Genomic DNA, 72089 nt, shown 5'->3' on the forward strand with positions numbered 1-72089 from the left:
GCAAGAAATACTAAAGCTGAGAAAAGTAATTGATTAAAAAAATTAACCTAGGTATGTACTACGATGGATTCACCTGATGGAATATAATAAGTCCACCAAATTATTGTCGCTGAAGAAAATGTAAGGACAAGGAAAATATATGCTAGGTTTTTGTTTTAAAGCAGGATATAAAATTTGTAGTTTGCTCATGACAAAGTTAGAAATACTAGAAGGAAATATAAAATTCACAGTGGTTGTGGTTCAGTGAGGTAACCATGGACAAATTATTTTTAAAAATCTGTATTTCGGGTTTAAAAACCAAACATTAAAGAAAAGGGTTATTAGTGTGACGAATGTTTAAGAACTTGCTACCTGTCTTGTTGGGCAGCAGGGTGTCACTCGCCTCCCTCTCCTCAGATGTTACACTGTGGTTCCGCGAAGTGGCTTTGATTTTACTCTTCTTTCCACCCTAAACTAGGCGGCACTGAACATACTAAAGTTGCTGTCTGAGTTGGACCAACAAAGTACAGAGATGCCAAGGACAGGAAACGGACCATTGTCTGTGTGAGTACAGTTTCATGAGAGAAAGGCTTTTCTTTTTCCTTGTATGCCTTCAGTTCACACTGTCTGCTTGGGTTAGTGGTGAAACACTTGTCAGAGTAGCTCTCTGTGCCTTTCTTTCCTCTGAGAGATTTGCAAACTCTGGACAGAAAGCTCTGCCTTTTTAAAAAAAATTTTGAATAGGTAATACATGGTTCAAAAATAAAAATTATTTTAGAAGGTACACAGTAACCAAATCTTGCCCTCACACAGTCACCATCCACCCTACATCCACCCATTCTCCTCACTTCCCAGAGATCCCATTTTTATTAGTTTCTTATCTGTCCTTCCTATATGTTCCTTTGCGCAAATATAAACGTAAATTTTTTAACTTATTTTCTTCCTTTTTTCCCCAGAGGTAACATTGTACAAACATTGTCCTCCTTGCTTTTTTGACTTGACAGTAGATCCTGGGAAAGCGTCAGTTTTATCCAATCATAAACTGAGCCTTACACTATTGGATTTTCCAGCGTTTACTAATTTCTTTTTTACATGGGCTTAAGTCATTAAATTACAAAACTGGTGTCATCTTCATTTTTTCTCCCTTAAAGGTGTGGGAGGTGCTAAACCTTTACTGGCCATGAACCATTATTAAATCCCAACATATATACTGAAAATACTGAAACTGCTTTGAAAAATTGGAATTTTGGATACCTCCAGTGGGCTGAGAGACATGATGGATGAAGAACTGGACACAGCAGTGGTGAGGAAGATGGGAACACAGGCGGTGGCTGTGCCTGTGATTGAATGTGCTTGGGGTTTGTCATGATGGGGCCAGCGGAGGGGAAGTGTCCGCTCCCCACACAGGGAGCAGCCAGGCACGGCGGGGCCACCAGACTCCTGCCCGTCTTCCCGGCTCTGCTGGGGAGCTACAAGGCCGTGCCCCAGTGCACCTCATCGCTTGGTTGGTTTTGGTTTTGGTTTTGGCTGTGTGAAAGAAGGAAAAACAGAAAGCAGGACCCCCTTCTCAAACTGGCTAACTCAGTCAAACACGTCGGGATAAACACTGGACAGCCATGCCAGAGAGAGGCCTGAGACTGGCCCCAAAGCTGCAAGCACCAGAGAAGATCACATGCTTCCTACTGAGCATCACCTAACTGTCCCAGTGTGCTGAGGCCTCCCCCTCCCGCAGTGCCCACACCCTAACCCTGCTTCTCCTCTGGCAACGATACGCGTTCTTGGTTTCGTTAGTTCTTTCGATTAAAATGACACTATACACAGTTTTTATTGGAAAGTTTCTCAATGGTATCTAGTTGTATAGCACAGTTTAGAAACTTGTCTGAAACTGACTTTATCAGTAATCTAACCGGCAAAGATCATATCCCGGTGTATGTGGTTATCAATTTTTATTTTATTGGACTAACCCAGGACCGTTTCAGTGATGCAAATTGTGTGCCCTCTGGTCTACCTGAAACGGTCCTGGACCTTTCAGAAACCCTTGATGAAGTCTCCCACAGTTGTATAAATTGGACATTTTTGGAATTTTGAACTTTAAAGATCATTTGGTTCCTTTTCTATTTTGAATTTGGTTAATGCAATGACTTAAACAAATGGGCTTTGATCTTTGTTTTAAAGATTATAAAAACAATTGTGTGCGTATACGTATGGCTTTTCAGGACCCATAGCTTTCACTACGCTACAGGATATGATCTCCATGTAGTACATATAGAACTGCAGGTTGATTTTCCCTGAGTGCTTTATACTGTTAATTACATCTCCATGTAGGGCTGAAAAGAATGACCTATGTTTATATATAAAACTGTGTTGCTTTTGATGTCGTGTGATTGTACACAGAGACGTGTGCGGTAAGGTTCTGCATTTGGTCCAGATAAAAAGCACAGTAGCCTTGCAAGTTCAGTACTGCTTTGATTCATTGTTTACGCTGGAAATTTTTTCTCCCCATGGAATGTAAGTAAAACTTAGTGTTTGTCACCAATAAATGGTAATACTAAATTTTTTTCTGTTAATTTATTCTTAAATGCCACTACTGCTAGATTGCTCCCTCCCACCCGACCCCCTTTTTTGTTTTTAAGAAAATTTGTAATGCTTGTGATTCCGTCTGGGCAAAACTGAAGATCTGAAATAACTTTATATCAAACCATTGATCAATAAACAGCTACTAATGAATGTTTGGTCATGTTGAGCAGTGAGTGACTAAAGAATAACGGAGGATGTGAGAGGTAGCATGGAGGTGTGGCGTGTGGGGACGCAGGGCCAGCGTGGGAAGTATCAGTGCCGGTGGGGGGCGTTTGGCCCTTGCCTGAACCCACCACTGTTATCGAAGGACCGACACTGAGGAGCTGTGGGACTCTCCCGACCCTTCGAGGGCCGTGTCACTGCCCTCAGGCACTCGCTCCTCGAGTGTGACTTTGAGCATCAGCAGCACCATGGAGTAGGAAACGGAAAGCGCTGCAGTCCAGTCTGGCTGAAGGGTGGGTGGGTTGGTGGGTTTTTAACTTTAGAAGAACTAGAAGCTCAGAAGGGTGGTTTCAGTATAAAACCAGCCTATGGATTGGATTGCCTGAATAACCAAAAGTGTTCAGAAAGCTATGGAAAATGTTAAGGGATGGAAGGGGATTCAGCATAGCTGGGATAAAAGCAACAAAAGGAAAAAAGATGACCATTTTATTCTTTAAAAAAAGAAGACATTGGTGGACCTGTGAGTCACCTTGAGCGCCCCCCTCCTCTAATTCCCATGTTCTTAGAAGCTGCGTGCCTGAGACTCGGCAGCACCTTGTTGATGTGCGCTTGCGGACATCGCTAACAGCCACCACATGCCACTTTCTTCTGGATTTTTGATTATTTGTAAAAACTAATTCTGCATATCCATTGAAAAAGCCGGTGGCCTGGGCTAACTTTGTTAATTCACTCAAATTAATCGGTTTTGAGCACTACAGTTTAAATATTATAGCTCAAAAATAGAGTACAATAACAGCTTATTTCAGTTCTGTCTGAGGTGTGGAAATCAAGACTGCATATACTGTCCCAGGAACAGAAGTAGCTAGTTTTGTCTCAACGGTTCTTGTGACTGTAACCAGGAGAGGTCACAGTTGGGGTAATTATGGAGTACAAAATCTTGATTCCCAGCCAGATCTTTAAAGCCCAGTTGGGACAACTGGAGGCATGCAGGTGAGAGTCGTTCTCATCAACAGGAGATGGCAGCCACATGGCCTTCCCAGAGGGAAGGCTGGTTTGAGAGTCTGAGAATATTCATGGACATTCCTGTGGACATCTCTCTAAAACAGCCAGAGGTGCAGCACCTTCAAAATGCCTCTTGTCAAAGAAACGTGGAAATCCTTCTCTCATAACATCTCTTGATATTAGGGGAACTTTCCCCTTTGTGCTGTGCTGTTAATAAGGCCCAATTATAATTAGTTATAACAGCTAACTAGAAGTTATGGATCACTTCTAAGACCATACTGCTCTTCTCGTCTCAGCTTCCCCTCATAGCATGGAGAGTCACTGGTGGGCACGGTAAGAGGCAGGGAGGAGGGGAGAGCTGGACAGAGACAGCACGCCCACAACAGACACCCAAGAACACAGGGCAGAGGTGTCAGGAAGCACGTGGAGGAGGTGGCTGGTGAGGCTGGGAGATTGGCTACAGTCTCAATGTGGATGGTATTGAAAACAGAAAGGGGGAAGGCTAGAAAGAATCATGAGGTGCTGGAGGTATCAGTATTACTCATGTTTTTAAAATATATATAAACAACCATACAGAAAGTTATAAATGTGTGTGTGTACATACACACACACACATACATACATATACATCTGTTTTCTGGCTTTCTCTGCTAAGAGGGCCTAGAAGCAGTAACACCCCAGTAGCAATGAGCACACCTAGTGTCCAGATCTTGGTTTCTACTAAAAGGATCCAGGGCTCCTTGGAGAAATGGCTGAATCCAGGACTGGGGAAGAGAAGACAAGGTGAACCTGGAATATCTCAGAAAGCAAATCAGTGCTCAAAAAATGATGGGATGTGCCAAAAGGACACAAGAACCACATTGAAGGGTCTTCTGATAGTCAGATTTAGGGCAATTTGAGCAATGTTATAAATGGTAGTAATGGATTATAACCCATTGAATAAGAATTCATGAGACTATGCAATGTAAGTAAATGCGTAAACAAATGGAGAAGGGAAAGCTCTTCCTCCAGCGGTAGAATGCTAACTATGTTACATGTAGAAGGAATGAGAGAAATGGAAGATCGTAGTGGTGACTGATTCAGATGGGAGTTGTCAGTGGAGGACGAGGGTGGAGGTGTAGGAAGGAACAGGCCAGCAGTGTCCTCTCAGAATATCTCCCCACAAAATGCTCATCAGTGACAAAGGGAAAAGGGTGACTTGATGGTGAAGAAACCTGGCAGATGTACGTGTATTGACCAGAGATAACCGACTGACAAGGTGCTTGTGGGTAGGCAAAAATGATGAGCCCTTAGCTAGGAGTTGTGCAGCAGTCCATCTCAAAGGCACGGTCCTGCAGATAGACAAGCTGAGGGTGAGAGGACGGCCTTGCACAACGGCCTGGTCAGTTTTCAGAAAGTGGGTGCTGCCGATATTCTGTCAGTAGTTTCCTAAGCTCCTCTTAGGGAGATTTTAATGAGTAAAGAGTATTTCCCCATAGCTGTTTTTTGTTTGTTTGTTTGTTTTAAACTTTTAAGAGTTCGCTGTTTTTGTTTCATCCTCCCCTGGAGTGTTTGAATATTAATCCTAGCAGTGTACCTGCCCATAGCTGTTTCTTTTAAGGCCCTCTTCAGGCAGAAGAATGTGTTACTTGTGAATCTAGGCATCCCTCCATAGCTCACTGAGCTGACATGCTGGCTGTGCAGGGCAAATGCCCAGTGAGCAGCCGGGTCTGGGTGCTCTCCGAGGGCCATTGGAGAGGTAAGAGGGGCTGTAGGCCTGGTGTGATCAACAGGAAAAGAAATGGCCGTTCCCGAGAAGCGTGCTGCTCGCTAAATAGAAGCCAATGTGAGGTCAATAGAATCTGACCGTAAGAGAAGTACCAGGAAATAAACCTGAGGATGGAGATACGTAACTTGTTCTTTTGCATGTAACATAACTTTAAAAGCTTCTACTGTTGCCATCTCATGGGGCAATAATTAAGAGCTCGGTTGCTAACAAAAAGGTTGGCAGTTTGAATCCACCAGCCACTCCTTGGAAACCCTATGGGGTAGTTCTGCTCTGTCCAATAGGGTCGCTATGAGTCAGTGGTCTCCACAGCAATGGGTATTTACCATCTCTGGTTTAAGGGTTTAAATGTCTCTCTGTGGGTTCTTGAAAACAGATTAAGAAAAACATACTTGAATTTCCAAATCCATCAATAATTTGCCAAGCCATTAAGCATTACTGGGTTGACACATTTTCTTAAATAGGCTTTTAAAGAAATATGGGCTCTTTAAAGGGGCAGTGGATAACTCAGGAGGTAGTGGGGATTAATGAAAGCAGTGCAGCCATTTTCTTGGAATGTGTTACTCTGTGTACTTGTTTCACTGTGTTTTTATGTATGTGTATATATGTGCTTATATGTGTATATACATATATACATACAAAGTATATACAGAATATATGTGAGACTAGTATTTTTAAACACCATATTCTAATCAGACTTTTCTAATTTAATGGCATTCCAACTTTTGTTTATTAGCAAAAATGATACATAATTTAGGAAGTTAGCACTGCTTTGTTTAGTATGTGCTTAACCCAAGTTTAATATTTTAAAATACTTCTTTTGCACACTCTTGCAGATATTCATTGAAACCTACTTTGCTCCCAACACCGGCTAGGTAGGTACTGCAATGACAATACTAAAAGCAGTCTTTGTGTCCTGGCAGTTTTTTTAAATGATTTTTTTTATTTTAAAAATAACTTACAGAAAATTTGGAAGTCACCCACAGTCCCTGTTAAGGATTGAATTGAAAACAGGTATTGAGGTCCCTGGCCCCTAGACCTGTGGATGTGATTGGGTTTGGAAATAGAACTTTCTTTGTTAATTAACCCAACCTTGTTGGGTGAGTCCTAAACCTAATCACTTCGGAGATACAAGAGCAGAAGAGATACAGCAGTAACACGGGAAAGATGCCATATGAAGACAGACACACATGGCAGATGCGTCTACAAGCCCGGGAACAACAAGGATTGCTGGCAGCTACTAGAAGCTGAAATAGACAAAGGACCTCCCCCTAGAGCCATGCCCTGAATTCAGACTGCTCGCCTCCTGAACTGTGAGAATTAAATTTTTGTTCTGTAAGGCCACCCACTTGGGGTATCTTTTGTAATGGTAGCATTAGGTAACTAAGAATTTGGTACCACAGTGGGGGTGCTGCTCTAAAATGAAGTGGTTTTGGAATTGGGTAATGGGTAGAGGCTGGAGAAATTTTGATGCACTTGATAGAGCCTGGATTGCCTCAAAGAGACTGTTGGTCTAATAATGTACAGTAAGAGCAATTGTGGTGAGTGCTCAGAAAGAATTGAGAACTGTGGGGAAAGCTATCACAAATAGAAAGTTCCTAGAAATCTGGATGTTAAATGTCCTTCTAGTGAAGCTTTAAAACGAAACAATGAACATGTTCTTGGATACTGGAGGAAAGGTGATCTTGTTATAATAAAGTGGCAAGGAACTTGTATGAATTATGTTTAAAGGTTTTGTGGAAGGTAGAGCTTATAAGTGATGAACGTGGATATTTGAGGAAATTTCTAGGCAAAATCTTGAAGATGCAGTGTGGTTTCTCCTTGCTGCTTATAGTAAAATGCAGGAGGAAGGAGATAGATTGAGAAATGAGCTGTGAAAGACAAAAACCCTGAACTTAGACTTGGAAAATTCTATTGTAAAAGTTAAGAGTTTGCCCTGGAAAGGGCAACCATTTGCTAAAGAGATTAGGCCTGTGACCTATGAATCTAATCAACCCATCTCAGCAGAAACCCTGTCAGCTTGGACTGAAAGGGAGAAAGACAGGATGAAATGAAGGGAAACTATTTGCCTTCTGGAGTTCTAGAGGCAGAAAATGGGCCAGTGGAGCTACTTGGTTGCAAATATTTGTTGTCTTCTAAGAAAAGGAAGGGACCATCTGTGGAACAGTTTTTAGAGACCAGCAGAATTGTTGGAAGGAACACAGGGGGCAGGGCTGTAGCTTCCTTGGCTTCAAATAGTAGAACCACCACCTAGGTTTCAACGGGTGGGGCTACCACCTGGGTTTCAAAGAGTGAGGTTGCTACTACCTTGGTTCTGGAGGGTGGAGCTGCTGTTTCAGTGGGCCAGGAGAATGGGGCTGCTGCCCAAAGTTGAGGGGACAGGGCTGCCCTGCCAGTGGACCAGGAAAACAAGGCTTCACAGGGCAGAGGGGCTGGGGTCACTGCTCCGGCGAATGAGGAGAATGGGGCTACCCAAAGCCAAGGGGGTGGGGCCGCCATACCAGTGGGCCTGGAAGGTGGGGCTGACACCCAGAATCCAGAGAGTATAGCCAATGCCCAGAGCCTGAAGGATGGGACCACTGCACAGATGTTCCTAAAAAAAACAATTATTTTCAAAGCTTGATGGCTAATGAGAGTTGCCCTGCTGGGTTTTGGGCTTGCTTGGTACCCACAACCCCCTTTCCCTCTAATTCCTCCTATTTGGGATTGGAATGTCCACTTTATGCCTGATTCACTATTGTACCTTGGAAGCAGATAACTTGTATTGTGCATTCACAATCCACAGATGAGAAGAAAAAAAAAAAAATTTTGCCCCATGGTGGAACACATCTGAAGTATCACTCACACCTGAATTTAGTTGAGATTTTAGATTTGAGTTGATGCTGGAATGAGTTGGGTCTTTTGGGGATGATGCAATAGGGTGATTGTTTTACAAATGGGAAAGACATGAATTTTGGGGGGCCAAAGGGTGGAACGTTATGGATTGAATTGTCTCTCCAAACTATGTATTGAATGAAGCCCTGGCCCCTTTCACCCCCACGTCTTTTGCATGATTGTGTCTACAGTGTACAGGCAACTGTGAGACCAGCTGTAAAGCCATTTGTGAGGAGCTTGATGGGACAGGATCAGGTTATGACTTATGTCTCCCTGCTCTGGTTCTGCTGGAGTTAGCCTGCAGCTTCAATGGATGTCCCCGTGTCCGCAGACTGCAGTGTCTGCAGCACTGGGTCGTGAGGGTGACTCTGACCTCTTTGGCATTGCTGAGCTTGGACGAATTAATGTGCAGTTGGTGCCATTTTGGAATGGGGTTTGTAAGAATCCCGAGTTTCACTTCTTCAAACTGTTTCTCTGTATTACAATCTTTTTAACTGTGTATTAGCTAAAAAAAAAAAAAAACCGCTGCTGTTGATTCCAACTCATAGCGACCATATAGGACAGAGTAGAACTGCCCCATAAGGTTTCCAAGGCTGTGATCTTTACGGGAGCAGACTGCCACATCTTTCTCCCATGGAGCGGCTGGTAGGTTTAAACCATCAGCCTTTTGGTTAGCAGCTGAGTGCTTAACCACTGCACCACCAGGGCTCCTTGTGTATTAGCTACAGCTGCTAAAAGGCCTCCCATGGTTAATGGCCCGCAATTCGCCGGTTGGAAGTCGCTTGTGCCTTGATTTTACTGTGCAGCTGCTCCCTAGGGGTCTGTCTGGTGTCTCTGAACCGTATGCTAAATAGATTCCTTCCTGGGAGATTGTGAGAAATGTGCTGCCGGTTTGGGAACAGCACGCGTGAAAATTCCCCTCTGGGCCTATTAAGTTACTTTCCTGTCTGACTGGCTTCTTGGGTTTATGGACAAGAACCTGTGTAAATGTGGTTGAAGGCTGACTCAGACTTCAGCTAAAAAAAAAAAAAAACACTGGGCATGCGCAGACCTTCACTAGTCCAGAGACTATGCTGCCTTTTCAGTCATGCCAAATGGCTGAGACTGGGGAATTGGGGCCTTGAGCGTCTGTGTTGGCAACTTATCCCCTGAAAGCTCCGAAGTCTGCGTGGTCCTAGACCTGGCAAGCTTTTCCAAGACCCTGTGTGGACAGAGGAGTGTGAGGGCAGATGGCAGATTCCATGTAACGAGGCTTCTGGGCTGTGAAGGGGACCTTGGACTACATCGTGTCGCTCACGCCCCGATGCTGTAGTGCAGTGCGCGAACAGCCTTTGGCAGGGACCTCGGGGGCAGAGCCGGTTGGAGCCCTCAACAGGAGCAGCAGCAGGAGCCTAGCTGCCGGGACCTTGGACAAATTATTTCACCTCTCTGTGCCTCAGTTTCCGCCTTTGTAAATTGGGGGAAATAACCTGTCTTAAAAGGTTAAGATAATGGAAGTAAATAGCTTATCCAGTGTCTGATAGTTTAAGTGCTTGGTAGGCTCTGTTCTTGTTACTGTTGTTCTTTTGCTCAGAGACAGAGCTAGAAGCTGGTTGCTCCTGGTTTTTATAGCCCCACACTTGGGTGTGTTGAGGGGGGAGAATTTGCCGATTCCCTGCAAGAGACATTAAGTCTTCCTCCTCCTTAGACACTGTCCTTTGTTCACGCTGAAACTAACTGCTGCCAGGGCCTTCCTCACGAGTGTGCAGACCCCACTCGGTCCATTTCCAACCCCCCCTCCCCCCACACAACAGAAAAAGCGTGGAGACAGATTCCCAAAGAGCCAAGGTCTGCCCCCGTCTCAGGGATCACTCAAAGGAGTGGATGACTTTTGGAAGAGGACGGCTCCCAGGGTGAGTGATGAGGCCCGAGCCCCTTTTCCTCAAGGTTTCGCTGTAGCAGAGACGGCAGCAGTAGCTGCGCTTCTGAGGTGAGGTCTGGGTGGGGACCCTGAAACAGCCAGAGCTGGTCTTTTTCAGAGGGCAGGCCATTTTCCCTTGGAGTTAATGGGCTTTGGAAGGGGCAGCTAGTTCCAACCGCAGTTCTGCCGAGTCTGGGCTGAGGAGTTTAAAGCCAGTCATCACCTCTATCTACATGCCCCAGTTTCTCTTCAGGATATACCCTGAGCCTGTTACCTTTCCATCTCCACTGCTGTACCCCAAATTATCATGTCTTACCTGGACAATTGTAACTGCCTGCTACTGGTCTCTCTGTGCAGCCCTCCCGGCTCTATTCTTCAGCAGAGCAAGCTGGGTAAAATGCAAACCAGACTGTCACTCCACAGCCTGAAACCTCCCCTTGGTCTCCCTGTGCTCCAAAAGTAAAATGCATGTTGACTCGGCCTACCAGGCCCTGAACGACTGCCCCTTCCTGCCTCCCCCTTAATCACCGTGCTGTGGCCACACTGGCTGTGTCCTTGAACTGCCAGATCCCATCTTGCCTCAGGCTTGTGCACTATTCTGCTTTCAAGGTTCTCATGGGGTTGGCACTCTGCCTCACATCTCAAACGTCACCTCTTCAATGAGGCCTTTCTGTGACTGTCCCATCTAATGCTGCAGCCCCACTTGGCCACTCCTAGTCCTACCGTATTTCCTAGTCACATTTTTTTCCATTTGTAATGATGATATTCATCTCTCTTCCCCACTAGGATATAAGCTCTTTGAAGTCTGTATTCCCAGGGCTTAAAACATTATCTGGCACATGGGACATATCCAGAAAAGATTTGTGTAAGGGACGAATGAGGGGTTGACCAGATGATCTGTAGCCCCTCCCAGGGTGGTACTGGTGAAGAAGGGTCCCAAGGTAGGCAGGCTTTTCTCCAGCCCCACGGGCCCTACCTGCCAGAGGTTATTTTGTCACACTTCCCTTGTGCCGAAGCTAATTTCATGTCTTTAAAATGTGACCTTCTCATTTTTATGGCGACAAAGCTTTAGACCACTGTTTCCCAAACTCCATCATCACAATTTTTGCCACTTTACCCCTACGTGATTTTCCCAGCTTGAGCAAGTGCCAGAATCATCTGGAGGCTGCTTAAAACAGACTGCTGGATCCCAAGCCCAGTGTCAGAAGCAGGTATCTGGGTTGGGGCCCCAGAACATGCATTTCTAGGTGATACTAATGGTATTTGGAGAACCACTGTCCTAAGCAGTAACATCCATGAAATTACTAGTGGTTTTCTATTGCAAAATACACAACCACATGATAAATGTTCTTTTGGGCGGCACTAGAAATTCCGTCAATCGTGTTATGAGGAATCTGACTAAATGGAGGGCAGCTTTGGTGGGATGTTCCAGACATACTTCACCTGGCTCCAGAGCACTGCTGTCCAAGCCTAGCATCAGTGTGTCTGCCCTCACCTCGAGTGGTTTCCTAAGCAGCCTAAGGGGGACTACTGACCTGTGGCAGGAGGGTCAGAGCAAAGGGTGGGGTGTTCACATGGCTGGGGGCTGGGAATTCCAGGGGCCCTGGGGAGGGTTCTGTAGTCTCCCTGCTAATTGGCTAGGTGCTCAGCAGGCTCAGGGACTTCTTCCTCCGTCCAAGGCTGAGCTCTGTACAAAGTCAGGGCAGTGGAGGCTCTCAGGGTAGGGCTAGTGCCAGCTTAACTTTGGATCTAAGGAGGGGTGAGCTGGTGCTAAGCTCCTCCTCTGCCCAGTCCAGCTAGCATCAGGTCCAGACCCATGAACACTCAGGATGTCTTCTCAGCTGGTCTTTGAGCAGAAACCCAACTTCCCAGAGCAACCACCGTTACTTCTCGACACATGGATGCATTGACTCTGCTTGCGAGGAGACAGCCCGTTTTTCCAGCACAAGTTAAACAAGCCTCTTCTCTCATTTTGTGTCTCATTTCTCACAAGCTCTCCTTTTGCATCACATCTGAGAACACATTTCCCTGACCTGTTGTGGCTTTTTCACGTGGACAGTGCATTCACAGTGCCAAATTCTTCTCTTACACCAACCAATTTATAAGGGAGGAAACCCAGAAATAGGTAAATAACTTCATATACTTTGTGGCTGCATTCCCCCACCAGTGAGCCTTTACTGCTGGTGCCACAGCAACCCCAGAGAAAGGTGGCTGGGTGAGGGTGAGCCGACCATTCAGCTCAGGGGAAGTGTTCATTATCAGGGGCCTTGGCACATCAGAGAATTCACTGGAAAATGCCTCTTGGTAGAAGAGTTGTCTTCAAAGGATCTGTGGCACTCCTTTGCCATGCCTGAAGACTGTGTCATCCCTTGCCATCACAAACCTGGGTCACCTAGTTTCTGAAACAAAGAACTTTCCAGCAAGTATAGGGTTATAGAGCAAATGCTCAGCTTTTATGAAATGGAACAAAAGGTCACATCCAATAGGCTGGATAAAAGACTGTGCCCAGGGGCAGGTGTGCAGCTGGCCCCATTTTTCACAAGCTCCCTATGAAGAGGGATAAGGTAATGCCATAAAAGCAAAAACACTAAACAGTATTTATATTGAAAAAACTTGTTACTGTTAGCAAGATGCCTCATTCCCTTATTATCATCTGTTTCTAATTTTTGTCAGACCATCGAGCACACTGGTTAGACCAACGTGCCCTGGAACCAGGCTGCCTGGTGAGTCCTCCCTCCATACATCTGTGCGACCTGGTCGGTTCCCGTACCTCCCAGAAACAGGACTGCAGACTGTTAAGATACTCAGGCCCACAGATGTAGTCACATCTATTTCTCAGATGTGGAGAAATCCTGGAGACTGGGTCTGTAGATATTTAGGCACACTTTTGAGATCTGGGTCACTGGGGAGGAAGTTCACTGGGAAAATGAACTGGATTTTACAACAACTTACAAAGTGGGTGGGCGTGTCTCGATGGGTGAGGTAACAGAGCAACACTGGTTGGCACAAGCCGCAGTAGGGGGTGGGAGCCCATATGGGAGGAACCAGTGTGGCCCACAAAAGCCAGTGAGCTGTGAAGAGAACATTCTGGAGAAGAGACAGATGCCATACAACACCCAGGATGAAAAAGAAAGGTAATCAAACTTCAGGAAAAGAGTGCACAAGAAAGTCAGTATTTCAATAGAACCCCAGCTAAGACAGGACATGCCTCTGAGGAACTGATGCAGCACGAGAAAAAACCCATCCATATGAGCTTGACCCTAAGAACATTTCTCCTTTGAAGGCTGCTGAAGTCAAGACACTGGACCTGGGGGGTAGGGGGGAGTAATTTTGCATGCTGCCTGGCCCACACCGAGCACTGTTCATGCAGTCCTAACAACTCAAGCAGGTACTGTCTATTGCTTTTTAACTTTTAAAAGGCTCAGAAAAGAACTGATTATTGCCCAGAATGAAACGTTATCTACTCTGACAGTGAAGACAGAGCTAACACGGAGAGCAGAGTGAGGAATGACCCCCTCGTCTTCAGTACTGAGCATTCAAGAGACCTGGACCAAAGCCGATGGGACAAGGAAGAGTTAGATGACTATTTAAAAGAGAACCATAAAGTGATATAATTTAAAAAACATACAAGAGTAGGGGCAGGGTATTGTTATCATGTGCATAGTTTGGTTAAATGCCAAACTGATTATGCCCCATAAGTTAAGAAATGAAATACCATTTTCACCCATCGATATGGTGGCAACAATAAAAAAGAAAGACCAATGTGGGTATGGTATATAAATTGGCACAACCTTTCTACAGGGTAATTCCACCTTAAGGAGCCCTGGGAGCACAAACAGTTAAGCACTCTGCTACTAACCAAAAGGCTAGAGATTTGAACCCACCCAGCGGCTCCTGAGGAGAAAGACCTAGAGATCTGCTTCCATAAAGACTGCAGCCAAGAAGACCCTATGGGGCAGTTCTACTGTCACATGGGTTGCTATGAGTCGAAACCAACTCAACAGCACCTGACAGCAATTCCACCTTCAGGAAATAATCAGAAATGTAGACAAAGATTAATGAATAAGAATGTTCACCTCAACAGTTATTTATAAAAGATTAATATTTATAAAATCAGAAAACTCTAAGATGTCCAACAATGGTTATAATTACATATACTATAATTTGATGGTATATCCAAATGATAACCCATTATATAGCCACTGAAAATCATGTTCCAGGTATTGTTAAAATGTTAATACACACACACACACACACACACACGTATACACAGAATGTTCTCAACTTTGTTTAGGGGGAAACAAGGAAAAGAACCCAAATGTTTAAAGTAGGATTATGAATGATTTTTCATTTTAAAATATTTTTCTGTATTTTCCAAGTTTCCTACAAATAAGATACACCTACAATCAGAACAGGTTATAAAAGCAGGGTCCATCAGTGGACCCGGCAGGGAGCTCTCATGCTAAACTCTGCAGAGTTTCCCTGTGTCTGAAAATGCCTGGGGAGTGGCGGACACACCTAGGCCAGGAGTATTCTCCACAAAGAGCTTTCCGCCCACCGGGGCTGCCCATGCCAGGGAAGGCAGGGTGGTGGTCTCTGCTGCCCAGTGACAAACCATCCCCTACAACACCCAACAAAAACAATTAAACCATGAGCAGCTTTTATTAGTATTTACTCTGTACCAGGCACTCTGTTTAAGTACTTTACCTTCAGGGTAGCTGTTAAGAATAAAATGAGATAATACATGTAAATATCATTATTACTGCTTTTCAAAAGAGGAAAGAAAAGTATAGAGAGGTTAAGTCATTTGTTCAAGGTCACACTCAGTGGCAGAGCTGTAATTCAAACTCAGGTCTACGTGACCCCAAAGTTGGTGAACTCCGCTGTTTGGGCTTCACCACTGAGCTCCAGCCACGAAAACCTGTCAGTAAATCCCTACAGCAACATCAGCCTGCCATCTCTTCACAACACCTTTAAAAGCCAGATGTAAAAACTGTCCTAGATAATGGAGTAAGAAACTTCAGTTTAAAGTTTTTTAAAAAATAATTAACTGAGAATACTGATTAATGAATTGTGCCAGAGTGGAAGAAAGCAGAAGGCTCAGCCTTCCTCTTCAGAAACAATGTTACAGGGCACACTTGCTCGGCACCACACAGGATGAGCCATCCATACTGAACTGTGTTTAGGAAAGAAAAAATTCAGGACTGAAGCAGTCCTCTGAGGTTAAGATGCTCAAACAAAAGTCCTCCAGAACTTTAGCAAGAGCATGCCAAGTAAATATATTAGAAGCGAATCTGAGAGCAAAGCATGTATAAACCATCCCCACCAGTTCTCTGCTTTCCACCCTAGGCATATTACCTGCATTAGAATGAATTATGTCTATAGTTTAAAAATGTATTCCAAGGATATCCCAGAATCCTTCCACCAATGACTGCTTAAGCCAAAGTAGTAATGTATGATTTAATGCTTCCATTACTGTGTCAAACAACAACAAAATACTAGATGGGTTCACATACACTTAGGATTGCTCCTCCTAGACCTCAGGCTTCCAAGATGCTATGGCTTCAAAAGTTCCAAGTAACCGCTGATGTGCAGGGAAGACAGTGTGAGAAAAGATCAAACATACGCATGGTCTGAAGTCCTCCCAACAGCACGTGAGGGCAGGCAGAGCCTTCTTCTCCCTTCTCAGAGGAAACCACCTGCCCACAGCTCACGCTGCCACTGAGGAACTGCTGTACAAAGTTCCAGTGGATAAACTTGAATTAATGTTCCTTTTCCCCTTGTAAAAAGCACTATATTTGCATTAGAATTATTTAGAAATTATAATTTTATGAATTCCAGGAGGGAAAAAGGGAGAGATTTAAAGAAATTCTTCATTATCAAAGCATCAGAGAGCTCTGAAACCCTGGTCTTAAGATGGTCTTAAATATATATTTTAGGGCTTCCTTTATTGCCGATTACGGATTTAAAACTATGAACTCTGCAATGCCTGGCAGATTATACAAGTGATTCTTTACTTACATTTCTGATAAAAGCTTAAGGAAACAGACAAAAACACACAGGACAAGAGAAGTACAAACGCCAACAGTCTCAAAACAAAAGCGTTTAGTAAAAGAAAGTCTGCACAGCCAGTGTTTGTCGAAAACTTAAATTACCCAAACAGTGCAAATGCTCAACTCAATCAAAGTCAATCAATACTAGGTCCGTGGATGCTGCAAATGGAAAAGTCACCCACTTATATTTCACACAAATCACCTAATTTGCTCAAGGTTCAGCTTAAAGCAACATTTAATATCCTTTACAAGATGGATTTTGTGACAAGTTCAAAAGGAAAACTTGCTCTGTTTTAACGCAGCTCTGCTCAAAGGTCTACATGATCATCTCAGAAACCATCCTGGGCTTAGGCTTATTATTCGCCTGTTAGAAAAATGCAGTTCAAAGCAGCGTCACACTGGCCGCCTGAAGGTATCCTTGCAGATACTGGAGAGCGTCTGCGTTGAGGCTGGTACTCACCATCGACGGGACCTGCAAGAGATCAGAAACACACATCCTGGCTGTTGGAAGTCCTGCCATGCCAACACAAACCCCATGTTCTGCCAAAGAGCAGTCACTCATAAATCGCTGTCAGAGGGATTCCAAAGCAACTCAACTACTTTTATGCCTTCAAAAATGGACAGGTCTAAAAAAGCAGATCCATAAGGGACTACTGTTGTTAGGTGTGACAGCAGCATTATGGTTATGTTGGAAAAAAAAAAGGAGAAATAAATGAACATAGGAACACTGTTGGTAATTATTGAGACTGGGTACATGAGGATTCATCATACTCTTGTTTCTGTGTATGTGTGAACTTTTTCATATGAAAATATAAGTATCAGATAACAGATTCTGTAAAAAAAAAAATTAATTAAATACAGTCACTATGAGGTTTAGTCCATGTTCCATTATTTAATTTCTGCATATGTTGCAGTTAAAAAAAAAAAAAAGCCTATGTTTTAAGAATGGATTCATGCTTTCTAACCCAGACTGATTATTTCCACCTGGAAAATAAATACATTTCTATTCAAAGATCCTCCCCCACCTTGTTACTCCTGAAATCATTTGCTTGACTTATATTTGTAGTACATCTTAAAGAGGAAAAAAGGACACATCATTATAATTAAAGAACAGTCAGCCTTGCCTATAACTCCATCTGAGATGTAATTTAATTACGCCCACCCACGAAAAGAGACACAAACAATACCCTCTTGCTTCCCCATAAAAGTCTCGACAGTTGCAGTTCTTTGACAACACAGACACTCACCCTTCCTGGACAGGCAGTGGACAATTTGTGAAGTGACTGTGCCAGGTGGATCTTGGGGTTGTTCACCATATGACCTACAGGATCATGCTCTTTTTTCCCAGCAAACGCCAACTGTGAGAATGCAGTCTGGTATCCTGGTGTATCTTCAATGTCAATAAAATGCTCCTCATCAGGAATAGTATCATCTTCAGGTAACTCAAAAAGGCCAATCAGAGACTGTAATAAAGGAGTCCTGAATTGGAAAAACATTAAGACAAAAGAAAATACTCTGAAGACTTAAATAATAAGTAGCAATTCCTCAATAAACAAAATTACATATTCAGTTTCAACAGTAGGAAGGGACTTTTGAAATTGAGATGGACATCAGTGCCTTCTTATGCTTATCCAGACACCATTCTTCAGTTCTTTCAGCCAAAGCACCCGAATTTGTCTTTGGGAAACTACTTGACCCCTACAGCTCTCAAGCTCTGCCTGTGTGACCCACCACCCTTCCCACCAAAAAAAAAAACAAAAAACCCATATCAAATCCTTGCTGTCGAGTCGATCCCAACTCATAGCGACCTTACAGGACAGAGTAGACTGACCCACAGGGTTTCCAAGGCTGCAATCTTTACGGATGCAGACTGCCACATCTTTCTCCCACAGAGCAGCTGATGGGTTTGAATCACCAACCTTTAGGTTAGCAGCAGAGACTCCTTTGTGTGACCCAGGCCTGGCTAATTAGAAGGACATGTGACCCAAGCCAAGTCAAGGAGACTCAGTGTTAGACCTTTAGTTAGAAAATATAAGCCTCAAGTTGCCAGATCATTTCATGGGAAGAGGCTGCCTGAGTGGAACCAAAATAAGGAAAGATGAGGCAAGAGGTGGAGAAAAGCCAGCCTGTTCAGTTCCCCCTCGTAAAGACTTAGCCAGTTTGGCTGAGCTTCTGTCATTACAGTCTTAGAGATCATCTAGACCACTTTCATCAGATTCTCAAAGAGGTCTATGACTCCCCCCGAAAAGTTAAGAACCAGGAAACACGATCTTTCTAGGCCCAGAAGGATCCCCAAGTCATACGGAGCATACGATTGTTGCTAGTGGAGAAGCCAAGATCAGAACCCAATTCTCTTAGCCTCAAGAGACTAGGATAATTCTGCAGTCATAAGGGGCAGAATTTATAATTTCCAAAAAAATTAGAATAGTGTACTTACCATAGCTTAGTATACTCAGTGTCCATCATTGGGGGACATTCTGTTAGTAATTTGGTTATGCCAACTGCACAGATCTTTTTCTCTACATTTCCAGACACCTTCTGAATTTCAGGAATAATGATTTTCTCCAAAACCATTCCAAACATTCTATTAATTAAAGCAAAATAAATCCATTCAATGTTATAGCACCACTATAAAGTGAAATACTTAGATATTATTTATACTCAGTGACTTCTTATGAATATAATAAAGTATAAAATTAAAAAGATGCTATTTTTGTCAACTGAAGTGAACGAAGAAACCTAGAGTTGATAAAACAACAAACTTCTCCCCTGTGGCCGACTGCCATCAGCTTTGTAAATGAACGTTCGCATCATCGTAAGCCTGTGCTCAAGGAGAATCTATATAGCTATATTTTCATCTCTCATTTTTTTAAGTATCCAAGAAATCCTTGAAAGACTAGAAACTAGAAAACAGACAAGAGCAAGATTAAAAAAAAATTATAACTATACCACCATCTAGTGATAACTAGTTTTAATAATTTTGAATTATAACCTACCTACCTTTCTTTGCTTACATACCTTTAATTATGCAAATATTAATGGCTGTATTATAAAAAAGATTTGGCCAATCATTCTATGTTATTGCAAACATCCTAGAAGCAAAGTTTTTTAAGCTTCTAAACTATGCAAAATCTTGTTTATGCTTTAATACACAATAAAATTTCTGAAGTGGAAATAGCAGGTAAGGCTCTGGAATCACAGCGCGTATTTTTTGCTCTCTAGAAAGACTGTGCCGATTTAGGCTCCCACTAGCAGTGCGTGAGACTGCTGATTTCCTCACGATCCCCTATTGATGAAATTCGTATTCTCTGGTACTACTTTTGGGTTATTTTCTACTTTTTTTTTTTTAAATCCAATATAGGGATCTAACTTGAGTTCCCCCCTACAAGCAGACCTCTATCATTTCTTTATGACTCCTTTCGCCACGGATGCAAAATGACACCTAATTCCATTTTTAATATATATACTAAATAACAGACAAAAGCAAACCACTTTTGTTGGTCCAAGCTTTTCCCACTTAAAAAGCCATGCTGCTGGCCTTGATAGAGCCAGGCTCCCGGAAACAACACTGACTTCCCAACAGAACACAGAACACGGCTGTGAAGAAGAGCACCCAAGAGGGCAGTACCAGTGGGAATTAGGACCATGTTTTGCAGGGATTTTCCTCTTTACAACTCAACACCCCAAGAATATTTTGAAAAAAAATCACAAAGATAGTATCACTCCACCAAGAAACATGAAATCCTCTATAGAACAGATATTGGTTTGAGCTGAAAGGAGAGGTCAAATAATTTTTTCCTTTTATAAATAAAATAAATGGCAAAAACAACTTACTTTGGTTGTATGCCATCAAATATCTCCTGCAGTGCTAATGCCCCATATTTTATGCAATACAAATTAATAAAGACTAAGAAACCTGTTGAAAGAAGATACTGAATGTTAATATAAAGGATTTATTGCACTAAATAAGTAGTTTAGGTCTTAGCACAAAAAAGTACTTTCTGCCAAATGTAACATTCATAATCATTATAATCATTAAAACTCAAGTATACCCACTCCTCACTTATTGATGTGGTTAGGTTCCAAAGACCAGGTCGTTATGCGAAAATGGAGGATGACTATATCATTACATAACTGCCAAACCACTGAGAATGATGGCCCAGGCAAGTTGACCCATAACCTTAACCATCGCAGCCAGCATTACTCTCACTTTGCACCTCGGCTTTCATTACTGCCAGACAAACGTTGTTAATGCGCAAAATAGATAATAGTTTACTACTGTCATCACTGCAAAATGTCGGGTAACCATCATAGATAAGTAAGGAGTAGGTACACTAACTTTTAAGCATCAATGACTTGCTTTCTAATATCATTTCTATTGCAAAAATATTTTGATATCTGAACTCACTAACCAACCTTTGAAACACAATACATTTGAAAGTGATTCAGTATTTGGAGAACATAAACATTGTAAAATATTATATATATAACATTTATAACCAATACAAGGATTATCTGTAACCATAAAGTCTGTTATTGAATTTTTATTGGACTGAACTGTGTTCTCCCAAAACAGAAGTCCTAACCCCTATAACCTGTGAATGTAACCATGTCTGGAAATAGGACTCTTCTTCTGTTATCAGTTAAGTCATACTGGAGGAGTGAGGCGGGTCCTTCTTGTGGTGTCTTATAAAAGGGAAGAACAGACATGGAAACAGTCACACATACCGGAGCAAGACAGTATGTGAGGATCCCTCTACAAGCTGAGAACACAAACAGAACATCAGGGTTACCAGAAACTGAGAGAGACAAGGAAAGATCTTCTTCCCCTGTAGCCCAGAGAGAGACAGCACAGCCCTGCTGACACCTGAATTCTGACTTCTAGTCTCCAGAACTGTGAGAAAATACACTTCTCTTCTTTAAAGTCATCCACTCTGTGGTATTCTCCTGCGGCCAAACCAAACCAAGCCCACTGCCGTGGAGTCGATTCTGACTCACAGTGGCCCTACAGGACAGAGTAGAACTGCCTCATAGGATTTCCAAGGCTATAAATCTTCACGGAAGCAGACTGCCACAGCTTTCTCCCTCAGAAAAGCCGGTGGGTTTGAACCACCGACCTTTTGGTTAACAGCTGTGCGCTTTAACGACTGCACCACCAGGGCTCCTTTTCCTATGGCAGCCCTAGGACACTCAGACAAATTCCAAGGGTTTTAGCCACTTATCCTTCATTTCTGTAGGAACACCTAAATGACTTCACTTACTCTTGATAAACTTTGTTGTTTTGGAATTCTGAAGTCTTTGGAATAGTAGAATGAATATTTGCTTCCTGTACTGGTCAACTGACTCCCTAAAGAATTGAATGAAAGAGAAACAATATAAATACAGCATTTATCTGAGTACTAAAGAAAATCTTTGATTAAATTCACAATGAGGTTATATTCAAACTCACGGAGGCATGTGCTCTATTATACTGTTTAGAAGATAAAAACCTTGGTGGTCATTTGCTTTAGATGCAATCAGCTTCTGGAAGACACCTAGTAACCCAGGCTGTAACGAATTAGATCAAATAAAAAAATAGTTAAACAGATGATACACATGTTTAAAAAGAATTAGCCTTTTCTCTTTAGTTCTTACTTTTGATATAGAGGAGGGAGAAAAAAAAAAAACCATACCATAGCAAGCCCTTGAAGTTCCTGAAATTAATCCACTTGACTCTTATTTTTAAAGTTTCCACCACTGAGATAATTACTAAAAGCTGCCTAATCCTAATAAAAAACACATTAACATTTTTTACCAATTACCTCACTCTTTACTAAATTTAATTATTTTAAATTAAGAATTTAAAAAACCTCCACTGAATTAGCAAGTGTGTTCTACGTATTTTTTATAATAAAAAATTAAAACCTGATATCCTTAGTTTCTCAAAGCAACTTCAGAAAATTTTAACTGTATCGAAACAAATATGACTCACAATTTTGTCAGCTGCAGCGCTTGCTATTGTATTTGAGCCACGTTCTAAGAATGCTTGCAGAAGCCTCACTAGAGCAGGAATATTTCCTGTTCTTTCCCAAAGCACTGGCTGAAGAAGATGAGGAAATAAGGCCATGTAGGAAGAAGGGATGTCGCTTTTATGTGTTTCCAGAAGCAAAGACATCACTTGAAAGACATAGGGAATAAATTCTGTTGATAAAAGTAAATAGAGCTGTTAGCTTCAGAATTAATGGCTCTGATAAACAAGGCCCATGTCTTAGGCAGGCTGCATTTTATGGCTACTTTAATCATTTTATTCCGTTAGAGAAGACAACTTCCTTTAACTTACCTTGCACATCATTTTGTAAAATTTCAGTGAACACCAGAAACAAAGCCTCCTCAAAACTTACAACAGCAGCAGGGTTAGCTTTGCAAGTGATTCTTATGGATAAACATATTGCTTCGAACATGTAGTGATTAAAGTGAGGTTTGCTTGGGTTCTGAAATTTAATAATAAAAAAAGCTAATTATTCTAATAATCCAAGTGACTATATTAAATATCTAAAATACATCTAACCATTATAAAACACATTTATAATAGTCACTTATTTTTTCATAATCAACATTAAGAAAAAAATACCAGTTACACTAAAAAGACTGTATATATGCTAAAATTTGAAACTGACTTTAAAATTCAAGAAATAACAGTACTTGCTAGTATTTGTTTTTAGTGGACAAAAGTCCACTGTGGAAAAAATACTCCCTCCGAGTCACAGGTAAGTAATACACAATCCTCAGCTCCCAGAGCTGTAAGGACCCGTCTTATACCTGTGCACGCTCATAGAGGCATCACTGTAAAAACAAAGCCAGTTGGTGGTGGAGGAAGAAACAAGCAGGAGCAGGAACACGTACGTTCTGGCTCTGCCACTAGCCCTGTGTGGGACTGTGGCAAAGCTTAACTCCTATGGGCCTTGACTTTGGTTATCTATAGTGACGATCGCCCATACCAGTGGTTTCCAGTTTTTTTTTAAACAACAAAACCCTATTTTCTTCAACAAAATCTTTCTTGGAAGGCTACTACATAAAGTTGATAAAGCAGAAAATGAGAATGTGTATGTACTTGGCAGGGGGTGTGTAGGTAACTGCTTGCCTTCTCCCTTGCTCCTCCAGGGCCCAAAGTAGTCCAAGATCCTTGCCAAGAACTGCTGAAAAAAAAATCACCCTGTTCTTCAAGTTCCCTCTAATACTTTCTATGAATGTATCTCCTTTCATAGAGTAATTAGGAATAAGCATCTTTAAGTGGATTTTGTCAGTTATATTTTTTATTTTCTAAAACTATTAGTATTTAAATGTAAATGAAATTATGCATAAAATTTTAGACCAAAGAGTACACTTTACTGTTGGGAAATAAGAATAAGGAAGCAAAGACAACAAAGGACTAGCTGTCATTCTACAGAGGCCCCGAGAGCCTCTCTTATGTCCTTTACTGCATAGTCTATCTTCCTCCATTTGATACGATTTCAGATTACCTCAACTTTCTCAATTTTCTACAACAAACATGTTACTTTTGTAATGAGAATAAAAACATACTAAAATTTCTGAGCCTGCAGGTAAAGGTGACTGCCACATGAATCCAATCTAATACCATCCCCACATTTTTAGAAGTTTATTAACTACTGGTTAGGAAGAATTCACAGACTTTCCCCAAAGTCTGACCTACTGTCAGGAAGTTCTGAGGGCCAAACAGTTTGGAACGTCAGTTAAAAAGCAGGTGCACTTTCAAAATTGCTGTTACCTTACTAACAGCTAACAGCTTCTGTGTGAGCTGAGTGATGAGAGTAGGGATGTAGGGGATTATGGCTTCTTGTAGGAGAGAAAAACTCCTCATGATAGCTGTAAAATATAAAAACAGCAAAAATAAAAAGGTCAGTTACACTTCAGAATAAAACAAAAGGAACGGTTTAAGAAATTATTTATTGTAATTGCATTTGGATTCAATATCATCAGTAATCAAAATCATGAGTTCTCAACTTCCAAACATCTGCTATAAACAATGCCTTCAAATTAAAGACAATTTGTCACTAAAAAAAAGAAATAATAATAAGGGGGGGGGGAGCCCACTAATTAATTCATCAGCTAAAATTTTAATAAGCTTTCCAATCCTCAGGTAGCTGTCTCAATTTAAAAATTACATTTTCCATCCTTTTAAAATTAGGACAGGTGTTGGCAACAAAATTTAACTGGGAAATATCTGAGTATTTCCAGAAGGCCTAAGGCTTGAAGAATTGAAAAAAGGACAAGAAGAAAATTAAGTGACTAAAGAGGTAGACAAAGAGGAGAAGAACTAGTGGCTGAGAGGGGGCGTGGGGGTGGGGGGACGGTGCTGGAGAGCCAGGCAGCGTGCGGTGCCGTGGGGAACTGCCTCAGGTCTCTGTCACTCAGACAGCAGTGGCAGGAAATGTTTATCCCAAGCCTGGAGGAAACATGACCTCAGCGTATAGTAAACTGAAAGCCACCTATCCATCTTCTCCCAAAAGAGAAATTAAGAGCCTAAGGAAAATCTAAAAATACATATAAAGCCACCAAAACTGAAATCCACTGCCATCGAGTCTATTTTGACTCATAGCGACCCTGCAGGACAGAACAGAACTGCCCCATAGGGCTTCCAAGGCTGTAAATCTTTACAGAAGCAGACTGCCACATCTTTCTCCCATGGAATGGCTGGTGGGTTTGAACCACCGACCTTTTGGTTAGAGCTGAGCACTTTATATAAAGCCACAAAAGGACCCAAATTGCAAAAATACTGCCCATTAATAGATGCCTAAGAACATTTGGCATAAGAGATAATTACACTGGTAAGCTAAAAATGTATGCTATCTTTTTCCACAAACAGAACACGTTTACTAAGCAGAACACCTACTACATGCCTGGCATAGGGATACAAACTTATCTTCTCTTGCCTCTAAAACTTTGTATGTGATTTCCTCTACTTGAGCCAAAGACCCACTCACTCTTCAACTAGCTAACTGCTACCTATCCCTCGCATCTCAGCTTAGACTTCACTTCCTAGAGAAAGGCAGTCCCTTACCTGAGAGGATGAATCGGGTGCCCTTCCTCTGGGCTGGCAATGAATCCTTTCATTATTCACTCATATGAGGATATTTATTAAGAAGACATTACAACCTGAATGCTTTTACATACCCTAGGAATACAGCATTGAAGACCACAGACCAATTATCTGCCCTCATAGAAATGGACACGAAACAAAAATAATTACACATCACTGTTGGGAGACACACAGTGCTAAGCACACACATACACACAACAGGCGTCCTGAGCCAGGCTGACGGCATCAGGGAAAATTTCTTTGAAAAGTGTTTCCTATGGGCTTTGGGATGCAACAGTATGACTGAGACTGTCCTTGAAATCAGGGGCCAGAAGACTCTCCTACTACCCTTGGCAGGTGGTTACAGCTGCCTGTGTCCATGCCAGTACCTCTGTCTACGAAGGCAGGATCTGTGTGGGGTCTGCTGGGTGCGTGTTTCACCAAGACCTGACATAGCAGGCCCTTAATAAACGTTTGTTGCATAACCTGATCTTGTCCTCAAGAAATTCAATATGGGGGGGAAAAATATTTGCTGCTTTTTCTGTAAGAGGGGATCTGTATCAAGTTAAGGTAAAAATTTTTCTGAAAACACTTAATATAAACAAAACTGTGTTTTTCATTTTAAAATATCTAAACCTGCTGAGTTCTTGGCAAACAGTATCTGGTTCACAGACTATGTAACCTGAAGTACAACTCAGAGTGTTTACCTTTGTAATCTGAGATTAGATACTTAATTACAATCTGTACACCAGGGAAATGGCCTACCTTTCATAATATATTCATTTTCTGAAGAGCCAGGAAGTGTGAGAGCTTTGAAAAGGTTTGTTAGCAGAATCTCAACAAACGGTGCAATTTCTGCAGCTGTAAAGCTATAGATGAAAAAACAGCTTTCAGTCACTACCAACTCTTGAGCTTGTCACTGTGGAATACCCTTGGCAACTAACTACTAGATCAGATCACACTTCTCAGCATAAAACTGAGCCATCTCCCACCACTGACAATTGGCAGATAGTTTAGGGAAGTAACATTTTTATATCTGCTCATGCTAACTAAGGACATAAAGAAGGCAAATCTGGGACCAAACACAATTGAACAAACCAAAAACCAGGAAAACCCAAAATAAAGCTGCAGAGGTAGTCCTTGATTCCTATCTATCACACTTCTAACAGGATGTGGACTCTCAGGGCCTTCAGTACCTCTTTTTTCTGTGTAGAGCAAATTTAGAACTGTTTTCTCCATCAGCTCTGGGTCTGAAGACAGGTACTGCCTTCACTCACCTCAAGGGATGTTTTCTCAACCCTTAATTGGACACTGAAAGTATCTGTACTTCAGGTTCTTGATGGAGCAAAGAACCAAGAACTGCTATGCATTTCTTACCCAAAGCTAAGTTTCAAGAATTAACACTGCTGCAGAATGGCCTGAAAGATAAGCAGACTATCCATTCTTCTATATTTTATCCTTGGATCAGGTCAGAAGAGCTACTTCTTGGCCTCTAGAGAATTACTTTCACTCAGCTGTGTCACATATCAGCACTGAGAGAGGCTACAAAAACAGTCATGTGAAAATAACTGCCGCATGATGTTGCTGAAAACACTGCTACCTATACGGTGTTCCCTTACTGAAGACCCACTTATGAGATGCTTTCTGAGTAACTGATTTTAAATCTCATGGACGTTGTGAATATTTGAACTCACCAAGCTTCCCTTTTTTGCCTTGGCTGCTAGGAAACTCCAAAAAAAAAATTTCAAGAGCTTTTGTATCTACTGTACAGACTCCTCCGACATAATAAACCAAACTAAACCAAACGCGTTGCTGTCGAGTCAATTTCAACACACAGCGACCCTACAGGACAGAGTAGAACTGCCCCATAGGGTTTCTGAGGAGCTGGTGGTAGAGTCAAACTGCAACCTTTTGGTTAGCAGCTGAACTCTTAACCAGGGCTCTCTTTGACGTCACCCTTTTGTTTATTAAGCTTACCTCAGTTAATTTGCTTTCCAATTTCCTCATGTATTTAATTTTACTCTGTCATAATGTATCTATTTTGGTAAGCTGCCTCAAATCCTTTTTGGAATGAGACAGAATGTAATTGAGTAAAAAGTACACATTTCTTTTCCTAACTACTAATGAAATTATGAATCTATTCAGAGACATCTCTGACACAGTATACAACAGCCCTCCACCCCGAGCTAAAAATATATAAACTGCTTAGAACCATATACTTACAGAGTGGCGTTGTTAGGCCCTTTCATAGTAAACAGCCTTTCAAGAGCATGTGCTGCATAAGTATGAACAACAATACTTTCAGCTTGAAGATGATTAATCAAAAGAGGGATAGAGACTAAAAGATGCTCTTTCGGTACCTGAAAAATACAATAGTATACATACGCTTAGAAACACGAGGCTATCTTAGAGTAAAAGACAACTAAGGGAAAGGGTTTGCTGATTTTAAAAGTTGATTTTTCAAAATCTTTGTTACAATGGGAGATTATACTGTTGAGAAAATGAAAACCTCTACACCTCTACATAACGATTCAATTCACATTCATTTTTCCAATTCTTTTTCTGAGAACCTTTAACAAAACTAAGATGAGGGTCAATCTCACAGATAAATAAACATGCTATCAAACAATATCAAGGAGAAGCAGACCAAGATCGCACCAATTTTAAGAACTGTACTTTTTACTCAGATATTTCTTGGAAAAGTCATTTAACCTCTTTGTGCCTCATTTTCTCTTTCAAAAAAAAAATGGGCAAAACTAAGTTATCAATTGTCATTAAAAACCTCTAAAAATCTAGAACATATGTTATTAAGTAATGAAAACAGAATAGCTTGGCAAGGTTGTGTAGCATAGAAACTCTGGCAAATACTGACAGACATACCAAAATTGTAATTTTCAAAATGAAGAAATTAGAAGAATCATCCACAAGAAATAAACTGTTGCATGGCCTTATGATGGGATACATACAATTGTTAAAAACTGAATTACAGCTACATCTACTAATCAGTAACTCCAAAATAAAAATTCAAAAACCTATAAAAATCCCCAAACCATGTTGCCATTGAGTCAATTCTGACTTATGATGACTCCTTGTGTTGCAGAATAGAACTGTGCTGCGGTTAAAACCTATAGAATACTATATGATTTTTATGAATATATAAATATATAATAAAAGCATAAACACGTACAGGGGTATAAAATACCCTAAATTTATTATACCTCTGAGGAGAAAGAGAGTAGAAAGGGACTGGGGAGAAAGTACCCAGGGTGCCACTCTGTATCTCTATGTTTAAGCAATGAGGACATGGAGCTAAAGATATGATAAAGACGTGTGATGTGTAGGTGGAATTCATTATAGTATTCTCTATTCTTGCTTGTGTGTTTACAATATTTTGCAAGATTGAGGCATTGTTATTGGGAAGAGGAGGTATTGGAGGAATGTGACTTTGCATATTTTGTTTTTTATCTCACTAAAAAAATAAATCATAATAAGAATCAAATGAAAAACCATGTTTTCCAAAAATTAACAAGAAAAACCCATCAGATAGAAAAATAGGCAGAATATGGACAGTTCACAGATAAAAAATGCAAAATGTCCCTTAAAAATGGAAAGTGTTCAACCTGCCTCAAAATAAGAGAAATCAAAACTACAATGGGATGCCATTTCTCGTCTATCAGATTGGCAGAACTCCAACATACTCTACTGGGATAACAGGCATACTCATTCATTTTTGAAAGAGATGCAACATGGTACAACCCTATGAAGGGGAATTTGGCAACATCCAGCAAAATTACATACGCAAATACCTTCTAATCCAGCAATTCTACTTCTAGGAATCAATCCCAAAGTTACAAGGGCAGAAACACAGAGTGACACATGCACAAGGCTAGTCAAGGTACTAGTATTTAAAATAACAACAAGAAGAAAACAACCAAAATATCTATCTATGGTGGTGGCTAAGTCAACCATGGTAGTACTATGCAGCTATAAAAAAAGAATGAAGGTAATTTGTACATACTGTGAAATTATATTCAGGATTTTTAAGCAAGAAAAAAGCAAAGTGCAAAAATATTCAGAGTACACTGTCTCCTGCGTAGGAAAAAATAAAAAAAAAAACCCATTGCCGTTGAGTCAATTCCAACTCATAGAGACCCTACAGGACAGAATAGAACTGCCCCATAGAGTTTCCAAGGAGCGTCTGGCGGATTTGAACTGCTGACCTTTTGGTTAGCAGCCATAGCTCTTAACCAAAATAAGTAATGGAAAAATAAACCAAAACCCAACCAAAAAATGGTTACCTTTAGGGTGAGGGAGAATAAGGAGAAAGGTACGGGATGAAAGCTAGACTGTTTTGAAAGTACCTTGTTTTTTTTTTATTGTTTTAACTTTGGAATAATGTAAAGCAGCCCCTTCAGTGCCTCCCCCAAAACAAAAACAAAATGAAAAACCCACAAACAAATGAACCTAATTGTTTTCTGAGCTGGTAACTAACAGGATAATATCCTAGGACATAAGAGAACCAAAAAGAAATTAAACTGCACATAGTAGTCTTACATTAGTAATGATACTGTTTTTTTGAAACTATTTACAAACATATTAGGACAAAGTAAATAAGTAATTAGAAATATAAATACAAAATTAAAAAGTTAACTTATAATCTTACATTTGAATTGCTTACTATCAATAGGATTTCTCCTGTTTCCTTCTAAATCTCTTTCCTAGCTCTGTCCTGTGAAAAAGCCTAGAATCAGTGGCAACTCGTAAGCCGTATTCCTCGCACAGAGACTGTGGTCTTTAAATAACATTTCCCATCTTTAAGAGGTGCTAATTCAGGTCTGGGGCAGGGGATGTACAAGATAAGCCTGGGACATCTTGTCATGCGTGAAAGAAGGGAAGCTATCAAAGGCTACTGAGTTTATGGCAAAAAGGAGTTTATGTCAAGAAGACATAGGAGCCCATGTGAAGGGCCTTCCCCTGGCCAAAGACTTTGGAGCAACTAGAGCACCAAAAAAAAAAAAATCCTTATTTGTCATCTCTGTAGGTTGCTAAGACACTAACTCATTGCTCTGAAATTGATAAAGGGGAAAAAAGCACAAGCATTTATCTTGCTGTTTCCTGTATATACTAGTAATAAAACTGTCAATGAGACAGGGGTAATGGTTGCACAACATAATGAATATACTAAAAACCAGTAAAGTGTACACTTTACAATGGTGAAATCTATGTTATGTGAAATATACCTCAATTTAAAAGAATGCTATTTAAAAAACTGTTGATGAGGGAAAATTTCTTCACCTAAACTCACTGATCACTCTTAACATCACTAAAAGTAGATAATGAGACATTATGTATGTCCTGATTAAATGAAATAGAACGTATACTTATGACATATTCGTGTCCCTCTCCGAAGAATCTAAATCTAATTGAGCCTCCAGATCTAACAGTTCATTTAGAAATACAGAGAACAGAGGAACAAGAGAACTATGCCATGAGGATGTAACTGGCCATAAGCAGAATGTGAGAAATTCTACAGAATAAATGACTGGTTTCTCCAATAAACAACATGCATAAAATCAGGGGAGGAGGACTTCTCTGTTGTAGAGTAAGATGTGAGACAAAAATCAACCATAAGCAATATGTGGATTCTGTCTGATCCTAATAATAAAACCATTATAAAGAGACATTTTTGAGACAGTTAAGAAAAATAAAGCATGGGTTGAATCAGAAGGTATTAAGGAATTATTGTCAATTTTGTTAGATGTAGATGTCAAAAGATTCCACAATACAATGGAAGAGAAGCTGGTACATAATAAAACTTATGTGATAAGTGGAATATAACAAATGAAAAACTACTTACCTGATTCCTAAAAATCATAATATATTTGATACCATCAGCTTTAAGGACAGGAAATTCATTCACTATTCAAAGAATAAAAAGTCAAAGTTACTTAAGTGCTAAGCCAGTTATTCAGTTATTCAGACTGTTACTATCAAACTAGTGACAACATTATCAGATTTCTAAAAAATGGTTTTGGTAACCAAAATGTCAAATTATTAAAGAGCTTACTTAATTATATAACGTTCTACTATGTAGCCATTAATTATCCGCCCCTACCTCTCAGTTTCATTACAAATGACCGTGTATCACTTATATTATTGAGTAAAAATAATTTGGACCATGTTTAACTACCAAAATGTAGCTATTTGGAATTCAGAACATATCACTCCGGCTGGGATATGCTTTACTCTACCCCACTGCTGTCAAGTCGACTCATAGTGACCCTACAGGACAGAGAAGAACTGCCCCATAGGGTTTCCAAGGCTGTAATCTTTATAGAAGCAGACTGCTACATCTTTCTTCCATGGAGCAGCTAGTGGGTTCGAATGAGTGACCTTTTGGTTAGCAGCCAAGCACTTAAAAACTGTGTCACCGAGGCTCCTTCTAAATCACTCCAGTGGTGGAAATATAAATAAGTGAAATAGACGAAAGAACATTGGCCAAATGTTAGTAATTCTTGAAGGTGGATGACGGCAACATGGGAGTTAATTATAACATTCTCTTCTCTCTACCTTCGGGTGTATTTTACAATTTCCATATAAAATATTAAAAAAAGAAATATGTATACATATACCAGCTTGATCAACACACTCTCTATAGGAAACTATCCTTAATATTTATCAGTTTCAAGTACTTTGAAATTTGACTCTATTTTTAAGAGTTAATTTTTTAAATGAGAAGGAAAAGAAAACAAGTATAATTATTATGCATATACCAAAATAAAATTGAGTTACGGTCCAGACCTACTTGTTTCTATTTTCTTCCTACACAAGTGACATTTTCTTTATAGAAAGTTAATTTGACCTGGGCAGAATCTGAGGAAGCCATTTAAGATTTTATTCAATAAAAGAAATACCTGCAGTAAGAATAGGAACCAGTTTTATGAGCATCATTGTTACGTAGGGCCCTTATTATGACTTTTGCCACAATGTGACTTATTCTGTAGTATAAAAAAATGATGCAAATAAAAATTGGTAGGTATAGTTCTGTGAGCGTACAAAAGAAAAATTTCACAAAACTCACCATTAGCTGATTTTAAATCAGGGAGAATGTGATTCACAAAGAACTCAGTCAGGTTTACAAGTTCATTTGCTTGTGTAATCCCATGCTGAAAATCAAATTTATAACAGAGTAAAATAACATGAAGTACTTATATATATCTACCACATTGGAAATCTAGACAACTGTAGAAAACCACATTAAAAATGGAGCTGAACACTTCAGAACGTAAGATGTTTACAATAAAACAAGACTATCTTAATAGACAATAAAGAAACATCCCTAAATTAAAGAACAGCAAAATTTAAGTTTAGCATGTATTATACATTGAGTCTCATCTAAGGTAACAAGTGTGGCATCTGTCAATTTTTGGTCCATAAAAAATTTAAGTGTTTAATACATCAACGTAAAGCCACTGTTGGAGATTACATAAATTCTAATTAGAACAATAGGTGATTACATTGTATCTGGTTATCAGGCAGAGTAGGCTGTATCATCAGATAGGTTACTTCTTCTTGACTTCTGTGGTTACTGACAAGTCTGTTTGAGAAACAAAACCATACTGAAAAGAATCACCTTCTGTGTTTGGGCTTTTGACGCTAAAGATGTCACTAGATAAATGGCTGCATCTTTGTGTTTCCAGTTGACAGATGGGTTTTTCGCATATTCCTGCAGCATGGAATTAACATAACCAGAGAAGATTCCTGTCACGGGTCCCTCAAAAAACTTGCATAATCCTCGTACAAGATCACAAGCAGCCCTGCGTCTAGTATCAATATCTATAAAACCAAATGGAAATATAATCATGGGAGAAAGAAACAACCACCAACCACTGATCAAGTTCATAAGAAAACAAACTGCCATCTGATTGATAGCTATAAACAACATAAATTAGTGAAAAGAGCACTCCCCCCAACAAGAAACACAAAATGAGACTACAGAGGTCACAGCACTGTGAGAAACACCAACAAGTATATACAAAGAGAAGACAAATGATTCAACCTTTGATATTTGGTATAGCTCATAGAAGAGTTGCTTTTGAAGGTTTACAAGTTAAAGAAAAACATTTCTCCAATGAAAGTCAGTTGAGATGATACCCTTATACAACTCCCACTCTTCCTCGTATTTATTAGAAAGAGAACAATTTTAAAACTGGCTTGCTAAGAAACTAACAGTTAAAAACCAAAATACACACCAGATCCTTCCAAATCTCTTCTTATATACTCCTCAGAATTATCTTCAAATGCTTCCTCATCAGCAGCTACAAAGAGAGTTGATATTTCAGATAACCCCCGAAAAGCCATGACAAGTCATTGTACGACTTGGCATGCAGATGAGTATATAGAATTGTCTTTTTCACAGCAATACGTACATTCCCATCAAATGACTATTTCATGTACTCTTAATCATCACCTTGAGCAACAATTACCACCCTGAAAAGTATTAGGTAATTCAACTGCTGCAATACAGGCTCACTTGTTCTAATATGGCAGGGTCCCCAGAGTTGCATCTTACCAACCGTTAAAAGTAACTGGTGGGAACCAATCTAGGGATGCCAGCATTTTATTTTGCCAGATAAGGACATTAAAAAAAGAAAAAAACTCTAACAACTATATCATCATTATTTCATAACAACCATTTCAACACCAAAAAAGATGGACAGTATCAGAATAAAGATCAGTCCTTTAAACTAATAAGTGCAATTTTATGAAAACACAAAACACTATACACTGCCCTTACTTTTCTCATTTTGCTGCAGACTGGCATTTTGGGAACCACTGATCTAATGAGTGCTTTGACATAAAACCCAATCTCTTCCATCTTCACTACCTGCTCTTCCCGACTGTAAGAAAGGGGAAGGGCATTCTGTATACAGATACATTTGAGGCACTCAGGACTATTTTAACCTGAGGTACAAACTAAGTTGGCTTCAATCAGAGCTATTCTCAAGTCAACTGAACTATTAGATCTAACAAAACCAAGCTCTTTCTCTAAATCAAGATCCTAGATAGTTTTACTTTTCTTCAGCATAACAGGATTTTTAAAGTCTTGTCAACATTTCCATGAAAGTCTCCACAGTACACAAAAGAGAGCTCTTCACAGCAATACTCATTTCACAAATGCCTTTCATACCACATTTTCTGTCTAGGTTCAGAAAACAGGCAATAAATGATCCACAGAGGTTTTATTTACTAATAAAATATGTTACGAAAAGAAATGAGGCAAAAATATTAAAAAGACATATTGATTTTTACACCTTTCTTTTTAAAACTGAGAGCTTTTAATCCCCTGAAAATGCTTTACACTCTGCTGTAATTACCTCTAAATTCCATGTTAGGTACAATCACCTTTTCACAGATACTTGTCAGTGTGTTCTGGTCCTCAAAGAGATTCTTATAATGTGGTCTCTCACAAACTGAAGCCAGAAACTGAATTGCATTACTTACCAACTGGAATAAAACACAAAAATTAGCGTATTATTAAAGGCAAAGCTGAACAGTTTATTTCCTTGGGGAGGTGGGGAAGAGAATGTCTTTTAATTATTTGTCTCCATTATCATCTTACCAAATCATATTTAACCTCTTGACCTGTTGTAACTAATAAATTCCAGATGGCCGTGACAAAACGAGGCAGGTACCGCTGAAATTCTTCATCATACTTTTGTGCATAGAGTGCAGCATTATCGCATATCTGGGATTTTAAGAGCTCCAATAAGCCTGCTTCCTCTTCATCCTCACATAAGAAAAAACAAAAAACTCAAACATACAACTTAAACGACACCATAAATATGGAAGTGTAATTTCTGAACTAGACTCTTTAAAATTTAAATCCAAAGCCAAGTGTTCTTAACTATATCCACGCCACCGTCAATCTATTCAGCTAGTCTTTCAAATAGATAAAAGATGGAACACTTTCCATTTTTTAATCACTAAGAACTGCTCCCCAAAATTGTTAAGTTCAACAAAGCCCTTTCTTCTGGTTGTTGAATTATAAAATATTTATAAATTAAACTGAAAATAGGATATTCCTATAGAAACCTGGATAACCCTGCAAAGATCATATCACATTTTCCTTTGTAATATGGTTGTCTTGCTGTCTCCCAAAAGGCTCTCGTTTCATATATATTAAGATGTGTAAACAGCAAAAAGATGGAAACAACCTAGGTGCCTATCAACGAACAAATGGATAAACAAATTACAGTATATTTACACAATGGAATACTAAGCAACAATAAAGAACAATGAATCTGTGAAACATCTAATAACACAGATGAATCTGGAAGGCATTATGCTGAGTGAAATTAGTCGCAAAAGGACAACTATTGCATAAGACCACTGTTATAAGAACTCAAGAAATCGTTTAAACACAGTAGAAAACATTCTTTGATGGTTCCGAGTGTGGGGAGGGAGGGAGATGGGTATTCACTAACTAGACAGTAGGTAAGAATTATCTTAGGTGAAGGAAGGACAACACACAATACAGGAGAAGTCATAACAACTGGACTAAACCAAAAGCTAAGGAGTTTCCTGACTACAACCAAACACTTCGAGGGACAAAGTAGCAGGGGCAGGGGTCTGGGGACCATGCTTTCAGGGGACATCTGGGTCAACTGGCATAACAAAGTTTAAGAAAATGTTCTGCATCTCACTTTGGTGAGTGGTGTCTGGGGTCTTAAAAGCTAGTGAGCGGCCATCTAAGATGCATCAATTGGTCCCAACCCACCTGGAGCAAAAGAGAATGAAGAACACCAAAGACACAAGGAAAATATTAGCCCAAGAGACAGAAAGGGCCACATAAACCAGAGACACCATCAGCCTGAGACCAGAAGAACTAGATGGTGCCAGGCTACCACCAATGACTGCCCCAACAGGGAACACAACAGAGTCCCTGATGGAGCAGGAGAGAAATGGGATGCAGAACTCGAATTCTAGTAAAAAGATCAGACTTAATGGTCTGACTGAGACTGGAGGGACTCTGGGAGACACGGCCCCTGGACTCTCCGTTAGGCCAGAAATGAAACCATTCCTTAGGCCAACTATTCAGACAAAGATTAGACTCGACTATGGGACATAAATTGATACTCGCTTCTCAGCTCAAGTAGATACATGAGACTAAATGGGCAGCTCCTGTCCGGAGGTGAGATGAGAAGGCAAAAAGGGACAGGAGCTGGCTGAATGGACACGGGAAATCAGGGATGGAAAGGAGGAGTGTGCTGTCACATTACAGGCAGAGCAGCTAGGGTCACATAGTAATGTGTGTATAAAGTTTTGTATGAGAAACTGACTTAAACTGTAAACTTTCACTTAAAGCACACACACACACACACACACACACACACACACACGAAGATGTGTAATCTCCCCCACCCTCCCCCAAAAATCAGGTAATCCTATGAAATTCTCATAATAATATTTTGGTCATAAAATATGAAACAACAATCTAAATCAGGGGTCAGCAAACTACAGTCTGCAGGTCAAACCTGGTCTGCTGCCTATTTTGTAAGTCAAGTTTTATCAGAACACAGCCATGCTCATTTGTTTATTCATTTATACAATTCACAGTAATGTCTATGGCTGCCTTCACACTGTAACTGCTGAACTGTGTAGCTGCAACAGACACTGTACGGTTCTCAAAGCTGAAAATATTTACTACCTGGCCCTTTACAAAAAAAGTCTGCAAACTCCAATGTAAACCATGACAGTGCTTTACATAATAGCCTCTACTATAACAGCAATCCACAAACACCCTTTGAGCTGTATTATGTGCCAATAAACTCAAATTTAGAAACGATAAAAAGAATTCCCTGACAGCTGGTTATTCAAGGCGTGTGCACGTTTGTTTTCTTACTATCTTTAATGACAAGTAATTTTCTATTCCATAAAATGTTCACAATGTGAATACTCTGAGGCCTTATATTTCAATGATGTAACAAAATAGCCTTATGTATATATTGTGATCTCAGCCAGCCCCACAATAAGACAAATTCTGTATACTCTACATAGGTAAATATGGAACATCCAACAGAATCAATATTACTTGCATTCGTGGATTTTTATCTATTAACAATGCAAGAGTAAATAATTTTTAAGGAAGCAAATGCTAAATGTTCTTAAATAACTTTTTATTTAATTTTCTTAAGTTTAGTAACTAACCTCCAAGGCTTTCAAAGCATACTCAATAATTCTCTAAAAACAAAAACAAAAAAAACCCAAAAACCACTCGGGCAACATTTTAAACAATACTTACATCAGTTTGGAGAAGCTTATTATCTAATGTCAAGAGGGTATGAAAGTTGTTCATCCAAGTTTCCATATTATCTTCAAAAAATTCAGGAAGATCCTAAAAAATAAACACTGACTTAGGAACTGTCTTTTACTGAGTTTTCACCACCACCCCAGATATTCACATGCCACACTTCTTAGTCTGAGCCAACTATATCATTCTGACAAGAATTCTCTGCTCCAGCTAGGTCTGACAGCTAAATAAGCCATTCTGATTTCTGCCTCTGTTCATGCCCTTCACCACAAATGTTGCCCACCTCAACTTCTTGTCTCCAATCTGAATCTACTTACTCCTTCATGGTCCAGCCAAGACTGTATAAAGCCTTTCCTTTCAAAACTCAGATTTCTTGTCCTTTCTGTGTTACTTACTTCTTGGGACACAGTACTGCTTTCTTAACAAGGGATAAGCCTCAAGGGCAAAAATTATGCTTTCCTTCTTTTGGTCTCCCGACTATGCCTAAGAAGTTAAGTACTTCATTTTACACCTGACTTCTGGAAAGCAGAATTCAAAAGAAGACGTAAGCAAAAACAGTAGTATTCATTAAGACAGAATTCTCAAACTGCTGTCCATCTGCAGTTCTTCTACCTAAGAGAAGCCAATTTCCCACTGGGGAATGCGCTCCCTGCTGATGAGTGTAGTCGTGTTGAGAGGGTGAGTCCAGGTACTTGGCTCTTGCTATGAACAATGAAAAGGCCAGATTCTTCCTCTTGCAAATCAGTATAGTAAACTGTACCAGTAAAGTGACTCCTCTCTGAATCTTAATGATTCCAGAACAGAAAGAATGAATGGAAGTCACTAACTGAGTAGCAACAAGGTGACCAGGCGTTTTCTGCTAAACACTGTGGCTGTTTTCTTCCAAATGACATTGATTCTTACTCCTTCCACAGCCCTGTTTTTCAGCCTTCTGCTGTTTCTGCCAGTCTCCCCTATGTTTCCAATAAAAGTATAAGCTAGCCAGGAATGCTTCTGTTCCTCACAACAAAGGAGTCTATAATAGAAACATAGTTTCCCCAATGATGATATCTATGTAAATGAATAAAAGAGAAGGGCTTGAGAAATGAGATTTCTCAGTGCCTTCAACAGAATGGTGTACAGAGTGACTCTTCAAAAAGGTGACTCAGGATGGAGGGTTTCCTTAATAGAGTACAAGAGACTGCAACTTTTTCCCATGAAACATCCATTAGCAACTCTAAGAACTACTATGAAGTAGAACACTTGTTTGTGAAATGCTGTTTAATATATTTTAAGTATCTGGTGATCTATAATTCTTTGTGACTCTAGAGTGACACCCAACTAAATTCTTAAAGTGGATAAAGAACAGGGGAATCAGAAAAAAACGAATTTCTTTAATTTCAGAAAAATCAATTCAGGCAAAAAGGTCTTTATCAACTACAGAATAAGAATCAAAAGCAAGAAATAAAATGAAACTTACCTGAAAGTTTAAACTATAGAATAGTTTTGAGATCAGAATCAGGGAAGAGAAAAGGATCCTCAGGGCAGAGGCATCATTTGCATGGGTGCTGCAGAGTTCAATAGTGGCCTTGGAAAGGAAGGGGATTTAGGAACATGGTTTTAGTGTGTTGTAAACCTAGCACACTTACCTTGGTGACACAGCCTTGCTCCAGGCCGACCCTACTCATATTCTCAAAAGTGTCGCTTTTAAATAGTATGTAGTCATTTAAGAGATTTTTGAAAAATATATTAAAGTATATATTTTTTAAAAGTTCATAATAGCACTACTGAAAAGTCCAGTGTTAATATTTTTCCGCTATACCTTTCCAATCTTCTATGTGTGTATGTATATATACATGTGTGTATGTATCTCTGTGTGTGTATATATATATATTTCCACAAATCTGTCTTTATATGCTCTTATTAAATAATTCTCCTGCCTCTTGGCATTAGGTTGTTTTCAATTGTTCATCATATACTGCAAAACCAGGCTTATATAGAAAACTTTGTGCATACTTCTCATTTGCAGCCAGAGATTCTAGAAGTGTATTACAAGGCAGCATAGTATGCTATGAGCACAAGTTTTCGAAGCCAGATAGATTTAGGTACAACCCAGACTCTGTTACTCATAATCAGCACTACTTTGAACAAGTTTTTTTTTTTTTTTTTTTTTTTCACTCTGAGCTCCAGTCTCCTCATCTGTAATATAAGAATAATGCCTATCTCATACAGAGTGAGAGAGAATTAAATGAGAAAATACACATAAAAAGGCCCTGGTACGTGGTACAAACCTAGTATGTAAAAGACACTCACAAATATTATTTCCTGTATCCTGGAGTCACAAAATATGAATAATAAGGCTTTTCTTAATGCAATCCCAAACTGGACTCCAGAAAGGTAGTACCAGCTATAATCCAATGGACAAGACAAGACACCAGAGAGTTCATTTCGCTATTCTCTGGCTAAGATTTTTAACATCATTTTATCCACATTTTACTTTTTAAAATAAAAATGTAGCATCAGTAAGACATGCTAACCATGAAAAACCTCATGCTCACTCTAAATTGTGGAAAATAAGAAATGAACAGCTTTTTTAGAGCCAGCGTAACTGAGTTTGAGGCCTGGCTGCCTTATTTATTAAATGTGTGACAGTGAGCTTCTTTCTTTAACTGGAAGAAATAGTTAACAAAGCATCTCCTTTGAATGCTAAAGGATTTTCATAAGGATCAAACAAGAAAATGTTTAGGAAAATAGCCTGTGCATTATAAAATGATGTAACAATTAATTTAACTCCATAAACAGTCAAATCAAAATGTGGATCTATCTACTCAAGTACTTATGGGTAAAATGGTATAATGTCTGGGATTTGCTTTTTAATGTTTTCACAAAAGGGGGGGGATAAAAAAAGAACAGCAAAACATTGGTAACTATTAAACTTGTCTAATACATACGTGGAAATTCATTATACCATTTTCTATTTCTATGTAAGTCTGAAATTTTCCAAAAGAAATAATGCTCTAAATATTACCAATCAAACAAACCTTCAAAGCATTCTTTTAAACATAAAATTTACACAAATATTTAAGGAATCAGTAATTTAAAAATACAAAGTAATTTAAAGTTATCACCAAAATCGTTAATCCATACCTTAAATAGATTAGTTAAAGGCAAAGCAAAGGCATCCAGAACAAGTTTGATTTCAGTCCATAACTCGTTTGACTTAAATTCATGGCGATATCTAGGTAATTAAGGTAAAACAGATAAATTAAAATTTGTTTACTCACTTTAGTCTTCAGTGATAGAAGATGACTAGAGAAAATAAAATATGACTAGCTGGCTTTCTGAAATACAAAAGGAATTCTTTTTTTTTTCTTTTTTTAAATAAAGGAATCAGTTTATTAAGACCAGGTATCTTACAGGTAATCCTATGGAGCACAGTTCTACTCTGACACACATGGAGCTGCAACTGACTTGATGGCAACTGGTTCATCTTACAGGTAACAGAGCAATATGGAATAAACTTGAGAAGAAACAAACACGGTAACGAACAGAGAATCTTATGCTTTTATTCTAGGATGATCGTATTCAAAGGAGCGACAACAATCACAAAAATAAAAGTTTACAAAACCAAATATATTTGAAAAGTACTTTAAAAGTGTGAATTTTTATATCAATACCTTTTAAATAATGAATGTGCAGTACGAAGGACCCCATTAATAACATGAAAATCTCCACTCTGAAAGCGATTCACCATTTCTGTCAACAGGTCGGGCCATTTCTGAGGGAAATCCTCTCTGCCAATAATGCTAATAGCATCACTTAGCTGAAGGTGGAAACGGGGGGGAGGAAAGGATTAATTAGATAAAAGCGTTACAAACAAGCCTACCTAAAAGGCAGAACTGTGTGTTACCTGCTTCTGCATCTGCTCTGGGCTGCTAAGCATCAAGTGCACTATATTGGCTTTAATAGCTACTCGATCAGCTTCGCAAATTTTGTTTGGTTCATCTTCAACCTAAAAGCAAAATATAAATGAGCAAGTAACATAAAATCTATATCCATGTCCATGGACTTGTAGACAAAATAGGATCATTTCTCCTTTTACTTCCTGGTTATCTAAGAAAAACATCACTGCTTATAATTCAAAAAATAGAAAGAGACAAAAAAGTAGGTGGGGCCTTCCCTCAGTTTCCCGCTACATGAACGGGTCACAGATTCCTTTAATAATCTGATGAAAGCATGAAACCTTTTCCTAGAAAAATTACATACTCCCAACCCCAAATGCAAACATTTTACATATAAATTAATGCACTTCTGACTCCAAGTGATACCAATTAACAATCTCAGTTCTGTATGTAAACTAATCAGAACATGTGGTTAAAATCTTTATGAACATAAGTCACTTAATCCACATTCATCTTCAAAAGCTTCTATCTTACGTTCGCCTTAAGTCAAAGGTCTTTTCTATGAAAACTTCTTCACCATTATGGGTTAGAATGCATCCTGGACTACATTACCCAAAAAGGTTCTGGAAGTCTCGCAAGTTTTACAAATTATGTTAGAGGTAGAGGGCTAGCATGCCTGCAAGCAAAGGGAAGGACTTTGTAAGATTCACCAATTCATTTCTTCACCAAATGTGGTAACATGACTAATTATTTCAGCTTGAAAACAATATTTGCTCTATTATTTTTTATTCTTTATGCAATTGGGGGGGGGGCAAGATTCTAAATAAATACTTAAGCAGGTTTAAAGTTGACATTTTAGAAAAATTGACAATTTTGGTTTTAATCTTAATAATTTCTACAATATCATTACATACTGCTACCACTACAAAACAATTCTCATCTTTTCTTTATCCTAAGCCAGGGTTTCTCAACCTCAGCACTGCTGACATTTTGGGCCAAATAATTCTTTGTTGTGGGGGCTGTCTTGTGCATTGTAGGAAGGTTAGCAGCATCCTTGGCCTCTTCTCTCTATGTGCCAGTAGTACCCTCCCCAAGCTGTGACAACAAAAAATGTTCCTAAATATTGTCGAAAGTCCCCAGTGGGGGCAAAATCACTCCCAACTGAGAATCACCATCCTAAACCAAGATGGAGAAAAGGCCTGTTTCTTAATTTATAATTTTATGCTAGTCATCAAATTTGTAGCTAAATAGGAATCATCTTGAAATTAGAATCTACTTCCATAGCCCATTAGGCAGGGTAAAGCCCATTATCAAAAACTTCAGATCTACAATTACTTTGCATGCTACAAAAATTTCTATATATAATGCAAATTTTTCATCTTTAATTTTTCCCAGTGCACAAAATAAATTATTCCGATTATTCATTTAGGCTGTGCATTCCCGCATAGTATCTCCTCACTGAACAGTGAGCTAGAGTTGACTTTCAATCGTAAAGGAGGTTAAAACCAAGTCACATACCTTCTAGCAACCTGGGTCATGGAGTTGAAGTAATCTATGTGAATTCAAGTAAAATAACAGGAGTTTTAGAACAGAGTCCTGTTTAATTTTATCTTTAATCCACCTCTGAATCTTTTAGGAACATTGCTTATGGAAATTTTATAAACATATAGAGTATTAAGTTAGGCAGTAAGAAAATACTTACAATTCTCCAGTTCCTTTTAATATAGTTCTTGAATGTTACTGAGGCACACACTTTGATGACATTATCTTGAGATTTTTCCAATAATGTTAAAAGCAACAGTGGGTAATTCTGGTTTCCTTCTACAGATTCAAGAAACTTCTCAGCTGTAAAAGAATTTTCATGTTAGAAAATTTGTTTTTGTAATCAAAATCTTTCTTCACTTTATGTATATATGAGCTATGTATATCTCTTCTTGAAGCATCATAAAGTTGAAAGATTAGGGAATTTTCCTTTAGGGAACCTACCATGGGTATACTGGGCCTTAATTTTCTTATCTATTAAATGGTTTATATATAATGTTACATTAAATTTACATAGTGTTTCATTTTTCAAATCACTTTCCCATCTATTAGCTCACTTGATTCTCATAAACCTATAAAGTGGCCTAATCAGATAATCACCCCATCTGAAGAAGCTGATGCCCAGACAGATTAAGTGATCTCTGGGCCAAAGGCATATACCCTGTCTTGTTCCAGAAAGGACTGTCATTGTTGGTAGCTGTAGCAGTAATGATTATCACTGTTGGTAGTTATAGTAGTTAATACTTATTTGATAGGGCTGTGAAGGAAGATTAAATGAGTGAATTCATGCCAATAGATATCACATACCTACAAGACTTCAACACTGGTTAAGTTTTAGTTCAGTCCTTATTTTATCACACCAGCCCTAAGACTTCTGAAACTAAAAAGTTCTAAACACTGGCTATGAATTTACATAAAAACATTTTACCCACATATTTTCAACCCATACTAAATTTTGGGATGAGTTTTCTAGGTTTACTGACCAGATGGTTAAGGAAGTATAGTATTTCTTTTAATTTTTCCTATCAACTTCATAAGGTAACACCCATTCTAAGATTCCAATACTTATTGAAAAGCTCTGTTACTAGTATTTATTTTTTCCCTAGAATTTAATAGTATCAATTAACACTGTTTCTCTTCCTCGACTGAGTCCCAAATGTTTTCACTGGCATCCTCTAGCCCTCCCTGTTTTGTGTACACCTTTCTTGAAGGATGAGGACCGCTGAAATGAAAACTGTTTTTCAGGTGGGGACACACTATAGTTCTGTAAGGCTTTAGATTTTTTCCTCCTACTTAATGGTTGGCATTTTGTACAGGGCAACATACTGTGTCCATGATTTAGGAAGTCCATAAAGACTGACAGGTGTCTTTCCTAAGTTGTAATCAATTATCTTGGAAGCAGTCTTGCCACGAGTATAAATCTAGTTACTCCTTTCTGTGTTCATTACCTTCAACTTGCCCACAGAGTATTCATACTGACATGTTTCTGCACACTCAAGGAGCTTCAAAAGGTCTTGCAATTCATCCTTACCACTGTTGCACCTTAATAACGAAGGGAGCAGAATGGTATCTAAGCTGTGACCCGGTACAGATCATTTTATAAAGATGTTCAGTCTAATACCAATCCCTAAGAAATGCCATGTTCCTAAGTCTTGCCAGAAATATCAGTTTATTTTTACACTCTGTCCTGGATTCATAAAGCAACAGCATCCTCACCTTACAAAGACACAATTATTAAAAATAATTTTTAATAGACAACACTAGCAGAAGCTTTCTGGGAAAGCCTAAGAAGATTACAGCCATTAACTTCCCTTTATCAAGAAAGCACATTACTTCTTAAGAACTAATGGGAAAATCACAATGTTCCTTCTCAGAAATCACAGACTTTTCCAGAATAGGGTGGATGTACTAACATGTTTACGATTCTATTTATTATATAGAACATAAAAATATACCACACACACACACACGTAACTGTATCTTCATGGGACCCTTCCAAAATCATCTTCATGTGCGGCACATTAGTTAAGTTCTGAAGCAATCAACTTAAGAGCATTTCTGGTCAATATGGCTTAAACTGAGAATTACAAATGACTACTCACAGGCCACACTTGGCCCCCTGAAGCAGTTTGTTTGATTTGTGTGATTTAAAATTTCTTTAAGTTAGGTGCTATCATTTAAAATGGAGGACACTTCATATAAATAGCCTTATTTTTAAAGTAAAACTGGAAATATCATCTCACAAAACTTTCTGAATCCCCCAGTTAACTGGATCTGACAATATCTGCCCTTTGACCAGGGCAGGTATTCAAACAACATCCACACTTGGCCTGCCTCCCTCATTTACCTCCGTCCCTGACTCCTGTGGGCATCTGAGTTTGCAATTCTAAGCTTATAGTAAGTTTCTAATGGAAAGTGATCAAATTCAGGAGGAAAAAGAAACCCTAGATCATAAAACATTAATTAAATCAAACCCAAATGGAGACTAAGAGACAGTGTCTGATTACCTGGTCTCATTCACTTAATCACTTTTTAGGTAATTAACTCTCATTTCTATGCTCTAATAATTATATCTCTATAAAGCAAGTAGGTTTTAAATGCAGATTTTCAGAAAGGACAAGGGACAAAGCGTTTCTAAACATATCACTACTTCATATTCCAGAAGATGCCAAATAAAAGCTATTTTACTCAAAAGGCACCATATGCTATCACAGCTATAAGCAGTCAACCACACATGTTATGGCTAGAGATTAAAAAACAAATTATGTCTGAGAATCAAAGTGCAAATCTTTTTTTTTAAATTTATGAACAGGCAGATTCCATGAAGGTTTCCATCTCCTGTCCTTAAAGAATAAAATAACTACAAAACAGTATTTACTCTCTTTACCTGGACGTCTGATGGCAGGATCAGGATCAAGGGTTTTCTTTAAATATTCTGTTAGCGTTTGCAAATTCGCATCGCTGAGCTCCATTGCTATAGAACCTAAAATAAAAAATGAGGTTTGGATAATTGGTCACAAGGGGACAGTGTGATTTACATAAAAGAATTCTTTTATATTATGGGCCCTCCCCTCTCTGAAAGTCATCCACCTATGATGTTTTCCATATGTGATACAAGCCTGACTCTTGGCTGAGACAGGGTCCCAGAAGATAATATGGGCGTTTTTGAAATAATGGTGAGATAATTTTGAGGTAAGGGAGAAGAAAAAGTATATCATGATTTCAAAAAGATAGGTATAGAAAAATAAAGTCGAAGAATTGCTCAAACTGACCAAAAAGATGATCTGATTTAATGGTATAAAAAAGGGTTAACAAAGGATTTTAGAAGGACCCACTAAAGGAATTTTTTTTTTTTTTTAAAAAAAGCCCCACAGCTAGAAATTTTCGATTTTAAACAGAAGAGTCCCTGGGTGGTGCAAACAGTTAATGTGCTCAGCTGCTAACCAAAAGGTTGGCAGTTCAAGTCCATCCATAGGCAACTTGGGGGAACAGCGTGGTAATCTACGTCTGAAAAATCAGCCACTGAAAACCCCATCAAGCACGGTTCTATTCTGACACACATGAGGTTGCCAAGGATCAGTCTGTTCCGTAGGGTCGCTATGAGTCAGAATTGACTTGAAGGCATCTGGTTTGGTTTCTGTATGTGTGTCAGCACTGGCCAGGCACAAGCTGCCTTGATTTTTGGACCAAGTCCCACATGGGTGAGATGGCATAAATTTAATAATTTTATATGGTAAATAAAAACCAAACCCATTGCCATCAAGTCGATTCTGACTCATGGCGACCCTACAGAACAGAGTAGAAAGAACTACCCTGTAGGGCATCCAAGGCTGTAATCTTTACGGAAGCAGACTACCACATCTTTCTCCCAAGGAGAGGCTGGTAGTTTTGAACAACTGACCTTCTGTCAGCAGCTGAGTGCTTAACCACTGAGCCACCAAAGCTTCTTAAACAGTAAATAAGGACCCCACAAGGGGTTCTGAGATTAAAGAAACTAGGAGAAAAAAAAATCCTATATGCTATCAGCTGCCATCAATTCTGTTCCAAATTACAGCGACCCTATGTACAACAGAACAAAACGCTGCCTGGTCCTGCGCCGGCCTCATAATCGTTGCTATGTCTGACCAACTGTTGCAGTCACTGTGGCAATCCATCTCGTCAAGAGTCTTCCTCTTTTTCACTCACCCTCTACCCTACCAAGCATGATGTCCTTCTCCAGAGACTGGCCCTCCTGACAACATGTCCAAAGTATATAAGACGAAGTCTCGTCATCCTTGCTTCTAAGGAACATTCTGGCTGTACTTCTTCCAAGTCAGACTCGTTCGTTCCTCTGGCAGTCTATGGTATATTCAATATTCCCTGCCAGCACCATAATTCAAAGGCATCAATCCTTTGGTCTCCTTATTCATTGCCCAGCTTTTGCATGCATATGAGATGACTAGAAATACTATGGCTTGGGTCAGGTGCACCTCAGTCCTCAAAGTGACATCTTTGCTTTTCAACACTTTGAAGAGGTCTTTTGTACCATATTTCCCCAATGCAATACACTGTTTGATTTCTAGACTCCTGCTTCCATGGACTTTGATTATGCATCAAAGTAAAACGAAATCCTTGACAACTTCAATATTTTCTCTCTTTATCATGATGTTGCTTTTTGGTCCAGTCGTGAAGATTTTTGTTTTCTTTATGTTGAAGTGTAATCCATACTGAAGGCTGCAGTCTCCTATCTTCATGAGTAAGTGTTTCAAGGCCTCTTCGCTCTTCGAAAGCAAGGTTGTGTCATCTGCATATTGCAGGTTGTTAATGAGTCTTCCTCTAATCCTGATGCCCTGTTCTTCTTCACATAGTCCAGCTTCTTGAATTATCTGCTCAGCATACAAGATTGAATAAATATGGTGAAAGGATACGACCCTGTCACACACCTTTTCTGATTTAAAACCATGCAGTTATCCCCTTGTTCTATTCGAATGACTGCCTCTTGCTCTGTGTACAGGTTCCGCATGAGTACAATTAAGTGTTCTGGAATTCCCATTCTTCACAATGTTATCCATAATTTGTTATGATCCACAAAGTCAAATGCCTTTGCATAGTCAATAAAACATAGGTAAACATCTTTCTGGTATTCTCTGCTTTCAGCCAAGATCCATCTAACATCAGCAGTGATATCTCTCATTCCATGTATTCTTCTGAATCCGGCTTGAATTTCTGGCAGTTCCCTGTCCATGTATTGCTGCAACCGTTATTGAATTATCTTCAGCAAAATTTTACCTGCGTGTGATATGATACTGTTTGATAATTTCCACGTTCTGTTGGATCACTTTTCTTAGGAATTGGCACAAATATACATCTCTTCCAGTCAGTTGGCCAGGTAGCTGTCTTCCAAATTTCTTGGGATAGACGAGTAAGTACCTCCAGAGCTGCATCCATTTGTTGAAACATCTCAACTGGTATCATGTCAATTTCCGAAGGCTCGTTTTTCACCAGTGCCTTCAGCGCAGCCTGGACTTCTTCCTTCAATGCCATTGGTTCTTGATCACACGCTACCTCCTGAAATGACTGAACTTCGACCGATTATTTTCGGTACAGTGCCTCTGTGTATTTCTTCCATCTTCTTTTGATACTTTGTGTCATTCAATATTTTGCCCATAGAATCCTTCAAAATTGCAACTTGGCTGCTAACCCAAAGGTTGGCGGTTTGAATCCACCCAGTGACTCCACGGGAGGAAGATTTGGCGATCTGCTCCTGTAAAGATTACAGCTTAGAAATCCCATGGGGCAGTTCTACTCTGTCACACAAGGTCGCTATAAGTCGGAATAAAGTTGACAGCAACTAACAACAATATATAAGTATGTATATATAGGTGTATGCACGCATATATGCATGTGTGTGACTGTATGCAAATATATATATAATAAAACACAGAGGGCACAGTTGCAGATACTTCTTAGACATAAGCAAACACTTCACAGGATTGGTGTCCTGGTTTTGAAGGATTAGGACCATAGACTCATGGAAAATCTCGGTGAACTGGCATAATATAATTCATAAACTTTATGTTCTACATTCCAGTTAGGTGAATAATGTCTGGAGTCTTAAAAGCTTGTAAACAACCGTCTAAGATACCAATATTGGTCTCTACGCATCGGGAGCAAAAGAGAAAGAAGGAAACCAAAGACTCAGGGCCGACAGTCTACATGAATCGTGGGCTCATCTACCCTGGGACCAGAAAAACTCGATGCTGCTCAGCTACCACTACCAACCATTCAGATCAGGGCCACAAAAGATGGACCCTGATAGGAGAAAAATGTGGAATAGAACCTCAAATTCCTAAAAACAAACAAAAAACCAGACCTACTAGATTGGTTGAGACTGGAGAACTCCCTAAGACTATTCCTGAGATACTCTTTTAAACTCTTTCAGGACTGGTGTTATATATAGCTACCACTTACTTTTTGTACCTTTGGGGTTCACTGGGAAGCTACTGTCCCACTGACAGTACGTGCTGCTGGCAGGCAGGACCCTATTTAACAGCCTGAAATGGAAAAAACAGGCGTATATCGCAAATTTCTGTTTTTACAGGGTATTATATGAGGTGGTGCTGAATCACTGAAGCTCTGGTAGGAAAAACTTGAATTTTGAAAATTTTTATTTGATACACACATGTATGTACCTCTGGATTCTGAGGGTACAATTTGTGGAATGAGGCATAAAACAAAAACCATATTACCTACCAAAAGTTCAGGCACACTCAATAATTTAGCATGCCCTCCATTACTGAAAATACACAGTATCAACAAAAATTTAAAACGAAAAAATAATTGGGTCATAAAAGGGTTAAACCTCGAACCCAAACTAGCCTGATGTCTGTAACCTTTTAGTTAAATAACAGACTGGCTCACAAAATAAAGAACATCACCCATGAGTTCTGTGCTCCTTTAAAAAATCATCTATATGAGACCAACCGACCAACAACTACTTTAAAACAAAGATGAGAATGCAAGGGGGCAAGGAAACTAGATTAATGGAAACAGAACAACCTGAATGGAAATACTGAGAACGTTCATGCATTGTAACCAATGTCACTGAACAATGTGCGTAGAAACTGTTGAATGGGAACCTAAATTGCTGTGTAAACCTTACTGTGAAAACACAATAAAATAATATATTTTTTTAAAAAAACAACTATTTTCTTATCAAATATTTAAAGCTTAAACTAAATAAAAATCACGAATACACTTATGAGTGACCAAAAAATTCACATTTAACATATTACATACTATAAGCTAAACAGATGGCCTATAGTACAGATAACTGATAACACAAGGCTAAGAAATACATACAAAAGAACACATAAACACAGTTTACAATTGTGTGCGTATGTGTATTCCCAACAATCAAAAATCTTGGGAGTGTTATAAACAGGGCTTTACGGTCTCTGAGTTGTTGGTGAGCATATAAAACCAAGTGCAGAACGATGGAACTTTTTGGAATGACAGAAATATTCTAAAATTGGATGTGGTGATGGATACACAACTATATAAAGTATTTAAAACTCATCAAATGTTACACTTAAAATGGGTAAATATGATGGTGTGTAAATTATGCCTCAATAAAGTTATTAAAAAAACCTACTCAGCTTAGATCCCATTAGGCAATTTCTAGATACAAAGCCACAAGTAGCTGCAAGGGAAACTGGGAAATATGGCCTTTTCAGGGCAGCCACGCACCAAATCAAACCTGGGGATTCTATGAACCAAGAAAAAATAAAAATTAAGTGCATAATAAATTTTGTGAAATGTAATAAAACTAGGTGAAAAAAGGTCAAGTATACGATAATTCAAAATATGTTTTAAAAAGTTATTTTTGTTAAAGATTTACATACATTCAAGAATTTAGGAAAAAACTAAAAACTACAGTGCAAAGTGTAAACAGTGGTACCATCTAGGTGATGAATATGGGAAATTTGTATTCTCTTCGCATTTTTCTAATATGCTAACATTGTATCCCTACCTTTATGTATTACATTTATAATCAAAAAGTCATTAAACTTTTATTTTTAAAATGCCTACTACACAAGGCAATTTAGGAGGCACCATGAAGTTTGTATATCAAGTGAAAGCAGGTTTCTGCCCTCAAAGGATCTTACATACCAGTTGGAAAGACAAGACACAACTGAAATGCTAAGTACAGACCTATAATCCCTTCTCTGCAGTTTGAAAGCCAAAATTATATAAACTGAAGGTTGTTTTTTTAACAATTTGTGGCAAACTCACTTGGCAGTAAAACTTAGCATAAACTGGCTGACACTGTATATACAGACTTTATTCCATTTAATACGTATATTTTTTCACTAAAGAAATATTGCTTTTGATTGCAGGGTGCTAATCCAGACCTCATTGGGGATGTTGCACAGTCCACAGCATGTGCATCCAAAAAATTCTGAAAACAAATTTGTTCCCCGGAGTAGTTGTTAGCTGCCGTTGACTCGGTCAGACTCATGGTGACTCCGTGCATGATGAACAAAACACTGCCAGGTCCTATGCCAAACCTCCATGATTGGTTGCTGATCAGACCATTTTGATCCATAGGGCTTTCACTGGCTGATTTTTCAAAGTAGACTGCCAGGCCTTTCTTCTTAGTCTGTCTTAGTTTGAAAGCTCCACTGAAACCTGTTCAGCATCATAGCAACACACAAGCCCCCAGTGACAGACAGGTGGTGGCTACGCATGAGGTGCACTGGCTGGGAAATGAACCCAGGTCCCTCAGATGAAGAAAGGTGGGAATTCTACCACTGAACTACCTTTGTGCCCTTTGAATCATCAATGTGTCTTTGTTCTCCAGAGTAGAAGCCCCAATGAATCACACAGACAGCAGCTTAACTGTTAAGCCATGAAGAGTCACTGAGGGATGTGACAGTCAGATTTCCCAGAGGCTGAGTCCTGAATCTTGAAGATACATGGATTTCGATAGGCAAGTAGAATGAGGACCCATCTCACAAAGGCAAGTGTGTACAAAGTAAAGACAAGCAGGAAGAGAGGAAGAGTGCAGAGCTCCTTTGGGCAATAGTGACTAGGAGACCAAGGCTTTGCCACAGAAGTTCCTCAACACTTGGCTGAAGAGCTTCATGATTTAATGTACAATAGGGGGCCACTGAAGGTTTTTTGAAGTGGGTTTCATTTTACTTGAATCCACTATCAATGTCCATGGAAGCAGCAGTCAAGAAATCAAACGATGCATTGCATTGGGCAAATCTGCTGCAAAAAACCTCTTTTAAAGTGTTAAAAAGCAAAGACGTCACTTTTGAGGACCATGATGTGCCTGACCCAAGCCATGGTATTTTCAATCGCCTCATATGCAAGCGAAAGCTGGACAATGAATAAGGAGAGGGAAGAAGAATTGATGCATTTGAATCACGGTGCTGGCGAAGAATACAGAATATACCATGGACTGCCAGAAGAACGAACAAATCTCTCTGGAAGAAGTACAGCCAGAATGTTCCTTAGAAGGGAGGATGGTAAGACTTCGTCTTGTGTACTCTGGACATGTTATCAGGAGGGACCTGTCCCTGGAGAAAGACATCATGCTTGGTAAAGTAAAGGGTCAGCGAGAAAGAGGAAGACCCTCAATGAGATGGACTGACAGTGGTTGCAACCATGGGCTCAAACACAACGACTGTCAGGATGGTGCAGGACCTGGCAGTGCTTCATTCTGCTGTACACAGATTCACTATGAGTCAGAACCGACCTGATGGCAGACTTAATGAAAATGGAATATAGAAACTTTGGGCTGGTAACGATTTGCGGAATGGAGCTAAAGTAGAAGAGGAGATCTGTTAGGACACTTTTTTCAAAAAAATAGAAGAAGGGATTCCATATATGAACTAGGCATTGCTAGATATTTTATGTATTTCATGTCATTTATTTCACATAATGATCATTTTACACTCAAAGAGGGAAACTGAGATAGGTCAACTAACTGGCTCCAAGTCACACAGTTAATAAAAAGATCAGATTTCAAATCAGTCGCACCATCCTCTGTCTACCCAAGATTGCCTCAAGTGGAAGTGATAATGACAGGAGATTGAACTAGGGTGAAAGCACTGGGAACAGAAATAGAAAGGATGTGAAAAAGGGCAGCCAGATGAGAACCAGGGAGACGAAGAAGTCAAAGATGATTCTGAGATTCTGAACAGGACTGATCCAAAAACTATAACCCTTTATCTTGAAATTAGGAAAAAAAAAAAAAAAAGCCAGAAAGATAAAGAAAATGGCTTTATGCTGTGCTTGTGCATGGTACTCCTCAGCAGCCAGAAACCACAACCTTCTAAGGAGAAGTGTTTGAAAGGTTGTTTGTCTTACTACAGTCTTTCCCCCTAATTAGAAAAGGTTTTTTAATTACAAGGGAAACTAATATTATAACTGATTTAGTAGATTCTACCACCTATCTATCTTCAGTACCTTCGACCCAGGGCATACCACACTCTAAGTGCACGAACAGCAAGTTCCATTCAACCACACAATTTATTTAAAGGCTACCCTTTCTGGCCTTTTATACCCAAAGTTTGGTAAATGCTACACATTATCTTTCACCCCCTTTAGAGATTCACAATATATATTAACATTTTAAAGGCTTCAGGTATTCTCTTCGTAAGTTACCAGTTTAATCCAGAGTTTTCCCCCATTACTTGACCAAAGAAACCCTTTTCTATGGAACACAAACATTTTGGAAAGCAGTGATTTAGTCAATTCGTTTTCCCAGTCGGTTTTTGTGTGCTGAAATGCTGAATCTGTTATGAAATCATGAAAGTTTGCTGTTGCCAAGTAAAATTATTTGCATCAATGTATTTGAGCTTAAAAAAAACAAAAAACAAAACACTACCCTATTCCTTCATCTCATACAGTTTATTCTTTGAGACTTACGCAACGCAGCATGTTAGAAACTGTGTGTGTGTGTGTGGGGGGGGGTGCCTAGAGAGATTAATTGGAGCTATTTGGTTTTTAAAAAACCCTCCTCAATAATTAAATGTCACTAACTTTCTTCGTTATGTTCCTATAGCACTTGCATGTGTCTCTACTAAAATTTATCAGCCCACTATCAACTCCTGGAAGAGGGCCTTCCAGGATTATCATCTACCTCATCTACCCCTGTATACTGTTTACAGCAATTAACCTGATCTGAAATTACCCTTTTTAAAAGTTACTTCCTTGTTTTCTCTCACACTTGCTAGATTTTAAGTTCCTTAGGGTAGGGGCTTTGTGTGTCTTGTCTCTGTATGCCCAGGACCTTCAATATTGCCTGGCACATAGCAGACATGTGATATTTGCCGCATGAACTAATGGATGAGTCAGTATGGCAATCATCCAGCTAAAACATGAGTTCCTGGTCAGGACCGGAAATTATTCTTTGAGGGTCAGTTATTAGTGGTCCTGAAATATTGTAGGAACTCACAACAAGTGACCAACGTACCTGTCATAATTAACTTCTATTCATTCAAAAGTAAAGAAAGAAGTGAATTTTGAGATTTATCCTGTACTACTGTTCATACATGGCAGTGCTTATACTTTAATTTCAGGGCTTTGCACTTAACTGTTCCCTCTGCCTGGACAGCTCTGCCCCCAGAGTGGCACAGCACACTGCCCCACTTCATTCAGGACTCTTTCCAGAGATGCCTTCCTGAACCATCTAAATGAGTACCCACTGCAGTCAGTCTCCATCTCCTTTATTTTTTTAAGGAAATTTTACCAGACGTATTAATTTTAACTTACTTTCTTGATTTACTGTGTTCCTCCCTCCACTAGACTGGAAGCTCCATGAAAGTAGGGACTTTGTTTTGTTCACTGCTATCTCCCTAGAGCCTTACAACAGTGGTGAGCACATTATACATATTTGTTGTACTATTTTAAACAGCTGAGTACTCTTGATTTTTCCATCAAAAGTACTATCATTCTTCACATTTCTGCTGGTCAATTTTGACTATGACAGAAAGAAGTAGAGACAACTGATTCTAAGACCACATGATAGAGAGTGTCCCTAAAATGATGAAGTGGACATGCTACAGTGGGACAATTTTTAAAAGTTTAAAATAAAATAAAAAGTGGAACGTTATATAAATATGCATGTTACTACTCCTGAAAATTAAAATACTATACAGATCCTAGAATCTTAACGTTAAGGGATCAAATCTTTGTCAACAGCCTCTTTTTTATATCTCATTAATGACAACGTCTATAAAACTAAATTGTAAGCTTAGCCCAGATTTGGAAAAGTAGGACAAACTGGGGAATTTCAGAGAACACTCCACAGGAAGTCACAATATATTACAAGATCAAGGTTTAATTATGTGATCTTATTTGACCACAGGTGAAGGTACTTTGACACTTTAAAATATTTATCAAGCTATAAATATAAAAAGTGTTATGATTTTATAATAAAGATTCAAAATGGAAACAAAAAATCCAATAAAGATTTTATTTATTGAAAAATAAAAATATATATACCATAATAAATCAATTTTATGGTACACGTATCTAAATTCCAAGTTCTTCTTGTTGAATGAATGGCTGGAACCTAAGTCTAGCCTCTTCACATAGGTCCTCAGTTATAGATGAAGGCTTTTGGAACAAAAACTTTGCTTTCCAAGGCCATCTCACAGACACCTGTGACATCAGCGATACAAGCTGTGTGCCTTTTTCTTAAATATTTCCTCCACATTAGAGAACCATTCCTGAGGCTTTACATCTGGGGAGAGGGAAAGAGACCCAATGAATAAAAACTATTGGGCACATATACATTAAGAACACACTCCCAACACCTTAGCCTAATCATCACAGGTCTAAACCACTTAGAATCAAATCCAAACTCGTTCTATTGCCTACAAGGCCCTCTATGATCTGGCCCCGGGATACCTCTCCCTTCTTCACACACTATGCTCAGCAACCTGGCTATTCCTCAAATATTCCAATTATTCCAAAGTTGTCCCTGTTCCCTCTCCTTGGAATGTTCTGCCCCCTCATCTATGCATGCTAGTCTCAGTTACATATCACTTCCTCAGGGAAGCCTTCTTTGCTTGTCACATCGCTGTCACCATTGTGTGAAATGATCTAATTCATGTATTTGTGTTGTTTCCCCCACTAGAATACAAGCTCCTCAAGAGAAGGGACCTTGTCTATTTTTGTTTTGCTACTGTATTCCCAGAGTTTTAGTGGATGGTCAATAAAGTTAGTAAAGGAATAAATGAATTCCAAAGCTAGAGCACTGTTCCCACACCCATTCCATTCTGTATAGGAAATGGTCTCCCCCTCTGCCCAACCTCCAACTAGCAGAAATCAAATTAACGAGAAGTGAAAGTATCCCCTTGTATTGTTGAAAAGACGTGAAAGACAAAGGGTCTTAAGAGAGGAGTGGATAGGTAGGCCAAGAGCCCCAGAAATTCTACAAAAAATGAAGAACCACAAGAAGAGACCAAAGATCTGACTGTGGGGGCCCAAGGTGAAGAGAAAAAGAGCATTGGTGGACTCCAAAAATGATGAGAACCCATCTGTGCCTCCAAGGAAGAATAATACTTTTTATATTGTGCAACTATCGTGTGACAAGCACTGGCCACCATGGATACAGGACAGTCAAGGTCCTTGCTTTCAAAGAGCTTACACCCTAGTAGTTGAAAAAGACAATGAACAAGTTAATGCTATGATGTAAATAAAACTAGGACGATGTGATGATGAGTTCTGGGAAGAAGGTCCCTAGAGAGGTTGGTCAGGGAAGGCTTAAGAGGAGGGAGACTTGAGGATAAGGAGCCAGTCTTGCAAAGATCTAGTACTGGTAATTTCCAAGCAAACCAAAGGCATGTGCAAATGCTTTAAGACCGGAAAGAGCTTGCAATGTTAATGAAAGAGAAAAGATCAGGTCAGTGAAGCTACAGTGGTTAAGGAGAAGAGACAGTGGGAGAGGGGAACCGATGGTTAACTCAGGAGGGACTCTGCAAACCACGATAATAACTTACTGGAGCCTCACTAAGTTATTTTAGGAGCTACTTTAGGAGGAGGCAGATTATATTATTACCCCGTTTTGCATGTAAAGAAATAGAGATGAAATGACTAGCCTAAGTTACACTCCTAGGAATGAAACCACCCCTCCCCCACCATTGCCGTCCAGTGGATTCCGACTCATAGTGACCGTAAAGGACAGAGTAGAACTGCCCCCACGGGATTTCCAAGGCTGTAATCTTTATGGAAACAGACTACCACATCTTTCTCCCACGGAGTGGCTGGTGGGTTAGCAGCCAAGGGCTTAACCACTGCACCACCAGGGTTCCTTACGAACGACCCCAGGCTGGCCTACTTCCAAAGTCCAAGCTCCGAAACACCACACCATAGCGTTCTCCCCAGGAAGGAGGGGCCCATATTATTGGGCGAGGGCAGCTGCGGCGCGGCCTAACGCGAACCGCCCCAGCGCCCACCCCTTCTCATCCAGTCCATATTACTGGACATTTATTATGTCCCAGGTGCACTGGCTAGAATTTAATCCTCACAACTCAGCAAAGTGAGAACTCGACGTCCAATTACAGTCGAGGAGACTGAGGCACACAGAATAAGTTCCCCTCATTCTTAAAAAGAAGGGTGAGTCCAGGGGTCTCACTGGAGTCAAGTGGTCTGAGCGATCGGACCTGACCGCACGCCCACCCATCCCACAGCCAGGATGGCCAGGCCTTGCCGCCGCACACACAGCTCACGTTGCAGGTGGCCAGGTCCACCCCAAGCAGCGGAGAACAGACGCGCGGGCGTGACGAATGAGAGGCGACCTTCCCGAGCGGCAAGGCGGCGGCGCAGCCAATTAGCGCAGCGCTGGAGGGGAAGGGGCGGGCGCTGGGGTGGTTCGCGTTAGGCCGCGCCGCAACTACCCTCGCCCCTCACAGGCCCTGCTGGGTCTGGGCCTGAGAGCCGGGACGCCATAAGGTGACGCGAGACCAGTCCCAGAAGGCAAAGATCTGGCCCGAGGGCGCCGCCTGAGGCAGCGGCTCACACTCCGCTCCCGCCCAGAGGTGCGGCCCCGGCTTACTAGCGCTCGGAAGTGCCAGGAGCACCTCACCCTTCCCTCAGCGGGGTCCCAGGAGGCCACCCTGCTAGACCGTGCACGCCCCACGGCTTACCTCGTGGGGATACGGGAATGGAGAAGGGAATCCCAGCCGCGACCTGTAGCCAGTACTCCCCGCTTCGGCTGCCGCTCCGCCTCACATTCAAACCCTAGCAAAATGGCGCGGCGGCGATGCTGCGGCCGGAGCGCATGCGTGAGAGAGGAGCTGTAGGGGGCGGGGCCAGGATTGTTCCGGCCCCTCCCAAGAGCGAATAGCCAATCGGAACCCCGGTCTGGTTTTACGTGACGTCACAAATGACCATGCCTTTTGGCGTTGGCCACTTTAACCAGCATCACAATCCCCATTTTTCTGAGATGAGCACAGATCCGGGGAGTGACTGCTGGATTGTGATCTGTTTTGATGGCAGAACGTGGCATGTAGTAGGTCTTTAGTAAGAGTGTACATAGTGTCTCAGACAGAACAGAACTGCCTGCCCCTCATGGAGCATATATTTTGGAGGAAGAAAGGGAATATACAAGCAAATAAGATGATTTCAGATACTGATAAGTGCTATGAGAAGAAAAAGGAGCCCTGGTGGCGCAACAGTTAAGGCTGGACTGCTAAATGAAAGGTCAGCCGTTCAAATCCACCCAGTGGCTCTGCAGGAGAAAGATCCGGTGATCTGCTTCTGTAAAGCTCACAGCCAAGAAAACCCTATGGGGCAGTTATACTGTCTCTGTCACATGTGGTCGCTAGGAGTAAAAATCGACTTGATGGCACCTAACAACAATAACGAGAAGAAAATAAAAAATGGGATGATATGACAGACAGTGACTTGGAAAGTAAGTGGAATGGTCACGGAAGGCATCGGAACAAGAGAATTGACCTGGATTTCAACAAGGAGACAGCAGTGTGAAGATCAGCCGGGAAACTATTCCAGGAGGAGCAGATGGCAATAGCAAAGGCTCTGAGGCAGGAATGAGCTAGCCTGGAGCTTAGTGATGTGGAGAGTGGCAGGAGATGAAGTTAGAGGGCATGGGGGCGACATCACGTCGGCCTCCTAAGCCAGTGTCTGGCCTCTGTCTTCAGTGCATCTATCACAGCATGACCACCAGATTTACATTTTAAAAGTCTCACCGGTGGCTGTGTGGAGAATGGACTGTATGCGGGGTAAGAGTTTGCAGCAGGGAGACCAGTGAGGAGGCTGTTGGAGGCACCCAGGGGAGAGATGTGATGCTTGGACTGAGGTGAGTAGTAGTACATATGGAGAGAAGTAGACAGCTTCGAGATATATTTTAGAGGTAGAGCCCATAGGATTGAGTGAGAAAGAGGAATCGCAAACCTCAGTTTGACCACCACCTCCTCCTCTTCTCTCACCAGGCCGGGCTAGCTGTCTCCACTCAGAGTCATCGCTTGGAATTGTTAGCATGCTACTCCTGGGATTGAACTATGTGGTCACTTTTTTAATGAAACAAACATTATAAGAACACAAAATTATATAGGCACCCTGGCTACAAACATGCAAAAGTAATTCCTATGGATAAAATGTAAGAAGTTCTGTTTGAGTGGCGGGGTTATAGATATAAGTTTTTTGTAAAGTTATTCACCATCTCCAAACTCTTTAACATAGCCAACAAGCCCTGTAAGATCTGGCCCCTGCCAACCTATCTGACCTTATCTCCTTTTTCTTTCCTTCCTTCCCTCAGCTCAGCCACCGCACCTTCTTTCTGTTCTTCCAAGCTCCAAGCTTGTTCCCACTTCAGAGCTTTTACACTTGCTGTTCCCTTTGCCTGGAATGCTCTTCCAGATCCTGAATGACCAGCTCCCAGCCCAGTTGTCACCTCCTCAAAGAGACCTTCCTGGACCACCCCACCTAAAACTGCCCACCCTCCATCACCCAATGATTCTTTATTTAGGGTCGCCAGTTTAGCAAATAAAATACAGGACACCCAGTTAACTGACTCATAGCGATCTTATGCATGGTAGAACGAAATATTGCCCGGTTCTGTGCCATCCTCACAATACTAGGTATGTTTGAGCCCATTGTTGGAGCCACTGTGTCAGTCCATCTCATTGAGGGTCTTCCTCTTTTTCACTGATCCTCTACCAAGCGTGATGTCCTTCTCCAGGAACTGGTCCCTTCTCATAACATGTCCAAAATACATGAGACAAAGTCTCACCATCCTTGCTTCTAAGGGGCATTCTGGCTGTACTTCCTCCAAGATAGAATTGTTCGTTCTTCTGGCAGTCCATGGTATGTTCAGTATTGTTTGCCAACACCATAATTCATTGTCCAACTTCCATGTGCATATGAGGTGATTGAAAATAAGCACTGTTTATCTGAAATTCACATTCAGCTAGGCATCTTGTCTTTTATCAAACAATCCTAGCTCCATTATATCAGTCTGTTTTCTTTTCTTCATAGCATTTATCACTCTCTGCAGTTCATTGTCTATTTGTTGCCTCTCTCTCCCCACCAGCCTGAGGACTCTATTATAGCAAGGACCTTATTGATCTTACTTACAGCCATACTCCCGAGCACTCAGCACATAGTAGCTGCTCAATAAATATTTGTTGAATGTTGAATGAGATGCCATTTATAAATAGGAGAAGTTCGTTAAGAAAGATGGATGATGGTCGAGGGTGGGCAAATTCAGGTAGGGTGATCCAGGAAGGCCTCTTTGAGGAGGTGACATTTGAGCTGGGATCTGAACATAATGAAGGAGCCAGTCACTCAGGATCTGGAAGAGGAGCATTCCAGGCAGAGGGAAGAACAAGTGTAAAAGCTCTGAAGTGGGAATAAGCTTGGAGCTTGGAAAGAAAGTGGTGCAGTGGCTGAGCTGAGAGAGGGAGGGAAAGGGGGTTATTAGAACATCAGTGAAAAAGATGTGTTTTTACCCTTGCATCATATGCATTCCTGGAACAAGCATTTTCTCTAATCCTGGTATGAGAATGACCTTGATGACTTAGCCATTTTCCATCTCTGAGAGCCAGTCACGATGGAGGCTGGCTGGCATCCTGCATCTGTCTAGCATCTCTCATAGTTTCTTCAGGAAGCCCTCAAGCTATGCCAAGATGACCATGCCTGTGGATACAGCTCCAGGGACACCCCACCCCTGCTTAGCCACCAGAAGAACATGTTGGTGAGGAGCATGGAAGGGCTGAGAGTCCTTCTTCTCCACTCTCCATGGGGGATGTGTGATACCCGAAGACTCCCTTAGGAGCCCTCTTGACCAACCCCCCACCCCGCCCAGGAACACACACTCTTGGGGTTTGCTACATCTGCTAACAGACTGTATTGGAAACCAAAGAAAATAATTCAGCCACTTTGGGGAGCAGAGAACTGAGGATTCATTCATGCAATTTTCTTTTCTTCCAAACCCTTATAAAACAATCTGTTTAAAGTATGGACAGACATTCTGAAAAGACACGTTATCTAGGGCATGCTCTGTGAAAGATCATTTTATGTTTTGGGTTCAGAAGGGCATGGACACAGGCAAACATCTGGCTGTGCTTGCAAAACACAAGTCTTCTTTTGGTCCAATCTCAACTGAGATATGGAAGAGTTGCTATTGTTAGGTGTCGAGTCAGTTCCGACTCATAGCGACCCTATGTACAACAGAACAAAACACTGCCTGGTCCTGTGCCATCCTCATAATCGTTCTTATGTTTGAGCCCATTGTTGCAGCCACTCTGTCAATCCTTCTTGTTGAGAGTCTTCCTCTTTTTCGCTGACCCTCTGCCTTACCAAGCACGATGTCCTTCTCCAGGGACTGGTCCCTCCTGATAACATGTCCAAAGTATGTGAGACATAGTCTCGCCGTCCTTGCTTCTAACGAGCATTATGGTTGTACTTTTCCCAGAACAGATTTGTTCATTCTTTTGGCAGTCCATAGTATATTCAATATTCTTCACCAACACCGTAATTCAAAGGCATCAATTCTCCTTCGATCTTCCTTATTCATTGTCCAGATTTTGCATGCATGCTTATGAGGCGATTGAAAACACCGTGGCTTGGGTCAGGCGCACCTTAGCCTTCAAGGTGACACCTTTGCTTTTTAACACTTTAAAGAGGTCTTTTGCAGCAGATTTGCCCAGTGCAATGTGTAATTTGATTTCTTGCTGCTGCTTCCATGGGTGTTGATTGTGGATCCAAGTAAAATGAAGTCCTTGACAACTTCAGTGGAAGAGTATTAATAGCTAAAACTGAGAAGTATCAGTTTGCTGTTTCTTACCTTTTTTAAAATGGAAGTACCTTTCTTTTTAAACATACACACGTGGTGAAAAAATTTACAGTACAAACAGGAAAGCATTTGGTTTTTCACTACTAGTTAGAATGTTAGCTGTAGGTAAAATATATTATTTATACCTCTCTATACCCTTATTTTGGAGCCCTGGTGGCACAGTGGTTAAGAGCTCGGCTGCTAACCAAAAGGTCAGAAGTTCATATCCACCAGTTGCTCCTTGGAAACCTTGTGGGGCAGTTCTACTCTCTCCTGTAGGGTCTCTGTGAGTTGGAATTGACTTGATGGCAACAGGTATGCCCTTATTTTCTTTACCTGATGTCTTCTGAGTGGCGTGTTAGTCTCTCATCATGGTTCTGGCCTTGTCATTTTTCCTGTGTCCTTCAGTCTGCCTTTGTTTTACATTTGGAAGCTATGTTAGTAGGCAGATAAAGCTTTGTGGGATTTCTTCTTGATGAAGTCTACCACTTGACCGTGTGAAATATTCCTCTTTGGTCCTTTCAAAGCTTTCCTCCTCAACTTCTATCTTGTCTGATCGTAATATTGTTAGAACTGCTTTCTTTCGGTTAACAATTTCTTGGCATACCTTTTACCATCCCTTTATTACCATCCTGCTTTTATCCTTTTGTAGCATACTAGTTAAGTGTGTATTTGAGCCAGATTACCAGTACCAGAATCAGTTGCTGTCGAGTTGATTCCGACTCATGATGATCCCACGTGTTAGAGTAGAACTGTGCTCCATAGGGTTTTCAATGGCTGATTTTTCAGAAGTAGATCACCCAGCCTTTCTTCTGTGATGCCTCTGGGTGGACTCAAACCACTAACCTTTCAGTTAGCAGCTAAGTGCATTAACTGTTTGCATCACCCAGTGACTCCTTCCAGGTCATTACAAAGGTATGTTTATCAAGGAAGGAGGATAGCATGTGTTTTATTCAAGAGCTTATTAGCTTGACATACATCTTTTAAATATTTAGACTTAACTACAGGTAAGCCTACATCTATATTTCTGCCCCAGAGCCTGCAAATGTTAATACTGTGCTAAATGTGTTCTCTGTCCATTGGGGCTACCCAAAGGGGTCAGTGCCCCATATTGTGTACATTATCTTCTCTCCAACACATCAAAATAGCCCCTCCCTTGTGTGAGATTCTTCCTTAGGGTGACACTGAAGGGAAGAGAGAGATGGGGCAGGAGCTAATGGCTCTCTAGCACCCAGTGCTGATGGGGGTGTGTGTGAGGCAGTGGTTAAGAGGTGGGCTGTAGAGCCAGACTGCAGGGCTTCATGTATTGCCTTAGGCAAGTTAGTTGACCTCTCTGAGTCCCAGGTAACAAAAAACAAAAAACCTCCAAACCCATTGCTTCCATTGATTCCAACTCATAGCAACCCTATAGGACAGAGTAGAACTGCCCCATAGGGTTTCCAAGGATTCTAACTGCCCACCTTTTGGTTAGCAGGCCTATCTCTTAACCACTGCACCACGGGGTTCCCCCAGGTAGCTCTCCACGAAAAGAGGGGATGGTGATGATAAGAGTACCTACCTCATGGGGCTGTTGTGAATTAAAGATGATGTGTGCAGAGCACTAACAAGGCCTGGCACGTAAGAATCCAATAAAAGTCATTACTGCCATTTATCATCACTTAGCTGCTAGGTACTGTCACAAGGAATCCTGGTGGTGCAGTGGTTAAGTTCTCGCTGCTAACCAAACAGTTGTCAGTTGGAAACCACCCAGAGGCTCTGCAGGAGAAATACTACAGTCAAGAAAACCCTATGGGGCAGTACTACTCTGACACATAGGCTCCCTATGAGTCGAAAATGACTTGGCACCTAACAACACAAAGGTGCTATCACAGGAATGGAAAAAAAAATGCTAAACAATGGTTGAAATAGTAAGAGTATATAAGATGATCAGTCTGGGAAGCAATAAAATTTTCTTTCTTCTTTCCTTTGGTGAAGGAGGCGGGGAAGTAAGACTTCAGCTGGAGTCCTTTGGAGGGTGAGGATCGAGCACCTTCCAGATCTCAGAGAGAGGCAGATGCTAAGAGCTGGTTTCCACCTCTGACAATATGGAGGGGAAGTGAGTCTTCAGGTGTCAGCTGAGGAAGACAGGAGTTGCCGATGGCCCAAGAAGCAAAATTAATAACCTAATTTTCCTGACTTAGTGAACTGTTCCGTGGTCATCCTAGAAGAATTTCCACTTAAAGATCCCACTTTCACCTAAAGCACAATTTAAAAAAAAAAAAGCAAGTAGATTTGGGGAGGAGGATAAACATTTTCCACCATGGACAAATTAATGCATTTTCTGAGCCAAGCAAGATGATCCACCAGAAAGAAGCAAGATAAAAGACCATGTGGTTCCAGACAGACTGAGAAATGGAGACATGTGTCTGATGAGTTATCAATTCCCACATGGTCTAGAATATTTTAAGCATGTCATTTCCATGATATTCCCCTGATCATTTCAACAATAAAATTGCTTTCTACCTAAAAAAAAAAAAAGATCCCTGCACTCTTTTCACTGAATATTTACTGAGTGCCTACTATGTGCCAGGTACTGTGCTGTAGCTGGTGAGATTGTCCTAAACGAAAGAAACACATCGTCCCTGGCCTTGTGGAGCCTCCATCCAGCTGGGGAGGCAGATATTAAAGAGATCGGTGCAGATGGTGGGAGGCTCTGAGGACACAAGAAGGTAACTGTAGTCAACAAAGGCCTCCCCAAGGAATTAACATGTGAGCTGAGCACAGGATGAGGAGGAACAAACCACAGAGGGATCTAGGGAAAGAACATTCCAGGCAGAGGGAACACCAAGGGCAAAGGCCCTTAGGCAGGAGCAAGTGTGGACTCAAAAGAAGTCACAAGTTGAAGTTTGAGGTGTAATCAAATGGAAAAGTGAAGGTGAAGATGAAAATTGGTGAGAATGGGGTGAGATTTTAGGATAAGAAGAAAATCACAAGGGCTTGCTGGCCTGACCCCAGCATCTGCTCACTTCCCCTTACATTGTCTCTGCTTGTCAGTTTCTTTCCTCGACTTCTAAATCTCCATAAAGGAAATATTTATATAAATAGTCATGAAAAGTCCAAGTTATAGTCCTACAAAGGCCAAGATTTTTTCTAACTCAGGTTTGCAAAACCCAAGCAGTCTAATTTACAAACAGGGCCTTGGAGGCCAGGACCACATTCTGGACGCCCTCCTTGATGTCCTCACCCCTGCCCCCAGGTTAACCAGTGGCATTGAGAGGCATTGTGGTTGGGTTATGGTGACAAGCATGTGCTCTGGAGATAAAGCCTGGGTCTGAGTCCCTGCTCTTTCACTTCCTGTGTGATCAGGGTGCAAATGTCAGTGTGCCTCTCTGGGCCTGCTTCCTCATCTAAAAAGTGAGGATGTGGTGCCTGGCTACCACCACCGACTGCTCTGGCAGGCATCACAATAGAGGGGGAGAAAAACGTAGAACAAAATTCGAATTCACAAAACAAACAAAAAAAACAGACTTGCTGGTCTGACAGAGACTGCAAAAACCCGGAGACTATGACCCCCGGACACGTTTTTAACTCAGTACTGAAGTCATCCCCGAGGTTCAGCCTTCCGCCAAAGATTAGACTAGACAGGTCTACAGGGCAAACAATAGCACACATGAGGAACGTGCTTCGTCGTTCCATCATGTATACAAAACTGAAGGGCACACCAGCCCAAAAGCAAAGACGGGAAGGCAGGAAGGGCCAGGAAAACTGGATGAATGGCAACAGGGAACCCAGGGTGGAGAAAGGGAGAGTGTGACACATCTCGGGGTTGGCAACCAATGTCACAAAACAGTTTGTGTATTAATTGTTTAATGAGAAACTGATTTGCTCTGTAAACTTCCACCTAAAGCACACACACAAAAGAGGATGTAATTGTACCACCTACTTCATAGGGTTGTTGTGAGGTTTAAAGGACTTTCTGTGTGCAATGCACTTAGTAAAGTACCTAGGGTGCAGTAAACCCTCTATAAGTGTTAGCATTTTAAAAAGTGACATTTAATAGCCTACTTATCGCTAGTGATCCAAAAAGGCCAGCAAGTTCCCACAAAGCCCTTCTGCACCGAGCTCTTTCTTCGGCTTCCCAATCTGTCCACTGGCCTCTCCTATGGAATGGTGCTCGGTGTTTGCCTGCTTCTTAGAAACCCATGAAACTCTGTAGAAGAAAATCGATCAGTATGCCATACAAGTTCAGATTTACTCAGCTAAGAAATATACTAAAATATGTGGGTATTTTAAAGTAAGATCAGTCCTTTAAGCAAATCCAGGTTAGGGTGATGAATAGAAGGCTGCAGCAGTTTTATGAAAGGATGGGGAGTCTTTGGGAAAGATGAAAATTGGCTCTGCTTCTGTGAAGATTTACAGCTTTGGAAACCCTATGGAGCAGTTCTACTGTGTCTTATAGGGTCGCTATGAGTCAGATGGGTTTGGTTTTTATTTTTGGTATGAAATTACCCTCAGTTGCTGAATCTTTAGTTGAGCACCAGATAAAGTTGACTTATGTATGCAAATAAGAATGAATACATATTTAAAAATTTTTAAAATACTGAAATCACTTTTGCCAGAATCTTTGGTGTCCTATCCTTTCTTTTCTTTTTGCTTTGGAGACATAGTTGCAATCACTAAGTTGGATACTCCTAAGATGTGACATAAATAACTGACCCAAGGACAACTTAGCAGATTTCTGGGGGTTTACAAAAATTCCAGAGAACCACTCTGGTCTGCTGAAACAAGAAGACTTATTTTTTCCTAAAATGTGCTCCAGTCTGTTGGCAGGGTACAAATGCAGTATATATATAATTTACACTGATGCTCTCTAATGTTACAGACACAAAATACATTTATTTTAAAAGGAAACTTGATGTCACTACTATATATGGAAAACCAGATTCACTTGCCATAAACAGAAAATAACTATAAATTATAAAGAAAGATAAATGACAGCAAGACAGTTAATGCTAGTTAGATTCCTTTTCCTGCTGGAGGCAGGATTTTTAAAAAGACTCAAATATGAATAACCTCGCTATTCACTGTTATTTGATGAGTCAGGTGGGAGGGGTCTCTGTTAATTTACTGTGCCCGCCACAACAAATCACCACAAACTGGTGGCTAAAACAACAGAAACGTATTCTCTGACAGCTCTGGGGGCTGGGGGCTGAAATCAAGGTGCGGGAAGGGCCATGCTGTCTCTGAAGGCTCTAAGGAGGAATCCTGTTCCACACCTCTCTCCTAGCTTCTGGTGGTCACTGGTAATAATGCAGTGTAATTTTGAAATTTACCTTTCAAAATGCTTAGATACTTGGCATCTTAAACAAGGCTGAGCTGGCCCTTCCTCAACCCCAGTATGCCTTCCTTCATAAAACGAGATCTTTCAAATGGGTAAGTGGAAGTGGGAGCCCTGGAGGTGCAGTGGTTACGAGCTCGGCTGCTAACCAAAAGGTCAGCAGTTCAAATCCGCCAGCCGCTCCTTGGAAACCCTGTGAGGCAGTTCTGCTCTGTCCTATATGGTCGCTATGAGTCGGAATCGACTTGAAGGCAGTGGGTTTGGTTTTTTGGTAAGTGGAAGTGACTCGTTTTTAAACAGAAAAAGGCCAAAGAAAGCTGAAAGGATCTGCCACTTTTGAGTCCTAAAACATCATCCTGCAGAAGACTTGTTAACACTTGGCGAAAGGAAGTCATTTTAGTTTGGGTTTCTTACCATTGGCACTACTGACGTTTTGGGCTGGAGAAGTCTTAAGTTGTAGGAGCGTGTCCTGTGCACTGTAGGATTAGCAACATCCCTGGCCTCTACCCACTTGATGCAGTAGCACCCCCCGCCCATTCCCCAGGTTGTGACAACCAAAAATGTCTCCAGACATTGCCAAGTGTCATCTGTGGGCAGAACTGCCCCTGGTTGAAGAGGACTGCTCTAGGTAAAACCCAGGCACTATCTGCTCTGAAGAGATAAAGACTTTAGAAACATTTTTTTTTCCTCAAAAGAAAGAGCTGTCTCTGTTATACTTCACTGGAAGCATCTGAAATTTAGTACCACAGGGACTAGAGGTTTTACTGTAGTGAATTAACAAAGATGACAATATATTGGTCATATTCAACAGTGGAACATTTAAGTACAATAATGATTTAAAACTTAAAAAAAATTCAGAATGGATTCTGAATTCATGGGCCGTAAATCCAAACCTAGATTTTACTGTCTTCAGCAATGAACATCCTGAATGAACCCTGGAATTTGCCTCCTACTTACTCAATGCCCAATAGGCTAACCTGTGAGTCCTCCTCTGTCATCTTAGGACTGCACACTTGCCCTCCACATCAGGGAGAGATTTCTGTTCTCTCTCAGGAACTAACCCACTTATCAAATTAATGAGTAATCGAGTGGATTTCAGAGATAAGTAAGAATCGTTACATGACTGCATTTTTTCCCCTTTCATGAGCAAAAATATAACTTTACTTAAAAAAATCAAGGCCCACACTTAATATTCTCTCCTCGATAGTTGTTCTTGTCGTTTGCCCACGTGTGCCTAGTAGAACTAACGCACAGGGTTTTCAAGGCTGTGACATTTCGGAAGCAGGCTGCCAGGCCTGCGTCCTGAGGTGCCTCTGTGTGGGTTCGAACCTCTAACCTTTTGGCTAGTAGTCAATTGCATAACTGTTTGTGCCACCCAGGAACTCCCAATGTTCTCTCCTTAATTATGTATGTTAAATACAGAAGTCAAATTTTACCACCAGTCAAGCTCATACCTATCTGAAGAACAAACTAACCCAAAACGATGACTTGATAGACATTTTAATTATTACATTAAAAACAACTTTACTTTTCAAAACTTTATTGATTTACCACCTGATTAAAGCATGGCATATTTTAACAGTATTATACATAATATTTTTACATAGAAAACTTTACATAGCATTTCATATTATATATTTCTGCTTATTCTTTCAAAAATGTATACATCCATTGGGCAAGGAATGCTTTTCATTAAATTACCAATATTAAATGCACTTAACCATCATGTATAGATTAAATCAAAGTAGCTGTTAACTAACTTTTAGGCATTTTAAGAAGGAAAAACATACATTTTGCACAAAGAAATATTTGATGCAAATATGCAGATAAAATTTTTTAAAAATTAGAACACTGAGAAAAACTACACCTTTGATGAGTGTCTGTAATTTTTTTTTTTTTTTTGTAAGCAAGGAATTCCAGATATATTCATTCTTTAAAATATTCAGCTTTGGTTTACTGTTCTTCCCAACTTCAAAGCTGCAGATAACAAAACTCCAAAGATTTCCTATGAGCTCAAGCCATGTCTAACACAAATATTAAAACAGAATTCAGAAAATAAAGTATTAAGGATCCAGCTTCTGTTTAAATCAATATCCGCTTGCATCGTAACAACAAACATTTGAAACATTAGAAAATTAGGTAATACTTTCATTTGTCAGCAGGTTCCTTTAATTAACTATGACGACTACGGGATGTGTAGCCATTATCATAAAACAGCAAAAAAAGTTTAGCTTTTTCTTTTTTCCATTTTGTACAAAAGTCACCTGTCAGAGGAAAATGTTCTGTTTCCAGATATTATCATACGATTTCTGTAATGTATGTTCTTTGGTTGTATACAAGGAGCAACAGGGAAAAGGTATATTTGACTCTAAAGATGCAGATTAGAGAGAAAATACCCCATCCACCGTTTGTTGTTAAGATGCCAAAGCTGGTGATTTCTCTATTGGACAATGAAGAAAAACAAAATTGTTCAAAGCAGCAGTATTGTAACAAAAACTTCTCTAGAGACCCAGCACATATAACCAGCACTTAAAGCATTCTGAGAAAGAAATAAGGCCTTGGAAAAAGCTTCACACTCCTCTGTAACTCTGTGCAATAAAGTGCGCCTGGCCCGGTGCCCTGGCGTCGCACACATCCTTTTCACTAGTGTTTGAGTGGCACAAGCCATGTGTATCATGAGAAAGAATAGATTTATTCACAAAAAAGAATTTCAGCTGAATGGCTTATTACTGGAGGTAAAGGATTTCCTCTGTCACTGTCTACCGACGAGAAAAATTACCCAAAATGGTTTTACATCGAGTTTTTAAAAGGTCCACTGCTGGTACAAGTCAAATTCAGAAAAATGAAATGTTCAAAAGACGAAGTTAAAAGGAAATCTAAGTCTGAATGTTTCAATAAGTAACCAAATGCTCTTCCACATTCTCTACCCCACGAGAGGAGGCAACAATTAAAGAGAAGGCAGGAAAACATTGGAAAAGTCACATTCGATGAAGAAAGTGCCACATGAGAACCTCGGAAGGAAAGAAAAATACCACCAATCAAGGGACGTATCTCTACTGTATGGAGGTAAGTATGAATCAGCCACATGTTCTTCATCTATACCTTCAGCACAAATATTGATTATCATTGAGGTTGTGACAGACTACAGTACCGGGGGTGAATCTCAGAACGTGAGTTTCACGTTGCAGTGTAAGGATGTAACAGATTCCAGGAAAAGTTGGTCAAATGTGCTAACATTTCCCATTCACAGTAAAATATTCTCCCATAGTCCCTTCCTGCTAAATTATATAGCTCCTCTTTGCTAATATACATAAGTAATATAAAAACCTAAACCTGGTCTTTTTTTCTTTGGTAGAGAAATTAAAACCCTTTTTGGGAAAGAAGAAAGAAGACAGAGGATGGCTGGACAAAACAAAAAAAATTCTCAAGCTGTTAAAAACAAAAAACTTAAAAATCAATCTCTTAATAAGCACCAGAAATCCTTCTCTATAAAGAAAAAATACTCAATTTTACAGATAGGTTCCCAAACTAGTAACTTCTAAGGCACCAGAGTTGACATCAGTACAACCCAATTTACAGAACTAAAGAGTGTAGGTAGAAGTTTGAATGTTTTAATAACTCTGTGTAATACTTTTTCTAACGCTCAGTGCTGCTCCAGGAGAGCAGTGGATGAGAGGGCAGAGAATGAGCGCGTGGTTCTTTTTTTCGCTGACTCAGAATAAATTAAGCTTCCAAATATACTGTTTGCAGGTTCCGGGCTGCATTTGTATATGCCCACTTTTACAAAAGCTGCATCAGAATTCAGTTCTACTGCAGTTAAGAGTATTGCACCATCATTAACATAATAAGGACCCCAGAACCTAACCTTCCAAAAAATTCAGCTCCCAGGCTCAAATTAACGGAAACATTGGGCACATGCCACCTCCTGCTGTCGTCACATCAGCTGTGCTGGCTCACGACAGCACAGGCTCGTTCTGGTTCAACCCATGCCACTTGGCTGGGGAGGGCCACAGGAGCATCTCTTCTCATGCACAGTTACTGTCCCTCTCTCGAGGGCCCTTTAGTGGGGACTGTGCAAAGCAGTGATACTCACAATCAATACACTCACTATTCTGAGTTAAAAATAAAAAGGTTTTACTCAAATATAAATTAACTCTGGTTAAATTACTACTTCATTTTCATTACTACTTCATATATTAGATTTCAGTGTGTGAGATGGACAACGTATTCTGAAATTTTAATACAATACCCATCCACATATACTTACTTCAAAGGAGGCTAATCATCTTCCTTAAATTGTTTACTTTCTTCCTATAGATTTTTCTCCCCAGCTTACTAAAACAGGGAGAGCCAG

The 72089-nt window shown here is 40.3% G+C and overlaps 3 protein-coding genes across 14 annotated transcripts in view; 1 reads left to right on the forward strand and 2 right to left on the reverse strand.

Moving 5' to 3' along the window:
- The window catches only part of STAU1 (staufen double-stranded RNA binding protein 1), a 69487-nt gene extending 66781 nt beyond the window's left edge, over nucleotides 1-2706 (forward strand). For all 9 annotated transcript variants that reach the window (XM_023743041.1, XM_023743062.1, XM_023743043.1 and 6 more), the window contains 2 exons: nucleotides 458-543; nucleotides 1131-2706. In XM_023743041.1, coding sequence (XP_023598809.1) covers nucleotides 458-543; nucleotides 1131-1146 — 102 coding nt within the window. In that variant the 3' untranslated portion in view covers nucleotides 1147-2706. The remainder of the gene's footprint in view (nucleotides 1-457; nucleotides 544-1130) is intronic.
- A 13480-nt stretch (nucleotides 2707-16186) lies between these two features.
- CSE1L (chromosome segregation 1 like) lies at nucleotides 16187-58447 on the reverse strand. 4 transcript variants are annotated; one of them, XM_004370264.2, is made up of 25 exons: nucleotides 58271-58447; nucleotides 46012-46107; nucleotides 43285-43427; nucleotides 41591-41692; nucleotides 41358-41503; nucleotides 40828-40918; nucleotides 39161-39268; nucleotides 37693-37785; nucleotides 35011-35178; nucleotides 34766-34895; nucleotides 33641-33706; nucleotides 33022-33224; nucleotides 32470-32554; nucleotides 31246-31307; nucleotides 27612-27748; nucleotides 26154-26257; nucleotides 24078-24175; nucleotides 22632-22782; nucleotides 22284-22492; nucleotides 21762-21859; nucleotides 21574-21659; nucleotides 20147-20228; nucleotides 18750-18896; nucleotides 17560-17791; nucleotides 16187-16784 (listed from the first exon to the last, which is right to left on the reverse strand). In XM_004370264.2, the coding sequence occupies exons 2-25, from the start codon at nucleotides 46094-46096 to the stop codon at nucleotides 16695-16697; spliced, it is 2916 nt and encodes a 971-aa protein (XP_004370321.1). In that variant the 5' UTR covers nucleotides 46097-46107; nucleotides 58271-58447; the 3' UTR covers nucleotides 16187-16694. The 4 variants fall into 4 exon arrangements, with proteins under 4 accessions (XP_004370321.1, XP_023598844.1, XP_023598834.1 ...); XM_023743076.1 differs by having other exon boundaries at nucleotides 16530-16784; nucleotides 22284-22468; nucleotides 58271-58382; XM_023743066.1 differs by lacking the exon at nucleotides 58271-58447 and adding an exon at nucleotides 49575-50054 and having other exon boundaries at nucleotides 16530-16784.
- An 11167-nt stretch (nucleotides 58448-69614) lies between these two features.
- ARFGEF2 (ADP ribosylation factor guanine nucleotide exchange factor 2) overlaps nucleotides 69615-72089 on the reverse strand; it is a 90311-nt gene continuing 87836 nt past the window's right edge. Inside the window, exon 39 of the mRNA XM_004370266.3 lies at nucleotides 69615-72089. This exon is cut by the window's right edge and continues 874 nt beyond it. The gene's annotated coding sequence lies outside the window, so the exon portion shown is untranslated.

This window comes from Trichechus manatus, unplaced genomic scaffold, assembly GCF_000243295.1.
Source record: "Trichechus manatus latirostris isolate Lorelei unplaced genomic scaffold, TriManLat1.0 scaffold00008, whole genome shotgun sequence".
NCBI classification, from domain to species: Eukaryota; Metazoa; Chordata; class Mammalia; order Sirenia; family Trichechidae; genus Trichechus; species Trichechus manatus.

Excerpts from the sequence above, each read along its gene's own strand:
- CSE1L (XM_004370264.2), bottom strand. The coding sequence starts at position 46,096 with ATGGAGCTCAGCGATGCGAATTTGCAAACGCTAACAGAATATTTAAAG. Across the intron at positions 35,179-37,692 it reads ATAAGCTTCTCCAAACTGAT|GATGAAGAGGAAGCAGGCTT; the intron begins GTAAGTATTGTT and ends TTCTTATGTGAG. Across the intron at positions 34,896-35,010 it reads AAGAGGTTAAATATGATTTG|TTGGTAAGTAATGCAATTCA; the intron begins GTAAGATGATAA and ends GTTTTATTCCAG.